This window comes from Callionymus lyra, chromosome 8 (genome assembly GCF_982586985.1).
Source record: "Callionymus lyra chromosome 8, fCalLyr1.hap1.1, whole genome shotgun sequence".
Classification (NCBI taxonomy): Eukaryota; Metazoa; Chordata; class Actinopteri; order Syngnathiformes; family Callionymidae; genus Callionymus; species Callionymus lyra.
In genome coordinates this window covers 28,368,523-28,440,611 of record NC_141825.1, presented here as the reverse complement: position 1 = coordinate 28,440,611, position 72,089 = coordinate 28,368,523, and the positions used below count along the sequence as shown (strand labels likewise).

At 38.7% G+C, this 72,089-nt stretch overlaps 2 protein-coding genes and 1 pseudogene across 5 annotated transcripts; all 3 read left to right on the top strand.

Moving 5' to 3' along the window:
• Positions 1-551: 551 nt before the first annotated feature.
• hmg20a (high mobility group 20A) lies at positions 552-10,759 on the top strand. Of its 2 annotated transcripts, XM_087798049.1 has the most exons (9): positions 552-904; positions 1,799-1,884; positions 5,506-5,715; positions 6,606-6,735; positions 6,818-6,855; positions 7,366-7,441; positions 7,502-7,717; positions 10,371-10,503; positions 10,579-10,759. In XM_087798049.1, the coding sequence occupies exons 2-9, from the start codon at positions 1,819-1,821 to the stop codon at positions 10,580-10,582; spliced, it is 873 nt and encodes a 290-aa protein (XP_087654175.1). In that variant the 5' UTR covers positions 552-904; positions 1,799-1,818; the 3' UTR covers positions 10,583-10,759. The 2 variants fall into 2 exon arrangements, with proteins under 2 accessions (XP_087654175.1, XP_087654176.1); XM_087798050.1 differs by lacking the exon at positions 10,579-10,759 and having other exon boundaries at positions 10,371-10,546.
• Positions 10,760-15,095: 4,336 nt separating this feature from the next.
• Positions 15,096-67,012, top strand: peak1 (pseudopodium-enriched atypical kinase 1). Of its 3 annotated transcripts, XR_015712077.1 has the most exons (7): positions 15,096-15,518; positions 39,316-39,382; positions 47,000-50,379; positions 52,272-52,492; positions 60,083-60,855; positions 63,413-65,435; positions 65,487-67,012. XR_015712077.1 is itself a non-coding variant. In XM_087796700.1 (6 exons), the coding sequence occupies exons 3-6, from the start codon at positions 47,111-47,113 to the stop codon at positions 64,676-64,678; spliced, it is 5,529 nt and encodes a 1,842-aa protein (XP_087652826.1). In that variant the 5' UTR covers positions 15,096-15,518; positions 39,316-39,382; positions 47,000-47,110; the 3' UTR covers positions 64,679-67,012. The 3 variants fall into 3 exon arrangements, 2 of the variants coding, with proteins under 2 accessions (XP_087652826.1, XP_087652827.1); XM_087796700.1 differs by having other exon boundaries at positions 63,413-67,012; XM_087796701.1 differs by lacking the exon at positions 15,096-15,518 and adding an exon at positions 37,909-37,973 and having other exon boundaries at positions 63,413-67,012.
• LOC148074508 (uncharacterized) lies at positions 56,730-58,312 on the top strand (annotated as a pseudogene).
• Positions 67,013-72,089: the final 5,077 nt, after the last annotated feature.

Genomic DNA, 72,089 nt, shown 5'->3' with positions numbered 1-72,089 from the left:
CCAGTCAAAAGTGTTTCAAACTGTTCATGTAGAGCCACAGATGTTTGAAGATTGAATTGTTGGATTTAAGTTTCAAAATGTTGAAACTTTTAATTATTTTATTGAAATATCATTTAAATAATTGAATGAAATCATGTTCCATATTTATCTGGAGTGACTTTGTTAACATCATCACTTCCCTTGAAGTCAAAGCGAGTCTGAATGTAAAGTTGTGTAAACTATTATTTTTTAATTAAATAAAGAACAATCATGTGACGTCCTCGAGCAGATTAAATAGCAGAAATGAAAATGACATCTACTCTGTATCACCTTCTCTGAAACGCTGACGTCTTGTTCTGTCAATCATTTATGGAGTTTTATCTTTTACAAATATTATTAACTTAAATGATTCACTTTGACTCGGGAAAACACGTTGATATGTAATGCTTCAAAGAACCGTAAGGGGGCGCAAAGCTCTTCCTTGATCCAGTTATTTTCAACACGAGCAAGAAGAGCGACACGGAGCCATAGATCTATGACGCGTAGAGCGGTATACAACGTTTATTTTGTTTTTATGTATTTTTAGCTTCTCTCTGTGCGTCGATTTTAATCTTTTACATTTTAAAAAAACGTTTTATTTTGGTATAAAGTTGAAACTTAATCGATTGTTGCTGCAGGACTGCGTGGTCTATTAAAACGTTACATGTTGTCTATTATAAGCATTTTAACTCGGTGTAAAATATAATCAGATAAAAATCAGTTGTATAATAAAAATAATCGATAATCTATCATAGATCAAATAAACGGTTCGATAAATAAGCGACTTTAGAGACGTATCGTTGTAACTGGTGGACATAACCGATCTATGTGGAGTAGATCTACATCCCAGCCGCTGCATTGTTTTGATGCAACAACCTTCGTTCAGGTAACTTTAGCATTTAATTCTCTCTTTAATTCACATTTATTAATGGTTTATTTTAATTATTTTCATCTCATTCAATGCATATGTTGTTTCTCTGACTCCGGGAATCGAACCTATGGTGGTCATGTCATCTGTCCACGTCATGCTAACAGGATGCTAATGATAGCTGCTAACAGCCAGGACGTTTGTTTTGCTTAAATGCAATAATTGTGTTTTTTAACATTTTATATTTGATTCATTTTGACGTTCAATGGTTGCGAAAATATAATTAGATTTATTTAAGTTGTAGAGATAGCGTTTGTAATTGTTATCATTTTATTTTTCATTATTATATGTAAATCGTATTTTCCTGCCATCGAATATTTTATTAAAGCAGTTTGTAAATATGTTTGTGAACTTTTATCATCTTTTTACAAATGTGTTGTTTATCCATCGGTTTATTATTTTTTTACACAAACGACTTTCCTGCAAACGAAATTAAGGTCGAGCTGCTTCAGAACCAGAATCTTTTAGTTCGAGTCAGAAGTATTTATACAAATGTTAATTGTCAATAATTATTAATTATAGTGAGTGTTTATTTTAACATGTTTTAAGTTATTAAATCCATAAATCAACGTTAATGCAAAACCCGGTGCACTCTGGTCTTTCACCAGTGAGAGGCGCTGTAACAACATAGAAATAATGTTTTCAATATTATTTTATAAACATCCTTTAACGAGAAATGTCATGAACATATATACGCTTATGCTTTAAATGTCATGAACTATATACGCTCATGCTTTGTCTTTTATATACAAAAAAACTCATTATTATAGGAAATATTTCCTCCAAACTAATCCAACTCTCAAGTTCAATAATATTGTACCTTTTATTAACTTGATGTTTCTTCCCCTCCAGGAGTGATCTGTGTTTCCAACATGGAGGAGCAGACAGAATCCTCGAGAGGAAACGATAACAGCAGCCGGAGAAATGGTGGAGAAGAGGTAGAACATCCAGTGCATGAATAGAAATGAGAAACACAAGTAGCTTCCGTGCAGTTGTTCACGTGTACTGTAGCTGCTCATATTTTGAGATGGATAAACATGTGCTGTGTCTCAAGTAACACACTTCTCTTAGTACACTAGAAGTTAGTATGCATCAGGATAGTGTACATACTAACTAGTAACTAATCCTCCACAGATAGTATGTCTCAAACATACTTCTCTTAGTATACTAGAAGTTAGTATCATCAGGATAGTGTACGTACTAACTAGTAACTAATCCTCCACAGATAGTATGTCTCAAACATACTTCTCTTAGTATACTAGAAGTTAGTATCATCAGGATAGTGTACGTACTAACTAGTAACTAATCCTCCACAGATAGTATGTCTCAAACATACTTCTCTTAGTATACTAGAAGTTAGTATCATCAGGATAGTGTACGTACTAACTAGTAACTAATCCTCCACAGATAGTATGTCTCAAACATACTTCTCTTAGTATACTAGAAGTTAGTATCATCAGGATAGTGTACGTACTAACTAGTAACTAATCCTCCACAGATAGTATGTCTCAAACATACTTCTCTTAGTATACTAGAAGTTAGTATCATCAGGATAGTGTACGTACTAACTAGTAACTAATCCTCCACAGATAGTATGTCTCAAACATACTTCTCTTAGTATACTAGAAGTTAGTATCATCAGGATAGTGTACGTACTAACTAGTAACTAATCCTCCACAGATAGTATGTCTCAAATTTCATACTTCTCTTAGTATACTAGAAGTTAGTATGCATCAGGATAGTGTACGTACTAACTAGTAACTAATCCTCCAGAGATAGTATGTCTCAAACATACTTCTCTTAGTATACTAGAAGTTAGTATCATCAGGATAGTGTACGTACTAACTAGTAACTAATCCTCCACAGATAGTATGTCTCAAATCACATACTTCTCTTAGTATACTAGAAGTTAGTATCATCAGGATAGTGTACGTACTAACTAGTAACTAATTCTCCACAGATAGTATGTCTCAAACATACTTCTCTTAGTATACTAGAAGTTAGTATCATCAGGATAGTGTACGTACTAACTAGTAACTAATCCTCCACAGATAGTATGTCTCAAGCATACTTCTCTTAGTATACTAGAAGTTAGTATCATCAGGATAGTGTACGTACTAACTAGTAACTAATTCTCCACAGATAGTATGTCTCAAACATACTTCTCTTAGTATACTAGAAGTTAGTATCGTCAGGATAGTGTACGTACTAACTAGTAACTAATCCTCCACAGATAGTATGTCTCAAATAACACACTTCTCTTAGTATACTAGAAGTTAGTATGCATCAGGATAGTGTACGTACTAACTAGTAACTAATCCTCCACAGATAGTATGTCTCAAATTGCATACTTCTCTTAGTATACTAGAAGTTAGTATGCATCAGGATAGTGTACGTACTAACTAGTAACTAATCCTCCACAGATAGTATGTCTCAAATAACACACTTCTCTTAGTATACTAGAAGTTAGTATCATCAGGATAGTGTACGTACTAACTAGTAACTAATCCTCCACAGATAGTATGTCTCAAACATACTTCTCTTAGTATACTAGAAGTTAGTATCATCAGGATAGTGTACGTACTAACTAGTAACTAATCCTCCACAGATAGTATGTCTCAAACATACTTCTCTTAGTATACTAGAAGTTAGTATCATCAGGATAGTGTATGTACTAACTAGTAACTAATCCTCCACAGATAGTATGTCTCAAACATACTTCTCTTAGTATACTAGAAGTTAGTATCATCAGGATAGTGTATGTACTAACTAGTAACTAATCCTCCACGGATAGTATGTCTCAAACATACTTCTCTTAGTATACTAGAAGTTAGTATCATCAGGATAGTGTATGTACTAACTAGTAACTAATCCTCCACGGATAGTATGTCTCAAACATACTTCTCTTAGTATACTAGAAGTTAGTATCATCAGGATAGTGTATGTACTAACTAGTAACTAATCCTCCACAGATAGTATGTCTCAAATTGCATACTTCTCTTAGTATACTAGAAGTTAGTATCATCAGGATAGTGTACGTACTAACTAGTAACTAGTCCTCCACAGATAGTATGTCTCAAACATACTTCTCTTAGTATACTAGAAGTTAGTATGCATCAGGATAGTGTACATACTAACTAGTAACTAATCCTCCACAGATAGTATGTCTCAAACATACTTCTCTTAGTATACTAGAAGTTAGTATGCATCAGGATAGTGTACGTACTAACTAGTAACTAATCCTCCACAGATAGTATGTCTCAAATCACATACTTCTCTTAGTATACTAGAAGTTAGTATCATCAGGATAGTGTACATACTAACTAGTAACTAATCCTCCACAGATAGTATGTCTCAAACATACTTCTCTTAGTATACTAGAAGTTAGTATCATCAGGATAGTGTACATACTAACTAGTAACTAATCCTCCACAGATAGTATGTCTCAAACATACTTCTCTTAGTATACTAGAAGTTAGTATGCATCAGGATAGTGTACATACTAACTAGTAACTAATCCTCCACAGATGGTATGTCTCAAACATACTTCTCTTAGTATACTAGAAGTTAGTATCATCAGGATAGTGTACATACTAACTAGTAACTAATCCTCCACAGATAGTATGTCTCAAACATACTTCTCTTAGTATACTAGAAGTTAGTATCATCAGGATAGTGTATGTACTAACTAGTAACTAATCCTCCACAGATAGTATGTCTCAAACATACTTCTCTTAGTATACTAGAAGTTAGTATCATCAGGATAGTGTACGTACTAACTAGTAACTAATCCTCCACAGATAGTATGTCTCAAATCAAACTCTGCTGCTACAAACTAACAGGAAATGACACGACAGCTTCTTCTTCTTCTACTACTATTTAAGGATGATTTCAACCAGCTGTAGGAACACTAGCGACACCTGCTGGCAGCACGTTTGCAAGTTTGGAAGAAGAAATAAAGAAAAAATATGTGAATCGAAATATTCGCGAGATTTTTAAGCTGGTATCAGCAGCGAAGAGGTGTTTATCCTCCTACTGCTGCTGAAAATACACCTGTACGTATATTAATATATATGCATTTATATATATTATATATATATAAATATATATGATGTAACTTCCGTTTACAATGTCACTAAGATGGAGCCGTTTAGTGGCGAAAGTGTCCATCGATCCATACTCAGTTTTGTGTGTGTTTTAGTGACAATTTAGTGTGTATGGAGCATTAATTTTGGCATACTCAGAATTGAGACGCACTTACGCACTAAAAATACTAACTTTGAGTACACAAGTATTTGACACAGAACTGGAGATTTCTTTTCTTTCATGGAACCATTTTCTTCTTGTTAATATTTTAATTAATGAATGCAATATCCCTTAAATATAATCATTATATATTGTTCAACATTTCTCGTTGATAACGGTGTTAAGATAATGATACTTTTGTTTTGTTCTTCGTCAACTTCCTCTCTTCGATCTACAGCTACTTTGTATCCCAGGTCTGTCTGTAAGTCTTGAGTCATGAAATCGTGTCACGCTCAGTTTGTTTGTCTGTTCAGAAACCCAGACGTGGCAGCTGGACCAAAGGAAGGAAGAGGAAGAAGCCCATGAAGGACAGAAATGCTCCCAAAGCTCCTCTGACGGGATACGTTCGCTTTATGAACGACAGACGCGAGCAGCTGCGGGCCGAGCGTCCAGATGTGCCCTTCCCTGAGATCACCAGGATGCTGGGCAACGAGTGGAGCAAACTGGCCCCCGAGGAGAAGCAGGTAACAAGTCCAAAGTAATGGACGCATCTGTAGCGGAGTTTGAGAAGAATTTAATGCCGTTTTTAATGTGTTTCACAAGGTTTATGATCCTTTGATGACATTCAATTCATGAATCTGAAAATAAGGCTATAATTCACAATTAAAATCAAATGTACTGAGTCTTCGTGATGTGAGTTAAATGAATATTTAAAAAAAACAATCACAATAGCAGAACTAACAAAAGCAGATGTTTGTTGTGTTTCTACTTCAACTGGTTCCTTTAACTGTGGAAGGAAGTGTTTACTCTGATCAACACAGGAAGATGTACTTTAAATATGTTATAATTATATATATTCATGGTTGAAACCAACGTTTATGAGACGCAGTGAATATTGTTCCTTTTTTAAAATCATTAATTGAGAGGTTTTTTTTTTCTTATTTATCAACTTTGGTTGATTGTCGTGTTTGTCTTGTATCAAATATCTAAGAGTATCAAAAGAAAATATAGAAAATGTAACTTTTGTTTCTGCAGAACATTTCTCATTCATACTAAATATATTTCTACTTATTTCAAAACCATTTTTGCTCTAAAGATTCTCAAGTTCAAGCCTTGTATCAAAACTGCTCTTCCGAAGGTTTTTGGTGGTTTAAGAAAAACATTTCATTGAAAAAGTCAAATTCTGATGTTTAACCACTTGTGTTCATCAGCTGTCAACAGAAACACTCAGACCTAGAATTATTCAACTTCATTTTCTAAAGACGAGAAGTCGTGACTCGTCAATGACGCGTAAAAGTCACAGAAACAATGGATTTTAAAGTCGAATGTTTTCAATCACACGTTGTTCTCAATATTTTCTGCAGTACGATTTAAAACGTCTCACATCTCAAGTTGGATCTTGTTTTTTCCGCAGAGGTTCTTGGAGGAGGCCGAACGGGACAAAGAGCGCTACATGCGTGAGCTCGAGGAATATCAGAAGACTGAGGCGTACAAGATCTTCACCAGGAAGGTTCAGGAGAAACAACAGGGGAAGAGACATCGAGGTCAGTGTGTTCAGAAGAACATGTAGAGAAGTTGTCATCAGAATATATGCTTCAAACATACATAACATGCTTTTCTCTCCAGATGTTGGACATCAGGCGACAAACGAAGCTCATCTTGAGGTGAGAAACAATATACGTGAAATCTACAATTAAATTTTCTTTTGCTCTCAAATATCATGAAGGATAACAATATAAAAGTGTGATTGAATGTAACTCTTGTGTTGTTCATCTTAACCCAGAGACAACAAAAGTTAAAACCTTTTTGATTTGATCTTTTGTCGTTTTTATTTCAACAATGTAATTAAAATGTTTCGATGCTATAAATTATAGTTCATCACACCTTGATAAGAATAAAATGTACATTAATTGTAATTTAAAAAGTTGATAAACAATATTTGGGGTCAAAGTGAAAAAATTGTTGAATAATAAGAGACTTGATTTAAATTATTTCCAGAATATATTTATTAAACAACATTTTCTTTTATCTCAGAAAATAGACTTATTTAAAGATAAATAAACAAGTGTTGATAGACTCTTATAAAGAGCATGAATTCATAGTGTTTTTAAAAAGTAATCTTACTTTTAAAAAACACAACCAAGGTTCATGTGCTTTCATCTGTCAATCATCAGAAAGACTCTGAAGGGAAGGACAGGACAGTCTTTGATATTCCCATCTTCACCGAGGAGTTTCTCAACCACAGCAAAGGTAACTCAAACATGTTGAACACACGTTTCTTCACTCCATGATCGTGTGTTTGACTCTCAGCTCGCGAGGCCGAGATGCGTCAGCTGAGAAAGACCAACATGGAGTACGAGGAGCGGAACGCGGCGCTGCAGAAGCACGTGGAGAGCATGCGCGGCGCCGTGGAGCGTCTGGAGGGCGACGTGATGCAGGAGCGAGGACGCAACGGACTCTTGGTGCAGCACCTGGACACGCTCAGGCAGGCGCTCGCATCCAGCTTCTCGTCGGTGCCGCTGCCAGGTGAGAGAAGGTTAAGGTCAGGGTCACTATCATGACCAGTGATTAGAAGAGATATTTACTTTATAGTTACTCTACCTGAATAAACTCTTGTTATAGTTGTTTAATACGGTTTTATTACTTACTTTATTACTATTTATCACTTTTTAAAAAAAAAAGTCTAACATAACTTCCGGACTACAGAGCGCACCGGATTAAAAGCCGCATGCTCTAATTTTAGAAAGAAAATGTATTTTCTACTTCTACAAGCAGCACCGGATTTTAAGACCCATATATCCCACGTTGGTAAATTAAAAATGAGCTCAAAGACGTTCATCATAACTTCTTATTGTAACGTCTCACATGACTTATCGAGAGGACGTCACACATTTACAAGAGCCGCAGCTCTGGACTCATGACGGCTGTGACAGCAGTTATTTTATAAAAACAACCACGAAGCCGATTTTGAAGGAAACCAAAATGTATTTACTCATTATCTCATTTTTAAATTGACCAACAAAAGGTGCTTCACAGCAGAGGAATAAATGAACAGTTCTTTATAAAACACACAACTTAAACACCCGCGATCAACCCAAAGACAAAACGTCCCAAAGCTCATGTCCAACAGAAACAAAGGCATCGATCAATGTCTCATAAATCCAAAGAAAAATACTCTGAGGCGCAGAGACGCCTGACATGGAGTCGTGTCTTCATATGTACAATCACAACATAAGTGATGAAGAAGAAAACTATTTTTATACAGAGAAAGAAAAATCAATTTATTATGTGAGATATTTACAAATAAATATATAACACAAGAAGATTTTTTTAACTTTTTTTATTGAATCCACTTGGTAACATAAACAATCATTATAACTGCAGATGCTTATCCACTGATGATCCTCCTGCTGCTCAAACCCTCAGAGTCGTCTCTTCAGTGTCAGATAAACAGCTGCAGGATCTCATCACTCACTTCAGTCTCCTCGTTGTCACCTGAGCACCTCGTCCTCTTCATCACGCCGCGTCGCTGATGGTTGATGTTTTGACACAACTCCACGCATTATGATCCACAGGCAGACGAAGTCTGGGAGAAAAAAATAAAAAGAGCCGCACTGGACTACATGCCGTAGTGTTTAAAGTGTGGAAAGAAAGTAGCGGCTTATAGTCCAGAAATTACGGAAATTATTATTTTTATCAACTACTGATGCATTAACACGTGGATCTGTCACGTTTTCTTACACAAAGGCACATATTACATTTATATTAATATTAAAAAACACTCATGATCCCAATAATACATGTTGTTTGTTCCCTAAACATCATCTGAAAGTGAAGATATAAAAACTTTTTTTTAAAAATATAACTTGTCATTAATGTTGTCTTGATCTTTTAAAGTTTTTACATTTGTATGTATTTTAAATGTGTTCAATTATTTTATTGTTTCGTTACCTTGGTTTCGAAACATCTTTACAAATATAAATGACTTACTTACTAAAATAAAAACAGTTGTGATGAAAATGAACTATAAGTATTAAATCTTACGAACCCTTCACTCTTGATCTTTAAACATCTTCATCAAATGAAGTGAAATGAAGGAAAGTTCTGGTCAATCTGGACATTTATTAATGAAGAGTTTCTTTCTCTTGCTTTTATTCCCAGAAATGTATTTTACACTTGAACGTAACTGTTTCTGATAAACTGAACAAACTTGATTATAAACTCACTTCAATGATCATTTGTCAAAGTTCTAACATCAACTAATGTCATCAGGACTCTTTAAAAATGTCACGACATTATTGTAAACAAATGTATTTGACGACATATATTTATATCATGGTTTTACAAGACGTCTATGTTTGTCTGATTTTAAATGATGTATTTTTAAAATATTCATTAAATAAATGTACAGAGATTAATGAATTCATTTCATAATTGTAATAATCAACAACTTGAAATAAAGCAATACATCTTTGTTTAAATAAGTAGTAAGACTAGTCGTAGTTATAGTAATGGTAGGAGTAAAAAACTCTTATTAATATCTTATTATCCATTTACTTATTCTCATCTTATTGCCAAATATTTCCACACAAATAATCATATAAATACATAAAATAAAGGCTCTCATTTACTTCTATACCATGAATATATATATCATTATGAAATAAAGTTATACTTCACACATATGCTTATTATGTTTGTTTTTATTCATATTTCAAGAATGTTTCTTCTTTTTTTTTCCACTGACGTCTTCTCACAATCTCTCGGAGCAAAACCTAAAGTTGGGAAACTTTTATTCGAGATCAACCATGAAAGCTGTTTTTCAGATACGACACTTCCAGATTTAACAGAGATACTTATTTTTACATGTCTGTCTTTTATATATATAGATAGATAGATAGATAGATAGATAGATAGATAGATAGATAGATAGTATAAAGTATTTAAAATAAATGAAATATTTGGTAATTTGTTTCCTTGCTGCAGCTGCACTTAACGTCCTCCAGGTGGCGTAGAACTGCAGCTCAGAGATGAAATGATGTTTTTAATACTTTCATTGAATCCATTCGTGTCTATAAGTGACAGAATCCTGATGTTTTTCATACTTTGATGATCACTGAACACATTCGTGTCTATAAGTGACAGAATCCTGATGCTTCTCTTGAACGATGTCCTGCAGGCAGCGGCGAGACGGCCACGCTGGACGGCATCGACTCGTACATGAAGAAGCTTCACAGCATCATCGTGACGAACCCGCAGGAACACGACGCTCTGGTCAACACGGTCAGGGACGTGGTCAACCGGCTGGACAGGTGAGCGTCTCCACCTCCTGAGGTTCTTCAACCAATCACACGAGTAACTGAAACCATTTGAAACGTTCTCTTCAGATAATCGTCTCGGAGGATCTTCAGCGAATCTTTTTATCAAGAGTTTTGTACGATTGTGTATTTTTTCTTGAGTCACAAGGTTTCATATCATCACGTGTTTGTTTCATGTTCTCAAGGGTTTCACAATGTTGATGTTGAAACGTGTCGTTCTGTGTAAAAGAAAGTGTTTTGAATAAACTAGTCGTAGAAATACTTGTGTTTCTGTCTCTCAAGGAAGGAACGTATCGAACGTTAAATCTTCGTCTCGACGGCGAAACAATGAGTCACGTCTGGACGACGGCCAGCTTTCCCGCCGCGTCCGTCGACAGGAAATCGGCTCGAGGATAAAAGTGACGTTAATTGAAGTTTAATTGCTGCTCGAGATAATCTGGTTGGTTTGATAATCCGAGGGAAGGAAAATCTCGTTGGTTTTGTTCGAGTCGACGGGAACAGAATCTGCTGATTCGGTTCCTGATGCTCTTTCCACAGACTTCCTGCTCAAATGAGTGGAACAATAGACGAGTGGAGGGAGGTTTCTACTGAGCTGAGCTACAGCCTTCTATATAAACAATACATATAAAGAAGAAGAAGCAGGAAAATAAGAAGAAGCAAAAGGAGGAGAAAAAGAAGAACAAGAAGAAGCAGGAAAAAAAGGAGAATCAGAAAAATGAGAAGAAGAAGCAGACGGAGAATAAGAAGAAGCAGGAAAATAAGGAGAAGAAGAAGCAGAATAAAGAGGAGAAGAAGAAGGAGAATGAGAAGAAGAAGCAGAAGAATGAGAAGAAGAAGGAGGAGGAGGAGGAGAAGAATGAGAAGAAGAAGGAGAATGAGAAGAAGGAGAAGAAGAAGAAGGAAGAGGAGGAGGAGAAAAGAATGAGAAGAAGGAGGATAAGAATGAGAAGGAGGAGAAGAAGCAGAAGAATGAGAAGAAGGAGGATAAGAATGAGAAGGAGGAGAAGAAGCAGAAGAAAGAGGGTTCGGTCCGACTGAGCTGAGCTACAACCTTCAGTCATCAGCAGAAACTTTTGTTTATTTTCAAGACGAATCTGAAGAAGATTAATTTTCTAACAACTTACCTGGACTCAGGATCTGAAGCATCAGTTTGAAGGACCAGGTCTTCAGATCAGCTGTCGCTCTTGTGGTCCTGGACTCAGTTTGAAGGACCAGGTCTTCAGATCAGCTGTCGCTCTTGTGGTCCTGGACTCAGTTTGAAGGACCAGGTCTTCAGATCAGCTGTCGCTCTTGTGGTCCTGGACTCAGGATCTGAAGCATCAGTTTGAAGGACCAGGTCTTCAGGTCAGCTGTCTCTCTTGTGGTCCTGGACTCAGTTTGAAGGACCAGGTCTTCAGATCAGCTGTCTCTCTTGTGGTCCTGGACTCAGTTTGAAGGACCAGGTCTTCAGATCAGCTGTCTCTCTTGTGGTCCTGGACTCAGTTTGAAGGACCAGGTCTTCAGGTCAGCTGTCTCTCTTGTGGTCCTGGACTCAGTTTGAAGGACCAGGTCTTCAGGTCAGCTGTCTCTCTTGTGGTCCTGGACTCAGTTTGAAGGACCAGGTCTTCAGGTCAGCTGTCTCTCTTGTGGTCCTGGACTCAGTTTGAAGGACCAGGTCTTCAGGTCAGCTGTCTCTCTTGTGGTCCTGGACTCAGTTTGAAGGACCAGGTCTTCAGGTCAGCTGTCTCTCTTGTGGTCCTGGACTCAGTTTGAAGGACCAGGTCTTCAGGTCAGCTGTCTCTCTTGTGGTCCTGGACTCAGGATCTGAAGCATCAGTTTGAAGGACCAGGTCTTCAGGTCAGCTGTCTCTCTTGTGGTCCTGGACTCAGTTTGAAGGACCAGGTCTTCAGGTCAGCTGTCTCTCTTGTGGTCCTGGACTCAGGATCTGAAGCATCAGTTTGAAGGACCAGGTCTTCAGGTCAGCTGTCTCTCTTGTGGTCCTGGACTCAGTTTGAAGGACCAGGTCTTCAGGTCAGCTGTCTCTCTTGTGCTCCTGGACTCAGGATCTGAAGCATCAGTTTGAAGGACCAGGTCTTCAGGTCAGCTGTCTCTCTTGTGGTCCTGGACTCAGTTTGAAGGACCAGGTCTTCAGGTCAGCTGTCGCTCTTGTGGTCCTGGACTCAGGATCTGAAGCATCAGTTTGAAGGACCAGGTCTTCAGGTCAGCTGTCACTCTTGTGCTCCTGGACTCGTCGCTCTGACAGCTGATCAGAGGCTCGAAATAGAATCTCTGCTGGAAAAGTTGTGGATCAGCGACGAAAGGAGGGTTTGGTTCTGAGACTCTTGAGTGAAACATTTCTAAGTAACGTTTGTGTCGTTGAGTCTTCGAGTCAAAGAGTCATGAGTCATTCAGTCAACGAGTCAACGAGTCATTCAGTCAACGAGTCATTCAGTCAACGAGTCAACGAGTCATTCAGTCAACGAGTCAATGAGTCAACGAGTCAACGAGTCATTCAGTCAACGAGTCAATAAGTCAACGAGTCAACGAGTCATTCAGTCAACGAGTCAATGAGTCAACGAGTCAACAAGTCATTCAGTCAACGAGTCAATGAGTCAACGAGTGAGTCATCCAGTCAACGAGTCAACGAGTCAATGAGTCAATGAGTCAACGAGTGAGTCATCCAGTCAACGAGTGAGTCATCCAGTCAACGAGTCAACGAGTCAATGAGTCAATGAGTCAACGAGTGAGTCATCCAGTCAACGAGTGAGTCATCCAGTCAACGAGTGAGTCATCCAGTCAATGAGTCAACGAGTCAACGAGTCAATGAGTCATTCAGTCAACGAGTCTTCGAGTCACTGGTTCCTCCGATGAGTCACAGAAAAACGATCCAGGAAGAAGTTTCTCCAACAGAATCGTCTCTGAATCTTCAAACGTTGATAAGATAATAAGAAATAACTTTAAGTTTAAAAACTATTTTAGATTTTTTTATCGACATAAACTTTTCCCTAAATTATTGATCAAATATTCATGATTTATATTTGATCAATAATTAATGTTTGGCCTCATTTAACGTCAGGAACGATGTTATTAAATATTTATAGCATCGCGATTATAAATATGATACAAAAATGTTGTTTAAAAACTAACTTTATATTTTAGGTTTTAAATATTCATCAGTTAAGTTATTACACGTTTATGACAAGAATTATTGCATCGTCTGATGAAAACATCTAAACATGACTAATATTTAGTAATAAATTCATGAACCACAGAAGAATGAACTGTAAGTAAAATAAACATTATTTAAAATGAACTGTTTCTTAACTATTGTTAACTATTATTAACTATTGTTAACTATTGTTAACTATTGTTAACTATTATTAACTATTGTTAACTATTGTTAACTATTGTTAACTATTATTAACTATTGTTAACTATTGTTAACTATTATTAACTATTATTAACTATTGTTAACTATTGTTAACTATTGTTAACTATTGACAAGTGTCTTAAACAAATACATAATAATTCATGAATTAACAAAAGAGAAAAACATTCAACGACTTAAGTGAAGATGTTGGAAGAAGAAAAAGGAAAATAAGAAGAAGCAGGAGAAGGAGAAGGAGAAGAAGAAGAAGCAGCAGGGAAATAAGAAGAAGAAAAGGAGGAGGAGAAGAAGAAGAATCAGAAAAAGGAGAAGCATCAGGAAAATAAGAAGAAAAGGGAGGAGAAGAAGAAGAAGAAGCAGCAGGGAAATAAGAAGAAGAAAAGGAGGAGGAGAAGAAGAAGCAGTAAAAGAAGAAGAATCAGAAAAAGGAGAAGCAGAAGGAAAATAAGAAGAAAGGGGAGGAGAAGAACAAGAAAAAGAATAAGGAGAAGCAGAAGAAGGAGGTGAAGAAGTAAAAGCATAATCATAAGCAGGAGAAGAAGGAGGAGCAGAAGCAGGAAAATAAGTAGGAGAAGAAGCAGAAGAAAGAGGAGAAGAAGTAAAAGCAGAATCATAAGCAGGAGAAGAAGGAGGAGCAGAAGCATGAAAATAAGTAGGAGAAGAAGCAGAAGAAGGAGGTGAAGAAGTAAAAGCATAATCATAAGCAGGAGAAGAAGGAGGAGCAGAAGCAGGAAAATAAGTAGGAGAAGAAGCAGAAGAAAGAGGAGAAGAAGTAAAAGCAGAATCATAAGCAGGAGAAGAAGGAGGAGCAGAAGCAGGAAAATAAGTAGGAGAAGAAGCAGAAGAAAGAGGAGAAGAAGTAAAAGCAGAATCATAAGCAGGAGAAGGAGGAGAAGAAACAGGAAACAATGCTAGGAATGTGAAAGCTTGAGTCACTGCTCCTCCTCTTCTTCACAAACACACACCGACGCCTGAACTTGTGTCCGTTGAAGAAAAACAACATTTAGCTTTTAATTCAATTTTAAACTCGTTGTCATTCAATTCATTTGATTCAATTCATTGAGTCACAGTTTAGTGACTTAAGAAGGAAACACGCGGTTAATGAAATGTATCTCAAGAAGTTCTGCTTTATTCAGAGCTTTTATAAAAATGTAATATTAGATAATATAATAGTATTTAATACAGTTAATAATAGTAAGTTTAATTGTTTGTCTGCACGGGACACCGTAGTTTTCACCAAACATGTATTTGACATCATTTTTACTGAAGTTAATGTTCGTGTGAAGTTGTTTTGTCTCTAAAAACATTCGTTAATGTTTAGTTTGTGAAAAAGAACTTCTTTCAAGTTGCTGCGCGTTCACGAGGATTCTCGGCCAGCCCAGTCTGCCGGCGCGCGCTCCCGCGCTGGTGGAAAAATCTGCAGCGGCTGTTCTGGACCGAACTTCAGGACTGACTCGGAACCTCAGGACAGAACCTCAGGACAGAACCTCAGGACAGAACCTCAGGACAGACTCGGAACCGAACCTGGAGAGAGTTTTTCTCACCGTCACACGCGCGGAGGTTCGAGCGGAACCGAGCTCTGGACCCACACTGACCAGGACTCATGGTTCTGTCGACGAGGCTCAGGTTCGGAAGAGAAAAGGTGAGAAAAAGTTCGAGAAGAAACTGAAAAAAAAAAGTAGAAGAAGTTCGAGTTTTTCATGAAGTGAAGCTCGGTTTGATTTTGATGGTTTTACACTTGAATGTGTTTGTTAGCATGAGGAGCTACACAACTTTATTATGTGTTTATTTATGTGGGTGTGTGTGTGTGTGTGTGTGTTTGTTTGTGTTGTTATGTTGTGTGACAGTTGAACATGTTAGCATGAGAAGCTACACAACTTTATTATGTGTTTATTTATGTGGGTGTGTGTGTGTGTGTGTGTGTTTGTTTGTGTTGTTATGTTGTGTGACAGTTGAACATGTTAGCATGAGAAGCTACACAACTTTATTATGTGTTTATTTATGTGTGTGTGTGTGTGTGTTTGTGTTGTTATGTTGTGTGACAGTTGAACATGTTAGCATGAGAAGCTACACAACTTTATTATGTGTTTATTTATGTGTGTGTGTGTGTGTGTTTGTGTTGTTATGTTGTGTGACAGTTGAACATGTTAGCATGAGGAGCTACACAACTTTATTATGTGTTTATTTATGTGTGTGTGTTTGTGTTGTTATGTTGTGTGACAGTTGAACATGTTAACATGAGGAGCTACACAACTTTATTATGTGTTTATTTATGTGTGTGTGTTTGTGTTGTTATGTTGTGTGACAGTTGAACATGTTAGCATGAGAAGCTACACAACTTTATTATGTGTTTATTTATGTATGTATGTGTGTGTGTGTTTGTGTTGTTATGTTGTGTGACAGTTGAACATGTTAGCATGAGAAGCTACACAACTTTATTATGTGTTTATTTATGTATGTATGTATGTGTGTGTGTGTTTGTGTTGTTATGTTGTGTGACAGTTGAACATGTTAGCAAGAGAAGCTACACAACTTTATTATGTGTTTATTTATGTGTGTGTGTGTTGTTGTTGTTGTGTTTTGTGATAGTTAAACATGTTAGCATGAGAAGCTACACAACTTTATTAAACATGTTTATTTGTGTGTGTTTGTGTTGTTGTGTTGTATGACAGTTGAACATGTTAGCATGAGAAGCTAAACTCAACTTTATTACGTCTTTAAATGAAATAAACATGTTTATTTATGTGTGTGTGTTTGTGTGTTAAAGTGTGTATGTGTTGTTGTTGTGTTGTGTGACAGTTGAACATGTTAGCATGAGAAGCTAAACTCAACTTTCTTGTGTCTCAGATTTAAATGAAATAATATTATCAATAAAATGTTCATGAAGAGAAACAAGTTCTTCGTTCACTGAAGACAAGAATTATTTCAGTAGAAAAACATGTTTTTTATTGTTTCTAATTATTCTTAAACAAAAGTACATTAATGCACAGATTTAAATGTTCGACTGGATACACTTCTACTAAATCATGATTTGTGTAATACACAAGTGCTGAATATGTGTGTTGTTGTGATGTGTGACTCTATTGTATCATCAGTGTGTGTGTGTTGTTGTGAAGTGTGACTCTATTGTATCATCAGCATGTGTGTGTTGTTGTGAAGTGTGACTCTATTGTATCATCAGTGTGTGTGTGTTGTTGTGATGTGTGACTCTATTGTATCATCAGTGTGTGTGTGTTGTTGTGAAGTGTGACTCTATTGTATCATCAGTGTGTGTGTGTTGTTGTGAAGTTTGACTCTATTGTATCATCAGTGTGTGTGTGTTGTTGTGAAGTGTGACTCTATTGTATCATCAGTGTGTGTGTGTTGTTGTGAAGTGTGACTATTGTATCATCAGTGTGTGTGTGTTGTGAAGTGTGACTCTATTGTATCATCAGTGTGTGTGTGTTGTTGTGAAGTGTGACTCTATTGTATCATCAGTGTGTGTGTTGTTGTGATGTGTGACTCTATTGTATCATCAGTGTGTGTGTGTTGTTGTGATGTTTGACTCTATTATATCATTAGTGTGTGTGTGTGTGTGTGTGTGTGTGTTGTTGTGATGTGTGATACTTGTTGATGTTTAATGACACCAGAGTTGATACTAGTTGATGTTTAATGACACCAGAGTTGATACTAGTTGATGTTTAATGACACCAGAGTTGATACTAGTTGATGTTTAATGACACCAGAGTTGATACTAGTTGATCTTTAATGACACCAGAGTTGATACTAGTTGATGTTTAATGACACCAGAGTTGATACTAGTTGATGTTTAATGACACCAGAGTTGATACTAGTTGATCTTTAATGACACCAGAGTTGATACTAGTTGATGTTTAATGACACCAGAGTTGATACTAGTTGATGTTTAATGACACCAGAGTTGATACTAGTTGATGTTTAATGACACCAGAGTTGATACTAGTTGATGTTTAATGACACCAGAGTTGATACTAGTTGATGTTTAATGACACCAGAGTTGATACTAGTTGATGTTTAATGACACCAGAGTTGATACTAGTTGATGTTTAATGACACCAGAGTTGATACTAGTTGATGTTTAATGACACCAGAGTTGATACTAGTTGATGTTTAATGACACCAGAGTTGATACTAGTTGATGTTTAATGACACCAGAGTTGATACTAGTTGATGTTTAATGACACCAGAGTTGATACTAGTTGATGTTTAATGACACCAGAGTTGATACTAGTTGATGTTTAATGATACCAGAGTTGATACTAGTTGATGTTTAATGACACCAGAGTTGATACTAGTTGATGTTTAATGACACCAGAGTTGATACTAGTTGATGTTTAATGACACCAGAGTTGATACTAGTTGATGTTTAATGACACCAGAGTTGATACTAGTTGATGTTTAATGACACCAGAGTTGATACTAGTTGATGTTTAATGACACCAGAGTTGATACTAGTTGATGTTTAATGACACCAGAGTTGATACTAGTTGATGTTTAATGACACCAGAGTTGATACTAGTTGATGTTTAATGACACCAGAGTTGATACTAGTTGCTCTTTAAAGAATGATTTGAACATCAACTCAATAGTTCTTTATAAAAAACATATTTGACTCATAAATATCAACAAAACACATTAAGAAACTTCTTCAGTTCTTTGATATTACCTGAGGTTCAATGAAACTATAGTAAAAATAAAGTGTAAAAATAGAATATAAAATACATCTGTTCATTTCGATACTTATTTAGGTAGAAATGTATTTAACAATTAGATCATTTCATTTCTCTTTATTTTAAACCCTAAGATGTTTTTTAATCGTCGCATAAGAAAACATGTGATGCTAGAATTAAAATCTAAAAATACCTACTTTCAGAAAAATATTCTCTTTTCACGCATCCTAGAAATATATTTACATTTTAATAATTGTCCAGTTGACAAACCTGCTGTAGTAAATAATTTAATTGTTTTTATATTTCCTGGAGGCTCTTCTAGCTTTCTCTTGACCTGATGGACTTGACCCCTTGACCTTCACTGAGAGGTCAAAAGTCATTTCAAGACAGTTTGTCAGTCACAGTGATTTAAGAAGAAACACGTTTCTATCACAGAAGTAAATGATCTTGTTGTTTATAAAGTCCCAGAATACACTGGTGTTCGTGGGAGAAAAAGAAAGACTGAGATAAACGATGTTTAAAAATAGATCTTGATATTTACCTATTTTAATGCATTTTAAACCTTAGTTTAGTTGATGAAGAATCAACTCTTTAGACTAGTTTGTGTTGATGAATGATTTCAAGGCTCATTTCTCAGCAGTTTATTAAGACTTGAACGTTTATTTCTCCTCAATTCCCCCAAAAGTGACTTGTTTTGTTGAAAGTCTTCAGGACGCAGAACAATGACAGACGTTCCGTCGCATCTTCAAATAGCTTGAGTTTGACCTACATTCCTGAACCTTCTCTTTCCCACTTTATTGGGAGAAAAACAAAACGGTCTGAGATGAAAATACAATGTGAGGATTTTTCTCTTTCGATTTTATTCTTTTGTTAAAACTTCAGAAACTCGTTCTTATTGAAATATATGTGTCACGTTGAACAGATACTCGTTAATAAGTAGATCTAAGTCTAATTATCATTGGTTTTCTTTTTTAATGTCAAAATAATGATCTTTGTAAAACATGATTCAGAGAAATATACATATGTCAAAGTACTGATTGGAATCCAGTAGGATTTGGAGTACAATTCCAATCTGTACTAGTACTTTATTATACCGAGTCACTAACTTACAATATCTATCAATATTAAGATCCCAGTTCATTAGCACGATTCCAATCTGTACTGTGACGTATATAACAAATATAATAACAATATAATACATTTAACTCTTTGGTATTCTCGTCGTAAGCATACATTTACCAACATAAACATGTTTTCTCGGTTTCCAAATGAAGTAAAGTTTATTCTCTTGCATTCATGGATATTTTTACACACATTTCTCACTTGATTTGATTCAAACGCTGGATTCATGTTAAAGTTGTGAAATAGTTCACAAGAATAGGGTGAAAATGACACAAATGTTCTAAATGATCACGAAATAATGAATTCTGGGAATTACTGAATATTAAAGTAATGGGATGAGAGACTTGATGAGTAAAATATAAAACTTTGTATAAAAAAGACCAAAAAGGGTCACATTAACTGCAGAACACATTAATTTATTGTGGTTTATTGAAGGAAAACGTTACGCAATGATGTTAGTTTCTGTCGCATCATCTTCCCTTGAATGATCCTCGTTTCATCTGCTTCAATATTGTCGACATATTCCTGTAACTACACTGTATTTAGAAAACAATCTAATGTGTTTCCAGCACTTGTTGACCCGTGAGAACACGGATCGATACCATGTTCCCGTTACTTTCATTGATCATCGTTGGGTTCGAGTCCCTTCGCTCGTCAGGATCCACTCATGTTTGCTCATGGTTTCATTTACACAAATACTTTTCATGTTTTCTTCCAGTGTATGTTAAATTTATTTAGTTTCCAATAATCCACACATTATCCGCACAACTCTACTTCTTCTTCTACTAATACTACTAATTCTTCTACTATTTCTACGACTAATTCTTCTACTATTTCTACGACTAATTCTTCTACTATTTCTACGACTAATTCTACTACTATTTCTACGACTAATTCTACTACTTCTACTATTTCTACGACTAATTCTACTACTTCTACTATTTCTACGAATAATTCTACTACTTCTTCTACTAATACTACTAATTCTTCTACTAATTCTACGACTAATTATTCTACAATTTCTACGACAAATTCTACTACTTCTACTATTTCTACGAATAATTCTACTACTTCTACTAATACTACTAATTCTTTTACTAATTCTTCTACTAATTCTACTACTTCTACTATTTCTACGACTAATTCTTCTACTACTACTACTACTAATGTAGTTTTATTGTCTTACGTGTCTCGATCTTTTAAAGTATATATATTTTTTTAACTGTGTATTGTTTTTGATTGTTAAGGTGCTTTGTGACCCTGGTCTAAAAAATAACCATTACTTACTATCTTTCTATCCAACACACTTTATTACACTTAATACGCGATTTCTGTCGATATTTTCTTAAATTTTGTAATTTTGTCTTATTGTACATTGATGTGTATAATTTTTTAATCAATAAAATATATATCCAACTATCTCAAATGTGACATTTTGATAGTAACCAAAAGATTTATGTCAATAAATTACATTTCAGTATTAATTTTATGTAGTTGAATATCATCTTAAATGCATTAATGCTCACGATAAGTTCGACTTTGGAAAACGACACAAATCTTATTCAGACGAGCGATGAAGCCAAATAAAAATATAATAACAAATCAATATTTTAAAGGCGTAGCACGGACGAGTATTTCCAGAATTTAAAATCAAAATGCAGTCGATAAGTAATTGACCAGGACGTCTGGGGTTAAAGTGTCAGGTGACGAGTGACCTCTGACCTTTCTGATGCCTTCAAGTGTTGTAACAGGTGTGACCCAGAGTTTGTAGTACCCCCCGCCGTAAAGTACACTTTCTGTGACACAGTGACTCACAAATGGTGCAGCTTTCACCGTCGTAGTAGAACGAAAGTGTCTTCACTGCATTTATTTATCAAAACGATGGAGATTCACTGTTTGAACTAGTGTGTCTGGACGCACACCAGTGTTGTGTAGTACACTGATCACACAATACCATTCAGTACCATATACTCACTGAATAAATCATATTGAATCATATCGTGAATATTATTCAGCTCATGATGCCTTTCAACACAATAGAAATACACAATTAAAGCCAATAAGTGCCCAATGATTTCAAATGTATCAAAGACGTATTGAATATATATGAAAATATTACATTCATTCATATTGATTATTATTGATTCACTATTTTAAACGGACATTTGTCTAAGCTGCTTTATGAACATATGTTGCGTTTTATTGTCACATCACAAGTTTTTCAAAGTCCTTCAGCAACTTTGGAAAAAACAATATTTATATGTCATGACTTTGAATCTACTGATTACACTGAGACACACGTGTTGAAGTGTTTTAAGACACAACAAAAAAACAACAACAAGAAAGAGACAAAGTTTTGTTCATCCATATAATTTCCTGATGACCATGATTTTCTATGATTCAGATGTAGTTTTGTTCTATTTCAGTTTATCTCATGTAACTATGATATATTTGCACCAACCTTCTATACAATAACACAACAATAACCATGTTATAAACTCTATACGTGGTACTTTCCTCTTGAGAGTATGTGCTGATGTGTGTGTTCAGGTATTTGTGAGACTTGTGATTGGTGTGTCAGCTCACAATGGAACCTTGTGTGTTTGGCAACATTTGAAAATAACTGTCTTTGTGTGTGTTGTTTAGAAACTCCTCGGACAAACCTGGACTTGTTTCAGTCTCTCTTTCCCGTCACAGGATATTAAAGTTTACCATAAATATATCACATTTGAAGAGCAGTCGTTTCTAGACTAATGTATGTAAGTAAGTGGTTTATAAGTGGTTTATAAGTGGTCGCTCCAGGGATGTTACACTAAGATGAGGGTCTAAAGAAGGACCAAAATTCATGTAGGATTCATAAAATACTACATATATTTCGACATAGATATCTTGAGTTTTGTGTATTAATGACTCATGGATGGAAAAAACCATTATATTAATGACTGGGACTTAAAATTCATATTAGAATCACCAAAATGTGAACTTTTTAAATACTACACAAATGTTTGGTATAAATTAATGGAACTTTCTCCTCATGACCACAGTCCTGTTGTTTTGTTAGTCAACGGAGCAGAAGTTGAACACGATGTTAAATATAAAGCGATTGATTGATAAATACTTTCACGTATGATAATGTCGTGACTATGATGTCATCACATTACCACGTATGATAATGTCGTGACTATGATGTCATCACATTAGCACGTATGATAATGTCGTGACTGTGATGTCATCACATTAGCACGTATGATAATGTCGTGACTATGATGTCATCACATTACCACGTATGATAATGTCGTGACTGTGATGTCATCACATTAGCACGTATGATAATGTGACTATGATGTCATCACATTAGCACGTATGATAATGTTGTGACTATGATGTCATCACATTACCACGTATGACAATGTCGTGACTGTGATGTCATCACATTAGCACGTATGATAATGTCGTGACTGTGATGTCATCACATTAGCACGTATGATAATGTCGTGACTATGATGTCATCACATTAGCACGTATGATAATGTCGTGACTGTGATGTCATCACATTAGCACGTATGATAATGTCGTGACTATGATGTCATCACATTACCACGTATGATAATGTCGTGACTATGATGTCATCACATTACCACGTATGATAATGTCGTGACTATGATGTCATCACATTAGCACGTATGATAATGTTGTGACTATGATGTCATCACATTAGCACGTATGATAATGTCGTGACTGTGATGTCATCACATTAGCACGTATGATAATGTCGTGACTATGATGTCATCACATTAGCACGTATGATAATGTTGTGACTATGATGTCATCACATTAGCACGTATGATAATGTCGTGACTATGATGTCATCACATTAGCACGTATGATAATGTCGTGACTATGATGTCATCACATTAGCACGTATGATAATGTCGTGACTGTGATGTCATCACATTAGCACTTATGATAATGTTGTGACTATGATGTCATCACATTACCACGTATGATAATGTCGTGACTGTGATGTCATCACATTACCACGTATGATAATGTCGTGACTATGATGTCATCACATTACCACGTATGATAATGTCGTGACTGTGATGTCATCACATTACCACGTATGATAATGTCGTGACTATGATGTCATCACATTACCACGTATGATAATGTCGTGACTGTGATGTCATCACATTACCACGTATGATAATGTCGTGACTATGATGTCATCACATTACCGCCATGATAATGTCGTGACTATGATGTCATCACATTACCGCCATGATACGACCACATGAAGAATTGAGCTGCAGGTCAACACAGTTGTTCTTGGATCAGACTCTCACGTCTATATCCGGCTGTTAGTAAGAGATGTTGTGATGTGTGCGTCTGGGAATGAAGACACTGGAGGGAGACCTGGAGTCCTGTGACATGAAGGTAGAAGCTCTGGTCGATGGTCTGCGGATCCAGACCGGAGGTGGGGTCTGTGGTGGGTTTCCTGCCCAGTTATTGGCTCCAGGCCACCGTGAACAGAGGAACACACGTCAGGGTCATGTGATCCAGATGATTGACAGCAACAGTGGCCCTGCAGGCATCAACCAGTGGATACAAACATTTGCTTTATACTGACATTCCATCATGTTTTCATGTGAATTTCTGACTGTTTGTTTGAACACACTTGTTTTCATATTTGGTTAAATGTTTAACCTGGAAAAAATGTATTTAAAAATGTATTTATGGATTTTATAGTATATATGGATGGACACGTGTGTGAGATACTAGTATATATGGATGGACACGTGTGTGAGATACTAGTATATATGGATGGACATGTGTGTGAGATACTAGTATATATGGATGCACACTTGTGTGAGATACAAGTATATATGGATGAACACGTGTGTGAGATACAAGTATACATGGATGGACACGTGTGTGAGATACTAGCGTTATAGAAGGTCCTTCATCCCTACTGGTGTAAATAATTTATATATCTTTAAGATCGTTTTATTTTATTTTTTTAATTATCTCTTTTATTATTTCTTTTTTCCTTGCACTTTATTTTTTTCAACTGTGCTGTTGTAAAAGTGTGTTTCCCCTCTGGGGATGAATAAACATTTTCTATTCTATTCTATACTAGTATATATGGATGGACACGTGTGTGAGATACAAGTATATATGGATGGACACGTGTGTGAGATACAAGTATATATGGATGGACACGTGTGTGAGATACAAGTATATATGGATGGACACGTGTGTGAGATACAAGTATATATGGATGGACATGTGTGTGAGATACTAGTATATATGGATGGACACGTGTGTGAGATACAAGTATATATGGATGGACATGTGTGTGAGATACAAGTATATATGGATGGACACGTGTGTGAGATACAAGTATATATGGATGGACATGTGTGTGAGATACAAGTATATATGGATGGACACGTGTGTGAGATACAAGTATATATGGATGGACATGTGTGTGAGATACAAGTATATATGGATGGACACGTGTGTGAGATACAAGTATATATGGATGGACATGTGTGTGAGATACAAGTATATATGGATGGACACGTGTGTGAGATACAAGTATATATGGATGGACATGTGTGTGAGATACTAGTATATATGGATGGACACGTGTGTGAGATACTAGTATATATGGATGGACACGTGTGTGAGATACTAGTATATATGGATGGACACGTGTGTGAGATACAAGTATATATGGATGGACATGTGTGTGAGATACAAGTATACATGGATGGACACGTGTGTGAGATACGAGTATATATGGATGGACACGTGTGTGAGATACAAGTATATATGGATGGACACGTGTGTGAGATACTAGTATATATGGATGGACACGTGTGTGAGATACAAGTATATATGGATGGACACGTGTGTGAGATACTAGTATATATGGATGGACACGTGTGTGAGATACTAGTATATATGGATGGACACGTGTGTGAGATACTAGTATATATGGATGGACACGTGTGTGAGATACAAGTATATATGGATGGACATGTGTGTGAGATACTAGTATATATGGATGGACACGTGTGTGAGATACTAGTATATATGGATGGACACGTGTGTGAGATACTAGTATATATGGATGGACACGTGTGTGAGATACTAGTATATATGGATGCACACGTGTGTGAGATACTAGTATATATGGATGGACACGTTTGTGAGATACTAGTATATATGGATGGACACGTGTGTGAGATACTAGTATATATGGATGGACACGTGTGTGAGATACTAGTATATATGGATGCACACGTGTGTGAGATACTAGTATATATGGATGGACACGTGTGTGAGATACTAGTATATATGGATGGACACGTGTGTGAGATACTAGTATATATGGATGGACACGTGTGTGAGATACAAGTATATATGGATGGACACGTGTGTGAGATACTAGTATATATGGATGGACACGTGTGTGAGATACTAGTATATATGGATGGACACGTGTGTGAGATACTAGTATATATGGATGGACACTTGTGTGAGATACAAGTATATATGGATGGACACGTGTGTGAGATACTAGTATATATGGATGGACACGTGTGTGAGATACTAGTATATAAGGATGGACACGTGTGTGAGATACTAGTATATATGGATGGACACGTGTGTGAGATACTAGTATATATGGATGGACACGTGTGTGAGATACTAGTATATATGGATGGACACGTGTGTGAGATACTAGTATATATGGATGGACACGTGTGTGAGATACTAGTATATATGGATGGACACGTGTGTGAGATACTAGTATATATGGATGGACACGTGTGTGAGATACTAGTATATATGGATGGACACGTGTGTGAGATACTAGTATATATGGATGGACACGTGTGTGAGATACTAGTATATATGGATGGACACGTGTGTGAGATACAAGTATATATGGATAGACTTGATCTTGATTTCTCTGCTATAGAAACTCTAGTTTTCCATAAAATAACTGACACCATAAAGAATGTGAATCTAGTTTTCAGTGACATCATCATGATGCAATATTCAGCACAACCTTCATAACGTTCCAGTTCTTATGCCTCATTTCTTAAAAAAAAAAGTCGCCCTCATGTCGTCAGGACTGGTTTGTTGTGAGAGCTGGAGATAAACGACAGCAGATCCACGGGTGGCTGTAGATGCCGAGACCATCTGAAGTTTATCCAGGAGTGTGTGAGACGTTGAGCTTCAGTTCAGTTGCTTCTGAACAAGACAAGTAACACAAACCGGGTTTAAAACATTTGATGTTTGCGTACAAAAAGATGAAGATGACGGCTGTATTGCAGTGGTTGAATAACAAGAGACAAATATAAATATTGCCTTCATAAAAAGAAAATGTTGTTTTCTGAAGCCTCAAAAAAAGTTGTAAATTCGACATGTTTTGACTGCAGAAAGTTGAAAAAAGGGCTAAATCGTCTCTGAAATCGGCCAATAGTGTCGTTTCTTACTTCAATTCTGTTTGTGAGCCTCCAAGATGACCGTTAGAACAAAAAAAAGTTGTTTAATTGAGTTGTTTTATATTTAAAATAATGTATTTGTAGAAATATTGGAGGAGCTTCCAATGTTTTTTGGAACGTTTGTTTGTTTGCTGGTGCTGCTGTCGTTTCATTGTGTTGTTTGGACTTGTTTGTGTTTATTCCGATACACTTCCCAAAAAAGGGCTTCTTCAAGACTTCATGCAAAATAAAACTTTTGTTTTTTATTTTCAAATTATTTCCAGTTGTTCTGCTCGACAAGCATTTTTTTCGAGGAAATACTTCAAGAATTTCTGTTGTTATTTGTCTCTGCGTTGAAACCACAACTGTCATTGTGTAGCCGATGTGTGCGTTTCCTCACTATGTCATCGACAAATGCATTTTTAAAATGAATTTAAAGTTTGATTTCTCACCCCGTCTTGACAATTTTGTCTCCACAAATTTTTGATAGAAGCAACGTTTGGTTCCCAGCCTGTTAAAATGCAAATAATATTTAAAAATATTGGATTCATAAAGTTATACTAAGAGACCATAACTTCACTCTCCTGCCTCAGTCAATGACATTTCTGTAGGATCTCTCATCATTAGTTGAGTCACATTAAGGGTGGACCTGTTAAATACACCCGATGTACACGTTTAATAAACACCCCTCCTGTGAAAACTGAACCTTGGCCATAAGCTTGGTGACTCAGCCTCAACACTAACAATTCCTTTTATAGTTTGGACTCCTGCCTGAGCACAAACCAGAATCCAGGGCCTGCCTGGATGAAATCAGGACACGGGAGTGACTCCAGACTTTTTTGTTGAATCATGGATGAATACCTCAGTATAACAATGGGGGAGAAAAACGCTGAAAGTTGAATTTTTCGATACTGCCTTTAGAGGTCGAGGTTGTTTAACGTGAATAATATTGTAAGAAATACAGGAAGTCGCTATTTGAGGGAAGTTAATTAAACATAAACTAACATTACAATGTGTTCATATTGATATCATAGATTTTTCAACAACCACTTTTATTCGGTTATTTAAGGAACTAAACAGTTTTTCGTTAAAGTCAACTCTCTTGGGGCCTGTCATTAAAGAGCTACATGCCAAAGTCATGATAAAGTTGGTATTTTCCTTTGTGTACTGTCAACCAGTGAAATAATCATCATTATCCTGCGTCGTGACTTCATGCAGCAGGTATTTTTAAGTAGTGGTCTCGTGTGCCAGAGACTCCATCCATGTTTCAAGCTGTACTTAAGTCTTCTCAACGCTCGACTCTTTCGACTTCCATGTGCTTTTATTCGCTATTTTCCCGTGAAGTTCTGAGGAATGGAGCGTCGGCCGTGGATAATATATTCCTGGCAGCGTCACGACTCGCTGTAAGTCTCCCCGGAGATCGAGAAATTGACGCACAATGAGTTTTTTTCTCCGTCGTCGATAATCTTATGATTGTGTTTTTGCATTCTGCAGCCAAAGATGTCAGTGACTCACAAGTCATCGGCTCATTGCCTCTCACGACAGAATGATTCAACGGGTGCTTGCATCAGATCGCTGCTGATGGAGTAATGTATGGATAGTATGACGCGATACGCCGTTCAATAATAGTTGTTTGTACCACGTCATGCAGTAGATGGTGACCGTAGAAGCGTAAATGTATTGTATTGAAGAAAGTCTCTCCACAGGCTTGAAAAAGTTGTTATTGATATATTTTTCTTTTGTTCGTGCTCTTCATCGTCCTCACTCAATGTTTTGTAATTAACTCTTATCTACTCCACCCAAGTGGAGGGAAACCTCCAAGTCTTCTTATACTTACTTACTGTGTTTTCCGCACTATACATTTCTCAAACAGTGCGCCTTATATTCCGGAGCGCCATATATATTTAACATTACCTGGTGGGTGACTTGTTTACAAACACTTTCATGACTCTGCACCGACTTAGGCGACACGCAGAGGGAGGAATTACATCATTGCTTCATCACGGGGTGGGATTAACGACGCACGTCACATCATGGCGGATGTCTATGGAGTAAGATTACTGCCATCGGTTTGAACGAGTGTGTCTTGGCTGTGGTACAAAATCACTCTGCTGCTCAACCAGTCATACACGTGCGTTCAACATGTCATACACATGCGCTCTAGCCGTCATACACACGCTCAACTTCTCTGCTGCTAACTCAACATTTGTCTGCTCACAACACCAGTCTCAGAACACTTAATAAAGTTTGACTTTATCTGACAGTTTTGTTGACGTTCCGTTTAGCACAGCTTTATCTAGTGGATAATAACACAACGCCAGTCGTTTGACTGTATCTGTTATTCCATAGGCCTTATAATCCTGTGCAAACTATATTATGAAAACAAAATAGGCCATTCATTGAAGGAGCGCCTTATAATCCGGTGCCTAATAGTGTGGAAAATACTTACTTTGGCCCTTTGACCCTGTCAGGGCAAGTCTTCTTATAGCTTCATCCTTTTTATTTATGAAACCATCACTTGATATTAAACGTCCTCTTGTAGTGGATGATTTCACAAATAAAAAGGGAAACATCAAGTAACGTGTAATTATAACGCTATTCGATGTTTTCGTCGATCAATAAAATAGGTCACTGCAACTCATTCCTGTATCGACTCCAAGCCCGGATCGGTTCCACTGCTTACCTTCCGTCTGTCTTTCCTTGGATGCTTCTCACTTTCAAGTGCCAGGTTTTTTGTCTGAGCAGAGACCAGCAGCCGCACACTGTGCATCATAGACTCACTGCTGCCGGGGTTTTTTGGGTTATTAAGTCAGGCTGTTGACTCGTAAATAGATCTATGAGAATCACTTTTGTTTACTCAACATGCGAGAAAGTCAAACTGTGTGATACGCACTTTTATAAATGCACACAACATGGATGAATACGATGTGTTTAAGTGTTCCTGTCAGGTTGTGTCGAACAAAAGGTCAACAATCATTTAAAACACGCAGCAGATCAATATGTCTGGAGCATAAATGGGGGTTCGCTTCTGACCTTCGTCTACTTCAATTCCAGACTTTCTCTGACGCCTCACATGGTTTGCAGTTGGTCGTGGAAACCAGCAGCTGGTTGAGCTTTTAGTGGCGGACGTTTGAGAGTTAAAGTGCCACGATCGGTCTTTACTGGTCAATATAAACTCAATCAATGGATCGTTCTGACCATCACTCACACGGATTCATCGAGGACTGGATACTAATGTTTTTATTCATTGATCCATTGATTATTTGATAATTTAATGCTCTATGTTGTTTTTAAATCTATATTTAACATATATTTAAGTAGACTTCACTGTAAAACTTTATTTAACGTACATTTTGTATTTATTTAGTATCATGATACTCTGGGTTTTTTCTTGATTTATGATCTGTTTAGTAGTTCAGTGTCAAGGATTGTTTTTATTTATTTATTTTAGAAGATTTTTTTTCTTGTCAATCAAAGTTTCTGTTTGAACTGAGCCTGACAAAAGATGGATTTCTGGATGAGGATGATATGATATATTTTATTTTTATTTTATATATAACATCATTTTGACATGATGATCTGAAAGAGGTCACACCAGGGTGTACAGGGCGATAAAATCCTGTTAAGAGGATATAAACAAATGTGTTATTTTGATGACAAGGCTCGATATTTAAATGCATATTCATGACTATTTTCTAAAGTACTTTCCTACTAAAATATCACCATGAATTTAGCTCAAGCAGGTTCTTATCATGAAAATAATTAATAAATCCAAAATAACAAGACATAATACAGTATAATGTCAATTGGAAAAATAATTAAAAGTAGTTTTAGTTTTAGTATAAGATACTTATGTTGACCTGATGTAAAGTAGTAAAAAGAGATGAAAGGAGGTGAAGAAAAGAGTGCAGGCAGGTGGAGAAGATAAGTGTGATCTGTGACAGAAGAGCAGCAGCTGAGAAGGACGTCTTGAAGGACAGTTGTTGAACCCGACATGAAGTATGGTCCAGAGACAGTAGATCTAGTTGAAGGTTTTCAATGGGTGTGACCGTGAAGATCTGAAATCAGTTTATTTAAAGAACATCTCGTGAGGAGCCGTTTGGAGACAAATGGATGAACGTGTGAAGATAAGAAACAGTGGTCATGTTAAAGGATATAAGAGATGAAGATACTCGAGATTGTGATCCTGGTTAAGAAGGTTCAAATGTTCTCACGGTGGTGGATTCTGACCACATGTGTTCACGAGAGCAGCTCGTGTGATTCATGGCATCCATAGCGACTCGTTGAGATTCTTGCTGTTGTTGTTCCTCCGTTTCCAGAGCAGAATGCTTTTGAGCTCGTATGACATTTCAAAGACTAACATTCTCAGCAGAGCTTCATTGTAATGAATCTCCAGACCCTGACAGATTGCAATGTGGCTCAGATCCGGAGCTTTCATTGGCTGATCTGTGGCGTCCTGTTACTGTGTTTCTCTCCAGCCCAGCTGTTGAGCAACTTGCAAGTGGCTTTGCATTAGTTTTCAGTCAAATGGTTAAAAATAAATAACTTAGGATCAAAACTCCACGTCCCTTTATGGTCTATTTATCTTTATATCGTAACTTTATATCGTGTAACTGACTTGTTTTACCTAATCATGTAAATATGTCACAGTATATGTCGAGGTTGATTTAAAAGTTACTCACCCATGGAAAACTGTGATGAAATACACAATACTTTTCTATTTGATATAAACTTGATGAAAAACTACTTATGATGAAGATTTATTTTTAACATTTGTGTTTTGTTTATACATTTATCATCTACCTTTGAGGAAGCTGAATATTAAGCTTTCTGAAAACATAAATAAAGACGTCTTCCGTCCACTGATCCACAGTTCAGTTCGCCACGACCGGGCTCATTATTTTGCTCACCCAATAAATATTACGAATGCTTCAAAGGCGCTAATTCTGGCCCGAGCTGCTATAAATAGGAGTGAGCAGTGCCAGTCTGCTCCAGTGCTGAGAGCTTAACTTTCGCTCACTGTGTTCATGACTTCATTTCTATGTGCTGTTGATTCAACTAAATGTTGTTTTTAATTCTTCTCTGTCGTGAATCCTCATCGATTACACTCATCTCGAGAACCATGGATTTAGATTTAATGATCATTCAAAGTGGCACTCTTATTTATTCTCATTATTTACTTCCTCTGCCTCACTTTCTTCTGGGAAAATATTTAGTTTGTACTTCATGGTAGAGCTGTAGCGATACACTATCTCACGATACAATTCCATATATTTTGATGGACAGAATTCTCGTAACAAATTGCCAGGCGAACTTAATTGATTCATCTTGTGATTGTTCTCGTTTGGTTGCATTAATAGAACTGAAAGACAAAATATGTCCAAACTTTAAAAGCTGCTGGAGTCACTGTATCCTCTCGACCTCAGTCATTGCCAGGGTCTCGCAGGATGTCTTTGTTTCTTTAGCTGCAGAGGATTAACAGCCCTATGGCTCTTGAAAGTTTAGTTGCAAACAGTAAACAAACGCAGTTCATTTTTGCATGTTAATTGTTCATTTAAAAACTTTATCGAAAAATAAACCATAAAACAACTATAAAATACATGATTAAAAAAAAAAAGCGAAAGTTTTCCTGTTATTTATTCATTGAAAATAAAAAACAATACATTGCTGTTGGTAAATGATAAATTAACTTAAAAATATATTCAGTATATGTCATTGCATTGAATGATGTGTATTTATTTGTGTTAACATCCATAGTAAGATTATTCCAATGTTGCAGAAATACTCGTGTTGTAAATGCTACAGTTGTCATAGGCATATAAGGAAGTGTGTGTCAGGAGGTGGAGTGTGTGACGACATGTCCGAGGACACTAGGACGTGATGTCGTGTCGAGGTGTGCAGTTGTTACAGATCAGCCACTTCCTGTTTGCTCTGGCGATGAGTCGTGGACGGATAATAACGGGGAGGAGTTGATGCCGAGAGGAAGAGATTGAGTTACAGTCTGACGGGAAGACGAATGAAAGTGAGACGTGTGTGAACGAACAGATCCAGAGAAAATGTAAGGAAGGAAAAGAGGCTTTAAGGTTAAATCTATAGAACCCGTCTGACAGGTGATGGACAGAGGTCACGGGAGGTGAAGAAGAGAGTGCAGCCGGCCCGGATCAGGGGTCAGGGTGACTGTCGGGGATGATTGACAGGACAGTTGTTGATAAAGTGGAGGAGAAGCTTCATAGCAATCCTTTCTGCCCTCATGCCAGTTTAATATCAGCAGTTTTCTCATGAACCTTCAGAGGAAAACAAAGAAAAATGAACGGAAAATGAAACCAAACTAGTAAAGTTTGTGAAACACAGATGACTAGAAATGATGTGTTTTTGATGACGGTTACATCAGGAAGAGGTTCATGGGTTTGATGATTATGAAGAAAGATTGTTGTAACCATGAGCCAGATGAGTTAGCATTAGTTAGCATTAGTTATAGTTGAACTGTATTCTTTTCTTGTCACTTCACAGTAGGGCTTGGTATCAGTACAAACATCTTCAATACAAGTACTGATAACAATACATTCACTTTAAGACCGTTTCCTGGATTATATGTATTTCTATACAAATAAAATCAATCCCAAGAGAATTTCTACTCAGAGGTGTTTTCTTGCAGAGAAAGACAAATAATAAATTAATCTAACGTTCACTACCTTTGTTCCTTCTTTTCTCAGTTTTACTTCAGAAAAATTTGTAAAGTTTTAATCAAACGAGAGCTCAAGACACTTAAAGTAAATTGATTAATTTTTTGGTAAAAACGATGCTACCGGTGAAAAGACGCTATAGTTTGGGGGAACATTAAATCAGGTCAGAGGGCAGAAGTGACTTTCTACTAACAACCCTGTTTAAAGTACATAGATACTTATGTTTTGTCAAATTGTATTATTATATTGCGAAATGATATCAAGTCAAAATTATGTCGTGAGCACTTTAATGAGTTGAGATTTTAATATGCATGCGTTGCCAGTTTTTAACTATGGAAACATGTAACTTTGTTCAAGACTATATAGTTAATTAAAGTTACTTATGTTTAATAAAAAGCACTTTTCATTCGATGAACTCAAGGATAGCATCTTATAATAATCAGACAACACAACATGAGGATGAACAGGATCCTACTTAAGATGTTTTTTTTACCAGCTCACCACGTTAATAAACTCCTGTTTTGTTCTTTACAGATTCTGATTCTTCCTATCGTGACAAAGTATTGTTCGCGACACACTCTTTGGCAGCTTCACACCCAGAATGTCTTATTCCTAGTGCAGAGTTACATTTTTATTATAATCCGTGTTATCATGGAGAGTCCGCGCTTCTGTCTTTCAAAACGATATCTTGAGACTCTTCGACGGACTCGTAGCCTCCGCTCGTGTCCAAACATCCATATCAATGTCTTTAATGACACAGAGTCGTTGGCTAGGATTGGTTCGGCGTAAAGTAATTCCTCATTTCCCACAGTCCTAATCTCTGGGCCGATGTTCTCGTCCACTGGCGGCTCCCACTAGTATCCATGCAGTCACCCTGAGCTGGACCTCATCCACGCACCCCCTCTTTCATCTTCTTTCATCCTGCTAATAATTATTAGCCGAGCGGCCGAGGGAGGAACACGAGTGCTCGGAGCTGATAGTCGGAGGAAACAGAAAGACTTGAAATGGCTCGACGAGCGAGTTTGACCTCAGGTCGACCCCGAAGCCACTTCCTTATGACAGTCTGTCGTGTTGTCATTTGCAGCTGTGCTAGTAAATAATATGTGTGAGCCGATCGAGGATCAATAGCGTTGTGAGAGAAGACTGTGGAGATGTTTGATGTTGTTGTTCCACTGAGAAGCTCAAAGAAGCCTCTTGTAGTGTCACAAACGTGCACGGATCAACGTGCACGGATCGACTCCATCCATCTCCAATATTCCAACTAAAGTAATAATCAAGTGTTTAGTTTCACTTTCCCTGGTCATGGGCAGAAACCAGCACATCTGATAGAACTAGACACTGTTTGTTATCGATAATTCGACTTTATCTACAATTATTTTAACAAGAAAACTGGGTTCAATATGTTTATGATGCAATACAAACAAATGCGTGTTTGTTGGCTTTTACATGACTTTATAATTGAATTATGCTTTAGCCAGTTTCAATTCAATTTATTGATCATAACAAAGTTATCTCAAGACACTATACAGTTGAAGTAAGACTATAGTTGATTAAGGAAAAACAGATCCCAGCAATTCAACAAAGATCAATAAGTGAAACACAGTGAGCTATGGCGAGGAAAAACGTCCTTTTAGATGAAACCTGGAGCAGAACCAGACTCATTGTTGACGGCCTCCTGCTTTGACCGGCTGGGAGGAAGGATGGGGGGGTAGACAGATGGATAAGGAGAGGAGTGAGGGAGGATACAGTGAGAAAAGAGGAGGATATGGGAGAGTCCATGGAGGTGCTGGAGAGAACTCTGGATCATTGACATGTTGAAGATCCTGGATCACCAGCAGCTCTGGAGGTTTAATGAAGGTTTTGTAGACAAACACTTTCATCTTAACTTTTATGTAGTATATCATATTAAAACAATTAACTCTTATTTATTTCAGTTTTATGTGTGAAGTCAGCAATGATCTCAGATCTTTGCTTGTGAATGAATGAACATCAAATGTTGTGTCTTTTCTGCACTGATGACAAGATGTGTTTGCAGTCGTTGTGAGAAACTCATCCTGCATGTAGACTGTGGTGTCAGAGATATTTCCAGGGATTCATATTACGTACGGGATATCGAGGAGCGATCCATCAATGACCTTCTTAAAAGGAAGCTATTGAAGTGATCAATACTGTGCTTCCTCCGTCTTTGCTCTCGTATCACGCTCATGTTTTTACTCATCTGTGACTGATTGAATCTGATTTCACTGAATAAATATTGTTGATTTTTGAATTTTATGATATAATATTAATAACATTAGAATATGAGATACATCTGTTTGTATTTAACATTTATCTTCCGTAGAAAGTTTCTTTACCTTTTTTTCTTGATGTAAATGTTTAAATTTGAATAATATTTAGCAACATTTCAATGTAAAGGCTAACGTTGAGGAACTTCACTCTTTTAATAACAATGTTTTTGTTTGTCTATGACGCTGACAAAGACTTTGAAAGGTATACTTGGATTTATTGATGAGTCTCTTCAAGTTATAGTGATATTTTCATGTTTTTTTTTAACTTAATTCTGGTCCAAATGTCTTTCAAATCACACAAATATTTTACCATAAATGTTATTAAAATACAATGTGCCTTCATTGTTGTTTCTCTACGCAGTTTTACCTTTTTGTCAGTGTTAAATATGATGTTTAGTAAATACATTTAAATGGTTGTTTGTTAATAGTTTGTGGATTCTGGTAGAAATGAACCTCTCTTCACTTCTACATGTGTCAGTAATAGATATGTTTTACGCAAAATATTAAGTTTCTAATTAACTTTTACGTTTCAGTGTTATTCATTGAAACAGTTTTCATTGATAATTTTTCAAGCACTACAGTTGAAGCGATAAGCGTTACATGAAAGTCAAATAGTTTGTTCCACCGAGCTGGAAAAGGATCTGAATGGAAGTCCATGCGGGTTCTTATCTCGCTCAAACATGGCGGCGGCTCAAGTGTTCTCAAGTGTATCCACACAACAGTGATACTCGCTCGCTGCTGTTGGCACGACGATCTGAAGCAACATCAGGAAACTGATGAGTGTCCTTGGAGTCGAGATCGTATGGTTTCAACGTAACACTCTCTACACCATCACTCCGTTGAGGAATGACATGAAACACTTAAGACCAAACCTGTAGGAAAACATACATGGATGGATGGATGGATGGATGGATGGATGGATGGATGGATGGATGGATGGATACAACTTTATTGATACACTTAAATGCCACAATCTTATTGAATATCGTATCAATATTCAACTGCACTGAATAGATTTTTATTATTTATTTATTTTTTATTATGTCCTTAGGAGTTAAAATCCCAAATAAATCCTGCTAGAACCTGGCGATGACTGAGGATGAGAGGATACAGTGGGTCCAGCAGCTTTTAAAACTGATGTTTGCGTTAATTTGTTTTCAAACCAAAATATGTCCAGTTATGACTTCGTCAAGAGTCATGTGGTCTGTAAATTCTACAACACCGGAGTTAAGTACTCGGTGAAGTACAATACTACAATATTCCACAATACAACGTATCGTTGACCCTATATCGTGACAGATTCTTGACAATACAAACCAAAAAATAGTTGCACTCAAGTGTGACTTCCCCCATTTTTAATGTATATAAAAACAAAAACTATACTATATATTTTGACAAATGTTGTTTTTCCTTAAGTTATTCTCAGGATCCTGTTGAGAACAGATTCAATAAGATGTAATGACTGTGTTTGCTCGTAAATTGTGGCCAAAGACGCAACTTTCATCTCCAAATATTCTATTTAATCTTTGACTATTTTGTGTAAACAAATCCTCCACCAATGACTCTCTCTTTTCAATCGCACTCCTGTATTCTCAACATGTAATTTGCGCTGATGTTGGTTCACTTGTGCACCTCCAGAGTGCTCCCATCATGCTTCTCCCCCAATAGTTCCTCCCCCTGTTCCTCTCCTCCTCCTCCTCACGTGGCTCTTCAGCTCTTCCTCTCTCCAGTCTCTCATTCATGCACCAGCTCCATCATCACTGTTATTATCATCTCTCCTCTATCTCGACTCGCTGGATAAATGTGGCTCTTCCGTGAGTACTTTCCCACTTTCACAGTGTTTTGTGCACATGTGTGTTGATGAGTATTTATAGAGCGACGGAGAACGACTGCTGAACACTCTGAAGTCGACGTCTAAAAAAAGATGACAATCCTCAGTTCGGGTCGTTGATGTTGTGTAGAAAGTTACTTCATCTCACTGTAAAATAACGTTTGTTTGTATCGTGTCCTTGTTTTACCTTCCTGATCGGATCTGGGTTCAGTTTGCCACGTAGATTTCATGATGGTCGTGATGGAACCACAACATCCTCTCCTGGACCACTGAGGTCCAAGGATACAGATCAGCCACTAGTGGAGAAGCTGACGCACATTTGAACAGTTAGAAAGTCATTAATGTTAATGCGATACGATGTTGTTTTTCTATTGACGTTGTGTTAGTACTGGAGCTGAAGATGTGTGTATTATTCAGTTGCTCTGTCCAACTGCAGATTTCATGTTTTAAACCAACAGTTATATAAAGGTCACTTAACTTTACTTTGTTGCTGTAGGTGCAGATTAGAAATCAATACTGGAACTTTTATTATATAGTAAGAACTTCAACTTTGTACTGTTGCAGATATTTCATTGACAAACTTCCACTCATGTTTTTCAACCGATTCAAAGGTGTGTAGGATGTGAAGGTAAACTGCATGAATGACTCTAACTCTAACTGAAATTGGCATCGCTTTCTCATTTTAAGTCTTATTAAGACACTGTTGTTGTTGTTGTTTTCCACTTTAATGTTAGCATATTGCTGTAGCTTGGCTGGAGTTTGATTTGTGTCAAAGTGTAATTCTGAAGCATCACTGTAACATGTGAAGTAACAGCTCAGGACGATCAATGTTTGAGATGCTCTGGTCCGTGTTTCTCGTAATCCTGGAATGTCAGAACACACTTTACCCTCTTGTCAACACTTGTTAGTGTTGTGTGTTAGTTGTATACCTTGAAGTTGAGAAACAGTCACAAACATGAATGACACACGACTCTGGGATTTGTACGGCATTTGGGTTCCTCCCTTTTAACGTAAAGATTCGATGCAGACCGTGTACTCAAACAAAAACAAAAACACTCCCAACAAGTCGACTCCTGTAGGCCTGAAGAACTGATGTGTTTCTTGACAGAATATTATTGTTTTTGCACAGAAGTGGATATAAAATGTAAACAACAACATCCAGGGAACGAATAAACGACCACGATTTCTAAATTTGTGTTGATGATCCTGCCAAAGAATTGTGTTGTTGCACACTTTTATCACAATTAAAAACATATAATATATCATATATAAATAAGATAACACTCTTAAAATGTTTTATTTAATTTTGTCTTCATTGTCTGCAGGTCCAGCAGCGAGTGGTCAGCAAGTGAGGTTTGATGAATCCAGAGTGACCGACTGACCTGCGATGATGTGAGTTCATGTTTGTGTTTGTGGTAATATCTAGTGATATCTAGTGATATCTAGTGATATCAAGTGATATCTAGTGATATCTAGTGATATCTAGTGATATCTAGTGATATCTAGTGATATCATAGTGTTTCTTAAATAGAAGGTGGAATCATTCACAAGCTGGCTTACACTTGATGTTACTTTATTATCCCTTGTGTTGTCTCAGGGTCAAGGTGACCTGAAGGCCTGTGAAAAAATGTGTTTGTGGCATCCCTTGTGTTGTCTCAGGGTCAAGTTGACCTGAAGGCCTATGAATAGATGTGTTTGTGGTATCCCTTGTGTTGTCTCAGGGTTAAGGTGACCTGAAGGCCTGTGAACTAATGTGTTTGTGGTATCCCTTGTGTTATCTCTGGGTCAAGGTGACCTCCACAACTGCATATGTATTCATGGAAGCCAGGGAGGTTGTGGCCTTTGACCCAGAGACAACATTAGGGATACCACAAACACATTTTTTCTTGACCCTGAGATAACATAAGGTTTAATCAAAGGTTCCTTTTATGATTTTGAAAACAGTTCCAGGGAGAGGGTTCAAGAAAAAGAGACTGTGAAGAAGGCAGAATAAATGAATACAAAACTCTAGTATTATATTAGATGTATATAGATATATTAGATACGTTTGTTGGATACACCATCAAAGTGTTGCTAATTCTTCTCGTGCTGAACTTCGCTCTTTAAATCACCTGTTGTGAACTCAGGCAGGAAGACTGGATTAATAATATTGGTCACAGTAGATATTGTTTCCAGATAAAACCCTTTTTTTATATCAAAACAATTTACCCTTAAACACAGAGTATTGATCGAGAGCGTTCATAGATCATAGAACTTCATTCATTGTTCCCGCGGCTCAGAAAAGTATCATTATTAGTTAAAAACACATGTGTGTGTTTCACATACTTGCTGTGGATTCTTTGTTGCTTCAGTGTTTGCAGTTTGATGTGCAAGGTCAGCTGCAGGAACAAGTACCTTCACCGGTGAACTTCTTCGTAGCATAGATTTCTCTCAAAGGCCAAGAAGTCAAATATATCTTAACTTAAAGGGATGATACAGTTGTTAAAGTGTCAGGCTCTTGTTGGGTTAGTTTTCTATTTTCCTTCCCTGAATAACACATTCTCTTTATACTTAATACTTACAAGTGCAACCATTTTTTTTACTTCTGCTTAGTTTACAAAACATACCGAATATTTCTACACAGTATTACAATCTGTGCATGTCATTTAATAATGTGTGAAAGTCTGTCATGAAAACAGAGATTCTTCTTCCACCCCAGACTCCTGTATCTTTCCTGATACTTGATATTTCCCTTTCATTTATTTCCGCGCTTCAGTGTCGACATGATGGTAGAAAAATATTACTTCTAACGCTCAGTCTCGCGGGACTTGCATGTGTTTCCCGCCAAACTGAGTGACATCAGAGAGGAGCTGCCGGCGCGTCGTGATATCACCAAATCAATAATAAATCCTTGTACACGCACACATAATACTTTATAAATGACGCTAACAACTTAGCTCGTTAGCATACGGTGAAGACGCACACATAACACTTTATAAATGATGCTAACAACTTAGCTTGTTAGCATACGGTGAAGACGCACACATAACACTTTATAAATGACGCTAACAACTTAGCTCGTTAGCATACAGTGAAGACGGACAGGTTTGTTTGAAGTTCACGATCTTCTAAGAAAACAACTGAGACGAGATGAAAAGTTCTTACAATATGTTGCTTTAACAAAGGAGGTTGAAAGAGACGAGTGACTGGATCACTAGTGTTTGACTAGATCATAAGTTAGTATTACTTCACTGGATCACTAGTGTTTGACTAGATCATAAGTTAGTATTACTTCACTGGATATACTGAGCCAAGACGCGTCGCCATAGCAACCGAGCCTAGCAAGCTGCACAGTTCACAGACAGACGGAGACGTAAACAACAACGAGACATAGAAGTACAAATTGACAACTTTACAGAACATGAAAAGGTGATTCGCTGATTGGTCGAAGTGCAGATTTAAGAAATGCTTGATTTATACATTGACAAATGATAAATGATCACATGTTTTCGATGCATATCGCACGTGCCAATATCATGATATCGATATATTTTTTTTGATATAGTTCTCGAGGAGACTGATGAGGATCAACCAACCAAAGAGTCAAGTTCATGAATCACATGAATCACAAATACTTGTAACACAAAATACAAATGAGATTTCCTACTGCAACGTTCTCAGAACATTAGCCTCAGCCTGGCTCCATTCCAGCCTGTCATGGGAAAGAGAGAAATTCTTCCCTCACCAAAAACACTGCTTCTTTTTACCGGAGTAATTGAGAGCTGTTATCAAGTCCCTCCCTCCTCACTCCTGCTCTACAGCAGGAACCTGGGATTGTTTGATGAAAGTAGGCCACGTTTGTTTCTTCTCTCTTCGGTGGTTTCTGGAACCTTCTGTATAAGTACGACTGTATCTCTAACTTTTCAAATGGTTCAATATTTACAAACATTTCCTTGTGCTGGTGTTGAATAAGTATATTATCTATAGATTGTGGTGAACTTCTTTTTTTTTTTTAAGTTCCAAACAACTACATTTGTCTTTTGAAATTGTAAATCTCTGAATCTACAATGGCTCAAATCATTGAGGTGTAAAATGGAATTATAGTTAATTCTTCTTTTGATCTTCACTGTTTTAAAACATTTACTTAACGTGTACTTTGTTAACCAGAATAATGACTCAATACTCATTTGTTGCTTGGCTGTTTTTTTTTCTACTGTTAGTAAAGTAGGAATGAGAGAAATATACAAGTTTTTATATATGTACTATGACTTAATTGTCTCAATGTTAATTAGTTATTATTCTTTAAATGTCTGTATTACTTGACTTTAGACAACCTGCAGCCAATAGCAGAATAAGATCCTACGTAATAATAATAATACCATTTATTTTAAGGCGTCTTTCTTGCAGTCAAGGTACATATACTACATAAACATAAAAAGTATATCATAGCAAAGCACAGTAGAACATGTTATTAAAACAATAAAACATCTAAAAATATAAAAAGTGACAGCAGTGACAAGTGGAGATTTCTTTTGAAATGGTTGCATGTTCAGGGTTTTGATAAACATGTGTCGGAGAAACATTTGATGATCCAAAGCAGCTCGGTTTTTATTGACAGCAGGAGCAACCAATGAAATCTCAGTGTCGGGTCTTAATCCAGTGAAAGTGACCCCAGTTGTTAGAGTTCTGCTGGAATCAAAGCTGGTTCTATAATCATTAAAAATAGACAGAACTTTCCTGCAGGGAGAAGTTGTAACTTTGTTGAATTTAATGTCTTTCTGAGGGTGAACTAGGAAAGTTCTCATTTGTTAGTATTTGTGTATAAGGCGTCCATTAATCATGATAATGAACTCGAATGTATATGCTCTGCACACCCACACATCTGCTCTTTCCTCTGGTGTTTGTCTGAAGTTCATGGAGGTCGCTTCCCCATGAGACCTTCCACTCGTTCTTTCCCAGGCTGCTCTACTCTTTCACGCTCAGGAATGCTCTCGACCTCTTCACCAATGTTTCTGCGACACTGTGTGTCTCGCTGTTCGTCTCTTGGCTTCGACTTGAACGTCTCGTGTTTGTCTCGAGTAGGAAGTGGAAATGTTCCTGGTTATGGTATTTTAATGGAAATGTAGGCTGAGAGGACGTGCACCACTATTGTATGTTTCCCTTTGGATTAATTACGCTGATCTGTGCGAGGAATTATCGCAGTAATCTGCAGGAAGTATAATGAAAGGCGCAGTAGGAAAGCACTGTGGCATTATCACGATCAAGAGAGAGGCGTTCGTAACTGTTTATTCCAGGCTTCTATTGAACTTTTACACCCTGAAATCATTGTGGAAAAACATGACTTGCTTCTTAAATTAAACTGTATTTAAATGTATTAATATTACATTGTCTTTGCTCTGACTCTGGTACTTGTGCAGGACTAATGGTATATAATCTTGTTTCTTCCTATTCTTGGGTTGATTCATGAACTAACTTCATCAAACTGTGACACGTGTCTCTTACAATCACATCCACGGTGGATTTATCTCCTCTACGTATTTCATACCCGTGTCAATCTGACCGATGGAGCTGTTAAAGTCCATCAATAGATTGTTAATAAACTGAAAACATCCGGTGACGCATCTCTTTAAATATCATTTAAGGTGTTTAAATGTTTTCATGTTTTCTTATATAGTTTAACCTTTTAGCACTGATGGTATATTTCAGCTTTTTTCTGGTGCCAAACTAGATCTTTACAAACTGCACCAATACTTAAATAATGTGACAGTTTGTCGTGTATCTTAGATAAAATTCAAAATGTTCTAATAAATATACTCTGGACCTTTTTCCATTGTAACAGACTTTATCAAATGTATCTTCTCTCTTATTTTGAGTCTTAATTTGTTTTTGAGAGCGTGAGCCTCGAATCACTGAAATGAATCTACATTAAAATATGTGAATTCAATGTTTGTATTTCAGACAAAGACTGTTATTAAGAAGATCAATGAAGTTTATTATCTAATCTATCGATCAATAACTGAACCGCCACCTAAATGAAGCAGCGTTTCTAACCGTACTAATGATGGAACCGACTTGTTCTGCAGACCATATTGGCAGAAAATGATTTAACGTCCTGTTTTTTTCACAAAACTATTGTCTTTCTTGTTCCTCATCTTTCATAGATGAGTTCTGCCGTGAGCTAGATTAGTGAAAATCCGAGTCTCTTTTCTGTCGCTGGAAGAAGTCGTTCCTCTCCATCTTTCACCACCGAAATCTCTGAGAACGAGAGTGAAAAATATTATTTTCCAGCTGTCACTGTGAAATTAGATTTGCTCATCTCGAAGATGCATTACAGAGCCTTTAACTCCATTATTGCATAAGAGGCAGCAAATGAATCAAAAACATTTCTGTCTTCCATGTGTCCTCCCTGTGCTCGACAGTTTAGATTTTCTCAAAAATGTAATTCAGTAAACCACTATTTTTCATCTTTTATTCATATTTTCTGATATTTCATATATTTCTGCCTTTACTTTATAGACGATGACATCACTTCATGTATTAGCAATTTGAGTTTAAATATCATGTACATCATCAACGGTAAACAAATATTGTACTAAATACTGTTTCTTGGCCTTAAATCATGTTCTATGTCCAAACCAAGCCCGGGATGTTTAAAGTAGATAAAAGTTCATGTTCTGTAAAGATGACAATGTTTAAGATAAGATAAGGAACAGATTGTTGTTGTAACAGTTATATCGAGACTTACAATGATAATGAAAATGATGTTGAAAGAGTGGAATTGAATGTGTTTCGAGCCAAGAATGAAATGTTTTTGACCAGGTTTGTTTTGACCAAAAGTGCAAATGATTTTGGCTATTTTTGTAATTCAGTTTGATACTGTTGCCTTGAAACAAAGATAATACATTAACTTTCTAAAAAAAAAACAATCAAAGATTGTAATATTTGACTAGAAACACCAAATGAAATCGCCGTCGTCTTCACGGAATAACCTGCAGAAGCAGCTCAAGCTTCAGGATCTTGTATCTTTTAACAAATGTAATGCTGTTGTCAAGAATGTGAGGTCGATTCCATCGGCAACTGTGAATGTTTTTATTCACTTAATATTGAATTGTTTTTATGTGTAACTGTGTTTTGCTGTCAATCCTGGCCACGTCTCTCTTGTAAATGATGTTTTAATCTCAATGAGATTAACCTGAAGAAATAAAGGATAAATAAATCAAGACTGAGCAAGAATGGACAAAATCCTCCTTCGTGGAAGCAACAGTGCTTCAGCAGTCGTGTGCCATCGAACCCTCCAGACTCACCTGGAGGTCCCACCTCTAACAACCCTCTCTTCCACCTGTAAGAACCAGCCAAAGGAAGGTTACGTAGCATTGAAAGCTCTGATGACTGGAGCGACTTCACACCAGTGGTGAAGATGTGTGTGCGTCAGTGAGGAGTCGAGCTACACAACAAATAAAGGTTTGAGGCGAAGAGAGCAGGAAGAAGTTGGTCTTAGAGAAGCAATTAGTGAAGTGATAAAACCATGAGGCCAGTGTAGACGCGGGAGCTCGTGCAGGGTTGTCAACAGGGATAATGAGCGTTGACTGTAGAGACGCCATCTTTGTCCTGATTCTTTCTCACAGTTTTGTTTCTTCTTGTTTATTCCTCGGGACAAATCCATCGTGCAAACGTTTATCTGTGCTTCCAAACACTCTCATCTGAGATCGTTTCAATAACTTAAGAGATGCACGTTTGTGGATATAAAACAAGGTCACTATTTGAATAGATGTAGAATATATGGTATGTTTTTCACAAAATTGAATATCGAATACATTTGAAACATTTAACACACATTTGCAAACTTTTATTCAAGTGGCATAGAACACGAACAATAAGAAATATTTTCTTTTGACTTTATTTAAAACACATGAATTTAACCAAAGGTTTTAAAGCACACGTCATAGCGACTGTTATAAAGTGAGGTATTAGAACCGACTCGTATTCATTATTAAAAAGTCTTGAAATGATCTCGAGTCACGTGTTCCTCGCGGTAATGACCTGCTGTGTCCGACAGGATGGACTCGGCCAAACATGACCTGAGCAGGAAAACGTGATGTCAACGTTCCTGTTGAATGATGTCTGACCTTGTTGTCACTGGTTTGACCTTCATGACGTCAGACTGACCACATTCCATATCCACCCATCCGCCCTCTTTAGTAGAGATTTGAATCACAAGAAGATAGAAGTTAATCCATTATTAAATGATATTAATATTGATGTTAATACGTAAGTAAAAAGTACAAGTTGATCAACCATGACACACAATGAAAATCTGTCTTTTATAGATTCTAGTGCCGCTAAAATCATTTTGTACTTTTCAGTTTTCACGGAAGTAATCTTGAGTTTATTACCATATTATAGTAGAAATGATCCAATAATAAGGTCATATATATAAATACAAGGCAAAGTAAAGTTACCTGTTCTTACCTTTCTCTCCAGTCACTGAGTCTGATTCATGCTGGATTGAAAAAATGCCAGAAAACTAACCAACCATTACATAACTGTACATAACTGCATACCTCTGTGTTCTATCTCTTTGTAACATATTCTGGAGCTGCTGAACCGTGGATTTCTCTAAGGAGATGAATCAAGTATCTATCTATCTATCATCTATCAACCAAGAGAAGATAGTCTGGGATCATGTGTTCCTTCAGGAGCTTCTGAGTTCTATTGAATTGCTTCAGTCATAATTGTTTCTTTCTAGTCACCTTCCTAATCTCCTGGTGTCGTTAAATCTTTACTTAACTGGTCTGCTGAAAGTGAAGAAAATTCCCTTTCATGATGTGACAAACATGCTCGAGAACATTTCTGAGCCAGAAAAGTCAATCTTTATAACTGCATCCTCGGCCAATATGGTGAAAGATCGCCCCCGTATGGAGAAAGGCAGCACTGCACAAAACTATTCCTTCATATTTCTTGTACTTTTGTGCTCTTGTGTTTTTGCTTCAAAAGATTTGTTTCTCATTGATTACACGTTTGTCTTTCCAGGTCGTCTTCTCCTCCGGATGAAAAGTGAATCCTTCTCATCTCACGACAGTGACTTCCTGTAGTCGATCCATGGAGGGGTTTCCTGTCCACTGACCTCCCAGAAGAACCAGGATGTCTGCCTGCAGCACCTTCACGGAACATGTGTGGAAACCTGGCGAGTGCAAAAACTGTTTCAAACCCAAGAGTCTGCACTGCATAACCGCGGGCAGTGCAGGGAGGTCTTCGTCGGAGCAGACCCCCGCGGCGTCCAAACAACTCCACCAACCGTCCACGGGGGCCAAAACAAACTCTCAGAGAGCGAGCGCCGGCTCCTTGTCCCGCTCCGGACATTTTCGTCCTCCTGTGGCAAAGAAACCGACCATCGCCGTGAAGCCCACCATGATGCTTCCGTGTTCGTCGGCCCGACCGGACTCTGACGGCACCGTGAGCGTCATAGAACCTGGCAAAACATCAGCCTTCACGGTCTGGAATCACAACGGGTTCAACTGCAAAAACCCTTGTCTGTCTAATAACAATAACGAAGGAGAGGACCGGGTCGGCGAGATAGAGGGTTATGGACCACTGAGCCCCCGGACACCGAGTGGAAATAACAATAGTGGGCTGACGGACGTCTTGAAAGAGATCGCCGGTTTAGGTCCCGGTCCAAGTCCCGGTCCACTCGGTGCCTCTAAAGACATTTTTTGGGATCGAATCAGCAGCTCGTACCGGCGGTCTCTGGAGAGGGGTCTTCCGGCGTCAAGTTGTCTGGCTCTGGGCAGCGGCAGCAGCAGCAACGGTGGCTGCGCTGCAACAAAACATGTTTCTCTGAGTGATGGCAGGAAGATCATCAGCACAGAGGGGGGGAGATACTGTTACCCAGAGTACTCCAGTGAAGGAGAGGATGAGGAGGAGGAGGAGGAGGAGGAAGATTCCGAACGAGACCTCGAAGAAGATGAAGATGACGAGCATGAAAGTTGGGAGGAAAGTGATGAAGAGTTGCTGGCGATGGAGATCCGGATGCGAGGTCAACCGCGCTTCGCAAACTTCCGTGCAGCCACGTTGTCTCCGGTCCGGTTTGCCGCAGGAAAGAAGTGGAACACTGTCCCGCTGCGTAACCGCTCGCTGCAGCGGATCTGTGCCGTGGATTACGACGACAGTTACGACGAGATCTTGAACGATCATCCGTCCATGGCGTCCAGCGGCGCTCTGCTTCCTTACCGGTCCCATGACATGCATGGAAGTGGTTTCCTGACCAATGCAGAGTCCACCACTTCTGCAGAACCTTCGTCGTCGCAGCCCGATGAGTCCTACACGCCCACCAGCAGCGACGGCAGTTTCTCCAGCGCGTTCATGAGCGCCGTGCAGTCGCCCTCGCCGTTCAAATCCCCCGAGCCCTGTACGTCTCCTAAGAAGGAGTCGGTTCAGAGAGCGTTGAGCCCGATAAAGGTCACAGAAACTCATAAAGCAGTTCTAGCGATAAGGTTAGAAGATCAAGACGGCAGAGAAGGTACAAAGATGCCTCAAGCTCTTCCAGGTCAACCTGTTACCATCAGTTTTAGTCCCACAGAGGAGCAAGCTAAACCGTACCGTGTGGTCAATTTAGAGAAATCACTGATCTGTAAACCCTACACTGTGGTGGATGTTTCGGCCTCGATGGCCAGCAAAGAAGAACACGTGTCGGACGCGAAACACAGGAACGTAGCGATGCCTGTGACCCCGACACAGGTGTGTAACCCCCTCAGAGCGCAGCCCCTTTCTCCAGCGTCTCCAGTTCAAATCATTTCCACGGCCTTGTCCACGTCTGCGTCCGTGCACACGACAACCACCTCCCAGAAGAAACTGGGGAGCATACGTTACCAGGAGGTGTGGACGTCCAGCACGAGTCCTCGCCAAAAGATGCCCAAAGTTGATGTCGGGGTTTCGACGAGAGGCAACAACCACACGCCTTCAAACTCCCAGCGCTTCTGTCACAAGTCGGCACCGACCTCCCCGGTGGCCGGCCCGTCGTCCTCACGCACGGTTCCCATCAAGTCCCCGAACCTGTCGGAGATCAAGTTCAACAGCTTCAACAACGCGGGGATGCCTCCTTTTCCCATCATCATCCGAGACGAACCCGCGTACGTGCGCAGCTCCAAGAACGCGGTCAAGGTTCCCATCGTCATCAACCCCAGCGCGTACGACAACCTGGCCGTTTACAAGAGCTTCCTGGGTCTGAGCGGAGAACTGCCTCAAGGCAAGAGCATGAGCAGCAGAGCCACCAGTCATACCTACGAGGAGATCGGATCCTCCGAGAGCGTCCAGTCGTCCTCCGCTGAGAAGACGATCTCTCGCAACGGACACTCCGAGGAAGCTTCAGGTGAAGAGTCTAAAGTAAAATCCCCTGTTCTTCACTCTCCGACCCCTCATGACTCCACTGAAACTGTGACTCCGGCGCCGATACCTTCTTCGATGCATTCTAACCCGGCCTCCAGCGCAGACGTACGGAAAAGCCCTGTTTCCGTCTCGTTGAAAAACGGGTGCAAAGAGAGCAACACTTGTAATGAACTTGTTAAAGATTCCCACGAGTCCACGGGGTCTCATCGGGGGGAGGCCAGTTCTGTGCTCTCGCAGATCGTCTCTTCCATTCACCCTCCACAGTCTCCACCCGAAGCTCTGCCTGCACTTTCCAAAACCTTCAGCTCCGAGGAGCTCTATTCGATCCCGCCCGACGCCGTGAAAGAAACCCTCACCAGACCCAAGTCTTTTTTTTCTTCCACCGATGTTTGTCTTTCCACGAGGAACACGCCCACGAAGGTTCTGTTTAAATCACAGAGTGCTTCGGCTTCTGTTCCCCTTTCCACGGCGCAGTCGGAACCCAGCGTCCCGTTCCCCCCGCCCCGGTCCACGTCGTCCCCTTATCACGCCTCAAACATCCTCCAGAGACACTTTGGGAACTGGACCAAGAGCTCAGCTTGCAGTTCCCCCTCCAGGCCCGTCGATGGCGAAGCAAGTCCAAGTAAAGAAGGAAGACGTGTTTCAGCAGAAGGCTCCAAGCCAAAGCGTTGGATCTCATTCAAAAGCTTCTTTCGTCGGAGGAAAGAAGAGGATGAGCAGAAAGTCCAAAAAGAAAAAGGGAAGCTGGTGGGCCTGGACGGAACCGTCATCCACGTGCTTCCTCCGCCCCCGGCACAGAAGCAGAGCTGGTTCACCGAGGCCAGAGCTGAAGATCCCAGCCAGAAGCCCACCATCATCTTCACGTACAAGCCAGAGAGCGGGTCTGGAGATGATGCACTGCAGGTGAACGACGGCGGCGACGCGTCGCACTCGACACCTGCTGCTGACAGAGAGTCGAGGCTTGAAGGTCCTGGAACCACAACAGAACTGCAGAGCATCGAAGAGAATTCTGTCGCCAAAGAACTGAGGTATTTATACTTTTATACTATAGTTTAATTGTGTTCTTTGGTTACTTCATACATTTATCAAAAACAGGCGAGTTCTTCGGAGACATCAAGTTAGTAGGTTCATAAAAGCAGGATTGAAAAGTCATAAATACTGTTTTACACTTTTATTTCACTCATTTTTCACACTGGAATCTCAGAAGTATTTGATTCTTCACCTATTTTAGAAATAAAAATTCCATATTTAATATTTTGTTGAACAACGGTGGATGAGTTCTGGGTATTTTGATTATTTTGTTATTGTTATTATGTTTATGTGTAACTCAGTGACACAGGTGAGTCTGATATGAAAGATAATGTGAGGAAACTCTACTCAAATGTTACCACAGACCATGAAGCAGGAACAGAGTCTTAAGACAGTCCAGGAGTTTTTGTCTGTTAGTAATGAAAGGAGGCGTGTTCTGTTGTGCTGGTAAACACACCTACCTGAACCAGGTGGGATCAGTGCGGTGAGTGAGGCAGGAAGACGACACGGACAACATAGACTGGATTTTTATATGAAATGAATCCTGTGGTCACAGCCGTGTTCAGAATGTTGAAGGACCTCTGAGGGTTCAGGATGGGCAGCTGTGTGAGTCAGTACAGCGGGTGAGAAACTTTCTTTTCCCTCGACCTCTCCGGTTATCTTTCCTCGATAAGCTTCAGGGTTTGCTCGGGTTCACCTGATTTGGAACAAAGGTTTGTTTCCTGTAATGAGGCTAAAAGTGAAAAGGGAGTCGAGGCGTCTCTGAACGTGTCGGGTCATGACATGTGTGCTGGTGCTGAAGGTATTTATCGAGTCAAAGTCCCTGAAGGCATGTTTTCAGTCTCCGGGGCAGAAGTTTGTCTTCCTACGATCTCTCGGCTCGTGGCTGTAAATGTTTGTGCTGGAAGTTCTTCTCTACGATGAGAAAGAATCAAATCAACTTTTAAAACCTTCACAAAAGTGAACAAGATTGATTTGTTTAAGTCGACAACGACCAGGAAGTGCAAAGCATTAGTTCCTCTTGTCAACATGTTGAAGGTAATAAAACAGTGTCGGGGTCAGAGGTTTGTGTATTTGTGTGTAAAACCTTATTTACCAAGTTTTTAGACATTCATACTTTATTATGTTCTGGAAATAAAAAGGATTTCAAGGTCATTTTTCATTTTATGTAACCATTGGACACGTCTTGAAATCTTGCCCAAGAAAATGTAATGACTTTTAAATATCCTGCAAATGTAAAGCAAAATATGTGCATATTCTTAAATTAAATTAACAATAAATGTTTATTTCATTAAATATGTTGTTGAAATGTAGCAAAATAAAAAAAAGAGAAACTTTAGTTAACTTTAGAAAATATTCTGCATAAAAACACCAATAATTATTTAATAATAATGTAAAACAAATATTCTGTTGCTTTTATTTTTGTACTTAAACATGATTGACAAGAATATTTATCATCTATAGATATTAATAAATCTACTCACTACCTCTGATGATCAGAAATAATCTCCTGGACGTCACTGTCGAAGTGTAAAGACTCGGTTCTGAAATCATGTTCCGTCGTCAGGCGTTTATTCCACTGCGTGACAAACCATGACTTTGATTGAAGTCATTGGTCAACAGAGGAAGTGACTCGTGATGATCGTCAATCAAGCTGTCGTCTTTCAATGTTGTTTCAACCAAACATGTGTCACTGCTGGAGACACTGAAGCACATCTGGAGGTCCAACCCGACGTGAAGTTTCACCGAGGATTGATTTTAGGGTTCCTTCTCATACATTTCAATTGATTTATTCCTTTTTCATTTTTCAACAAGTTCTGGATCCACTTTGAAATGAAGACAAAATAACAAAAATCCAAGTTTAAATGCATCAAATGTGTCGTGTCTGCAGCCGAGTCCAAGGCGGGTCCGGCGCCGCGAGGGAGCGAGATCTGCCGGGCTTCATCACGCCCCTGCCGGCCCACATCAACCTGGACCTGGTCTTCGGGGTGCGCGAGAACAACCACGTGGGCCCGGGAACCGTTCACGGCGCCGACGAGCGGGAGGACGACGCGTCCGGTCTCTCGCACTCGCCGGCCTCCAGCCAGTGCAGCGCCACCTACAGCAACTTGGGTGAGAAGCTTAAGTTTGTGATGAAATGTTAGATGATTGATCACCGTTTATGAGTCGATCACTTACATCATCTGTCATTAACCGTCGTAGATTAGATCATCATAATATTTACACTGATTCATGTTTTCGTTGATTTTGCTGGTTATTACAGCATTTATTATTATTTTAAGAAGGTCTTCAAGGGTCATTTTATTTTTCTGATGATAAAATACAGTCGAAGCGTCTTCTGAGGATCTAAAGATCAGTCAATAACTTTTATAAACAATTATATGAAGCAAGAATCTAAACATCAGAACAGAAGGAAGGTTGTTGTCATCAGTAGTGAGTTGTGTGTGTGTGTGTGTGTGTTGTTGGTCCACACACTTGTGTTGTGCGTTTGTTGTTTCTGCTTCAGTTACACATTAATGTTGGTTCGTCCTTTAATTCTATTAGTTTGGTCCTGATTTTAACATCCACTGATAATGAATTATGAACAATTATGGATGTTTACTCAGCAAATTGGTTTTCTATTTGAAGTTAGAATAAATTCCAATATACACATTATTTCAAGATTAATCTACAACTAAACATTAAATAAACATGTCTTTCATTTGTATAATAAACTTTTAACATTATTTGTAAAATGCGATAAATTAAAAAAAAGTTGCTGAATAACTTTTCTTCAAAGTTGCATCTGTGGTCGTCAACGATGCAGACAAATGTGTTGAGCAGATATAAACGAAAGCTGCTTCAAATATAACCATCACTTACTGACTTGTAGTGACATCTATAGTCGTTACTTCAGTGACTCTAACTCACAAGAGAAAGATTAAGATTTCGCTTCAGCTTCGACAATAAACGAGGAAGACTTTTGCCATTTTTTGCTACATTTGCAGCTTTTCTTGTTAACGTCACTTTTTCCAAATGCTGCAAGAAAGAATCGTCTTCCCGTCGTAATAAATCACGTCCGGAGAAAACGAGGGAAAATGCATCCTGTCCGAGTGTGTGGTCACTTCATCAATACTATCACTTCATCAATACTATCACTTCATCAATACTATCACTTCCATCAATACTATCACTTCATCAATACTATCACTTCCATCCATACTATCACTTCATCAATACTATCACTTCCATCCATACTATCACTTCATCAATACTATCACTTCATCCATACTATCACTTCATCAATACTATCACTTCATCCATACTATCACTTCATCAATACTATCACTTCATCAATACTATCACTTCATCAATACTATCACTTCATCAATACTATCACTTCCATCCATACTATCACTTCATCAATACTATCACTTCATCAATACTATCACTTCATCAATACTATCACTTCATCAATACTATCACTTCCATCAATACTATCACTTCATCAATACTATCACTTCATCAATACTATCACTTCCATCAATACTATCACTTCCATCAATACTATCACTTCCATCAATACTATCACTTCCATCAATACTATCACTTCATCAATACTATCACTTCCATCAATACTATCACTTCCATCAATACTATCACTTCCATCAATACTATCACTTCATCAATACTATCACTTCATCAATACTATCACTTCCATCAATACTATCACTTCCATCAATACTATCACTTCCATCAATACTATCACTTCCATCAATACTATCACTTCCATCAATACTATCACTTCATCAATACTATCACTTCCATCAATACTATCACTTCCATCAATACTATCACTTCCATCAATACTATCACTTCATCAATACTATCACTTCATCAATACTATCACTTCCATCAATACTATCACTTCCATCAATACTATCACTTCCATCAATACTATCACTTCATCAATACTATCACTTCCATCAATACTATCACTTCCATCAATACTATCACTTCATCAATACTATCACTTCCATCAATACTATCACTTCCATCCATACTATCACTTCCATCAATACTATCACTTCATCAATACTATCACTTCATCAATACTATCACTTCCATCCATACTATCACTTCATCAATACTATCACTTCATCAATACTATCACTTCATCAATACTATCACTTCATCAATACTATCACTTCCATCAATACTATCACTTCATCAATACTATCACTTCATCAATACTATCACTTCATCAATACTATCACTTCATCAATACTATCACTTCCATCAATACTATCACTTCCATCAATACTATCACTTCCATCAATACTATCACTTCCATCAATTCTATCACTTCATCAATACTATCACTTCCATCAATACTATCACTTCCATCAATACTATCACTTCCATCAATACTATCACTTCATCAATACTATCACTTCATCAATACTATCACTTCCATCAATACTATCACTTCCATCAATACTATCACTTCCATCAATACTATCACTTCATCAATACTATCACTTCCATCAATACTATCACTTCCATCAATACTATCACTTCCATCAATACTATCACTTCATCAATACTATCACTTCCATCAATACTATCACTTCATCAATACTATCACTTCCATCCATACTATCACTTCCATCAATACTATCACTTCATCAATACTATCACTTCCATCAATACTATCACTTCCATCCATACTATCACTTCCATCAATACTATCACTTCATCAATAATATCACTTCCATCAATACTATCACTTCATCAATACTATCACTTCCATCCATACTATCACTTCCATCAATACTATCACGTCATCAATACTATCACTTCATCAATACTATCACTTCATCAATACTATCACTTCCATCCATACTATCACTTCCATCAATACTATCACTTCATCAATACTATCACTTCCATCCATACTATCACTTCATCAATACTATCACTTCCATCCATACTATCACTTCCATCAATACTATCACTTCATCAATACTATCACTTCCATCAATACTATCACTTCATCAATACTATCACTTCCATCCATACTATCACTTCCATCAATACTATCACTTCATCAATACTATCACTTCCATCAATACTATCACTTCCATCCATACTATCACTTCATCAATACTATCACTTCCATCCATACTATCACTTCCATCAATACTATCACTTCATCAATACTATCACTTCCATCCATACTATCACTTCATCAATACTATCACTTCCATCCATACTATCACTTCCATCAATACTATCACTTCCATCAATACTATCACTTCATCAATACTATCACTTCCATCCATACTATTACTTCATCAATACTATCACTTCCATCCATACTATCACTTCCATCCATACTATCACTTCATCAATACTATCACTTCCATCCATACTATCACTTCATCAATACTATCACTTCCATCCATACTATCACTTCCATCAATACTATCACTTCCATCCATACTATCACTTCATCAATACTATCACTTCCATCCATACTATCACTTCATCAATACTATCACTTCCATCAATACTATCACTTCATCAATACTATCACTTCCATCAATACTATCACTTCCATCCATACTATCACTTCATCAATACTATCACTTCCATCCATACTATCACTTCATCAATACTATCACTTCCATCCATACTATCACTTCATCAATACTATCACTTCCATCAATACTATCACTTCATCAATACTATCACTTCCATCAATACTATCACTTCATCAATACTATCACTTCATCAATACTATCACTTCCATCAATACTACTCTCTCTCTCTCTCGTCTCTCTCTCCCTCTCTCTCTCTCTCTCTCTCCCTCTGTTGTCGTCAGTCGATGACTCACGGCGATGGAGGATCGTCTCTTTCTTCCACAACCTTTTCTTTCTTAAAATGTAGGAACTAATAAGGTATGATTTTTATCCTTCTTTAGCTCTTCATGTTTCATTCTATGTTTGACTCCATTAGTCACGCATTTAATCTGCATTGTTAAATATTCTAAAAGTAGGTTTTACTGCGTGTTTAATGGAAACAAAAAAACATTTAATGACGTGTGTGAGAATATATTCATATTTTAATGTTTATTTTTTTACCTTTTAGTTCATCAGTAAGATCCTTTAATTGTTGAAGAAAAAAAAGTTAATAAACTTAATTTAATACAAAACTTTTCTTGTATCTGCAACATATTGAACTTGTTTATCTTCAAAACTACGACAACTGACAAAAAATGAACTTTATTTAAGAAGTAATTGAGTTGTCGTTCAACCTCTCGGTGGCTTTAATGGATTCTATTAAATCCTGTGATTTTCTATGTGAAATGAGATCCTTGGCAGAGGTATGTTCTGTCTGTACACCACTAGTGTGACACAGGTTTGTTTGTTGTTGTTTATTTAAGTGTCATTGAAACACAATCCTCATAAAACCAGGAGAAAACATGATCTAAAGTTAATGTGTTATTGATAATGATAGTATAATTACTTATCTATATTGCTGTGAGTGGATGTTATTAAACAGGGGAACAAGAAAGTGAAGGAGAAGATGCTGATGCTGTTTTCTTGGCATAGAAAGAACATTTAAAATAAGTTTAAAGAAGGATTAAAGCGCCTTAAGTTTATCCTCCTTAAGATCTGACGAGTGTGTACACGCAACATTTAACACTCACACTAGATTTTATGGTGAAAACATCGACGTTGGATTAGATTGAATCGAGACATATTACTATTAATGATCATGTGTGACGAGGAAGTTAAGACTAGGATTAGTTGACCTCGCTGCTCAAAACTAGATTTGAACTTTGCTCCTCCTCCGATGATGCATCAGAATCAATCAAGCCTCGGGTCCCTGCGAGGAAATTAAGGTCAAACCTCCTGCCATCGTTTCTCTCTGCGGCCTCTGAGCTCTGCTGCCAAGCATGTGTCCAGATTAATGCCCGGTCTTAGTCGTGGGTCCTCATCAGACCCTCTTAGAGACCTCTTAGAGAGGTCTACAAAGGTCTACAGAGGTCTACAGAGGCCTACAGAGGTCTACAGAGGTCTACAGAGGCCTACAGAGGCCTACAGAGGTCTACAGAGGCCTACAGAGGTCTACAGAGGTCTACAGAGGTCTACAGAGGTCTACAGAGGCCTACAGAGGCCTACAGAGGTCTACAGAGGCCTACAGAGGTCTACAGAGGCCTACAGAGGCCTACAGAGGCCTACAGAGGTCTACAGAGGTCTACAGAGGCCTACAGAGGTCTACAGAGGCCTACAGAGGCCTACAGAGGTCTACAGAGGCCTACAGAGGCCTACAGAGGTCTACAGAGGTCTACAGAGGTCTACAGAGGCCTACAGAGGTCTACAGAGGTCTACAGAGGTCTACAGAGGCCTACAGAGGCCTACAGAGGCCTACAGAGGCCTACAGAGGTCTACTGAGGTCTACTGAGGTCTACAGAGGTCTACAGAGGCCTACAGAGGCCTACAGAGGTCTACTGAGGTCTACAGAGGTCTACAGAGGTCTACAGAGGCCTACAGAGGTCTACAGAGGTCTACAGAGGTCTACAGAGGTCTACAGAGGTCTACAGAGGTCTACAGAGGCCTACAGAGGTCTACTGAGGTCTACTGAGGTCTACAGAGGTCTACAGAGGTCTACAGAGGTCTACAGAGGTCTACAGAGGTCTACAGAGGTCTACAGAGGTCTACAGAGGCCTACAGAGGCCTACAGAGGCCTACAGAGGTCTACAGAGGTCTACAGAGGTCTCAAGGCTCTCAAGGAAAACCATTGGATGATGAACCGCACCAGGACCATGTCTTCAGGAGAGTCAGTCTGATGAGTCGAGCTCAGAGCTCAAGAGGAATTTTACAAACTTTCAAAATCATCAGTTCAGCTCAAAACCTGTGTTGTGTATGTCTAGTAAATGCGTAGTATTTTCCAGTACTTGACTCTGGTGTTAATAGTGTAGTAACAAGTATATATGTGTAGTATTGTCCAGTACTTGACTCTGGTGTTAATAGTGTAGTAACAAGTATATATGTGTAGTATTGTCCAGTACTTGACTCTGGTGTTGTGATAGTGCAGTAACAAGTATATATGTGTAGTATTGTCCAGTACTTGACTCTGGTGTTGTGATAGTGTAGTAACAAGTATATATGTGTAGTATTGTCCAGTACTTGACTCTGGTGTTAATAGTGTAGTAACAAGTATATATGTGTAGTATTGTCCAGTACTTGACTCTGGTGTTGTGATAGTCTAGTAACAAGGATATATGTGTAGTATTGTCCAGTACTTGACTCTGGTGTTGATAGTGTAGTAACAAGTATATATCTGTAGTATTGTCCAGTACTTGACTCTGGTGTTAATAGTGTAGTAACAAGTATATATGTGTAGTATTGTCCAGTACTTGACTCTGGTGTTAATAGTGTAGTAACAAGTATATATGTGTAGTATTGTCCAGTACTTGACTCTGGTGTTGTGATAGTGCAGTAACAAGTATATATGTGTAGTATTGTCCAGTACTTGACTCTGGTGTTGTGATAGTGTAATAACAAGTATTTATGTATAGTATTGTCCAGTACTTGACTCTGGTGTTGTGATAGTGTAGTAACAAGTATATACGTGTAGTATTGTCCAGTACTTGACTCTGGTGTTGTGATAGTGTAGTAACAAGTATATATGTGTAGTATTGTCCAGTACTTGACTCTGGTGTTGTGATAGTCTAGTAACAAGGATATATGGGTAGTATTGTCCAGTACTTGACTCTGGTGTTGTGATAGTGTAGTAACAAGTATATATGTGTAGTATTGTCCAGTACTTGACTCTGGTGTTGTGATAGTGTAGTAACAAGGATATATGTGTAGTATTGTCCAGTACTTGACTCTGGTGTTGTGATAGTGTAGTAACAAGTATATATGTGTAGTATTGTCCAGTACTTGACTCTGGTGTTATGATAGTTTAGTAACAAGGATATATGTGTAGTATTGTCCAGTACTTGACTCTGGTGTTGTGATAGTGTAGTAACAAGTATATATGTGTAGTATTGTCCAGTACTTGACTCTGGTGTTATGATAGTTTAGTAACAAGTATATATGTGTAGTATTGTCCAGTACTTGACTCTGGTGTTGTGATAGTGTAGTAACAAGGATATATGTGTAGTATTGTCCAGTACTTGACTCTGGTGTTGTGATAGTGTAGTAACAAGGATTTATGTGTAGTATTGTCCAGTACGTTATTATTTACAGACCACATGACTCTTGACGAAGATCCAAACATCAGCTTTAAAAGCTGCTGGACTCACTGTATCCTCTTGTCCTCAGTCATCATTCTTCCTCTATCTGCGGAGGACGTAACGACTGCTGCCATCTAGAGGCCGGAGGTTTAATTGTAACACAAACATGAACAAACGGTGTGAATATTTGCATATTTATTGTAAATTGAAAAATATATATTTTACACACATATTATTGGAATTTAAACCAACAAAGATCTAAAATTAAATTAATTTGGAAAATATAAAAAAAATAATCTTAATAATGGTTAAATATTGATAATGACCTTCAGAATTGTGTGTCAAACACAGATGCTAAAGATGCTACATGCTACATTAAAAAGTGTCTTTAAACAAACTAGTTTATTTAGAAGTAGTTTCTGTGGCTGAAGGTGTTGACGGTTGATAACGTGGATCTTCTCTACCTTCAGGTCAGTCCAGAGCCAACATGATCCCCCTCAAACACCCCCGAAACATCAAGGCCTCCAACGACACGCTGGCCTCCATCGACCTGGACGGTCCGACCGACCCACCCTCCCTCAAGGGCACGCCGCCCCCCCTCCCCAAGAAGATCGTCCACCGGTCCAGCACGGAACCCGGCAAAGAGCCGGTCCGGGGATCTCTGAAGTCCTGGGCCGAGGTTAAACCCGGAGGCACCAACCTGAGCGTGGCCAACCCTCTGTACGACCTGGACTCCACCTGGGACACGGCCAGCCAGAGCTCCTCCCTGAGCTCCGAGCCACAGAGGGCTCCCGGGGTGGAGAGCGGGGACTCCCTGGAAAGACCCGCGGCCAAATCCACCAACAAAACCCGCCCGGCGAACAGCATGTCCTCGCTGGTCCACCCGCCCCCTCCTCCCAAAGAACGAACCTTCCCGAGCATGGAGTCTTTAGCCGGGAGGAACCGTAGAACCCAGCAGGGTCCTGGCGCCTCCAAGCCCCAGAGGGCGGCTCTGTACCGGGGCCTGGAGAGCTGGGACGAGGTGGTGGGGAAGATCCGAGGACTGCACACCGACACGCTGAGGAAACTGGCGGCCAAGTGCGAGGACCGTTTCATGGCGGGCCAGAAGGACCACCTGAGGTTCGGCACCGACAGCTGGTCCCACTTCAGGCTGACCACGGGGAGACCCTGCTGTGAGGCCGGAGACGCCGTGTACTTCACCGCCTCCTACGCCAAAGACCCGCTCGTCAACTACGCCATCAAGGTGTGTTTCATAGAAATGTTTATTAATACAAACGATAAGATCACGTTGATGCATCTTCTGCTTGAATGTTGTGACCAAGAGACAATAAACAAGTTTAACCACGTGAAGGTTATACTGCAGTCACGTGTTGGTGGAGCAGAGAGTGACATCTAGTGGCTGATGCTTCATGATTGTTCCTTTTAAACATAGCATGAAGTAAAATGTCTATCATTGTATGATTTAACAATATTTATTACTACTCAAACACCCCAATATTATATATATTATATATATATATATATAATATATATATTTTCATTTAGTTTCAGCGCACACTCTCAGAACACTACAAATGTTCCATTGTTACAATGCATTTGACAGATACTGTCAAACTATGAAAGCTAATTGCAAAGAATTGATCTTATTTAAACGTAAAGTTTCAGTAGCTGTTTATTTGTTAATTACAAATCCAAGGTAAATTCATCTATTTTATAATTATTTGAGTTTTGTTGATGACGCTGACGCTGACGATGAGGTTGTTGTTGATGATGACGTTGTTGACGACGATGATGACGTTGTTGTTGATAATGACGTTGTTGTTGACGACGATGACGTTGTTGTTGACGATGACATTGTTGTTGATAATGACGTTGTTGTTGACGACGATGATGACGATGACGTTGTTATTGATAGGACGTTGTTGTTGACGAAGATGATGACGATGACGTTGTTGTTGATGAAGACGTTGTTGTTGACGACAATGATGACGTTGTTGTTGATAATGACGTTGTTGTTGACGTTGTTGATGACGATGACGTTGTTGTTGACGATGACATTGTTGTTGATAATGACGTTGTTCACGACGATGATGACGTTGTTGTTGATAATGACGTTGTTGTTGACGACGATGATGACGATGACGTTGTTATTGATAGGACGTTGTTGACGACGATGATGACGATGACGTTGTTGTTGATGAAGACGTTGTTGTTGACGACGATGATGACATTGTTGTTGATAATGACGTTGTTGTTGACGTTGTTGTTGATAATGACGTTGTTGTTGACGACGATGATGACGTTGTTGTTGATAATGACGTTGTTGTTGACGACGATGATGACGATGACGTTGTTGTTGACGATGACATTGTTGTTGATAATGACTTTGTTGATGACGATGATGACGTTGTTGTTGATAATGACGTTCTTTACAACGATGATGACATTGTTGTTGATAATGACGTTGTTGACGACGATGACGTTGTTATTGTTAGGACGTTGTTGTTGACGACGATGATGACGATGACGTTGTTGTTGATGAAGACGTTGTTGTTGATAATGACGTTGTTGTTGACGACGATGATGATGTTGTTGTTGACGACGATGATGACGTTGTTGTTGATGATGACATTGTTGTTGATGACGATGACGTTGTTGATCAAGACGTTGTTGTTGATGACGATGATGACGATGACGTTGTTGTTTACGACTATGATGACGATGACGTTGTTGTTGACGACGATGATGACGATGACGTTGTTATTGATGAAGACGTTGTTGACGACGATGATGACGATGACGTTGTTGTTGATAATGACGTTGTTGTTGACGGCGATGATGACGTTGTTGTTGATGATGACGTTGTTGACGACGATGATGACGATGACGTTGTTGTTGTTGTTGTTGATGATGACGTTGTTGTTGACGACGATGATGGCGATGACGTTGTTGTTGATGAAGACGTTGTTGTTGATGAAGACGTTGTTGTTGATAATGACGTTGTTGTTGACGACGATGATGACGTTGTTGTTGATGAAGACGTTGTTGTTGATAATGACGTTGTTGTTGATGATGACGTTGTTGTTGACGACGATGATGACGTTGTTGTTGATGAAGACGTTGTTGTTGATGATGACGTTGTTGTTGACGATGATGATGACGTTGTTGTTGATGAAGACGTTGTTGTTGATGATGACGTTGTTGTTGATGAAGACGTTGTTGTTGATGAAGACGTTGTTGTTGATGATGACGTTGTTGTTGACGACGATGATGACGATGACGTTGTTATTGATGAAGACGTTGTTGTTGATGATGACGTTGTTGTTGATGATGACGTTGTTGTTGACGATGATGATGACGTTGTTGTTGATGAAGACGTTGTTGTTGATGATGACGTTGTTGTTGACGACGATGATGACGATGACGTTGTTGTTGATGAAGACGTTGTTGTTGATGATGACGTTGTTGTTGACGACGATGATGACGATGACGTTGTTGTTGAAGACGACGATGACGTTGTTGTTGACGACGATGATGACGTTGTTGTTGATGAAGACATTGTTGTTGATGATGACGTTGTTGTTGACGATGACGCTGACTAGGATGATGTTGTTGACGATGACGTTGTCAAGATAACTTTTTTGTTGATGATGATGTTGTTGTTGACGATTACGTTGTTGTTGGTGATGACGCTGATGGCAATGATGATGGCGACATTGATGACGTTGTTGATGACGTTGACGTTGTTGTTGACGATAATAGTTGTGCTTACAACAATGACGTTGTCTCTCTCTCTTCAGATCTGTCGCAGCACGATGAAGGAGACGCAGCAGCAGTTCTTCCACAGTCTGGCCGTGAGGCAGAGTCTCGCCGTTCACTTCAACATCCAGCAGGACTGCGGTCACTTCCTGGCAGATGTTCCCGCCAGGATGCTGCCCTGGGAGGAGGAAGAGGAGGATGAAGAGGACGAGGAGGAGGATAAAGAGGAGGTCGAAAAGGAAGATGGAAACCGAGAGAGGCCTGAGGGACCAGACCCTCAGTCCGGCGAAGACCCGGGGCTGAGCTCGGCCGCTCACCTGAGGAGTCGCGTGGTCGTGATCACACGGGAGGTTCCGTTCCAGACGGTCGCAGACTTCGTGCGCGAGGGCGTCTCCAGACACGGCCAACAACCCGAGCTGTACGAGCGGCAGGTGTGTCTGCTGCTGCTGCAGCTGTGCGCCGGCCTGGAGCACATGAAGCCGCACCACGTCACCCACTGCGACCTGCGGCTGGAGAACCTGCTGCTGGTCCAGTGTCAGCCCGGCAGGCTGGACTCCCCCGAGCTCAACAACAACAACAGCAGCGCCGGCGCGTCGTCGGCCGCCTCCGCCACCAGCGCCGCCGGCGCCACCTGCCCCGCCCGCCTCATCATCAGCAACTTCTCGCAGGCCAAGCAGAAGAGCGCCCTCCTGGCCGCGGACCCCGGGACCCTGAGGGACCAGTCCAGACTGGCTCCTGAGATCATCACGGCCACTCAGTACCGCAAGTGCGACGAGTTCCAGACCGGGATCCTCATCTACGAGATGCTGCACCGGCCGAACCCCTTCGAGGTGACGCCGGAGCTGAAGGAGCGCGAGTACACGTGGGCCGACCTGCCGGCGCTCCCGGTCCGGTCCCTCTACTCGCAGGGTCTGCAGCAGCTGGCCCGGCTCCTGCTCACCGTCAACCCGTCCGAGCGGATCCGCATGTCCGAGGCCCGGGCCTGCCTGCAGTGCCTGCTCTGGGGCCCGCGGGAGGACCTGTTCCAGGCCCTGGGCTGCAGCGGGCCGGACCAGCGCGACGTGACTCTGCAGAACTGGCTGGACCTGAAGCGGACCCTGATGATGATCAAGTTCGCCGAGCGCTCGCTGGACTCGGGCAGCGGCGTGAGTCTGGAGGACTGGCTCTGCTGCCAGTACCTGGCCTTCGCCAGCACGGACTCCCTGAGCCGGGTCGTCCACATCCTGCAGCTGCCGAGCAAACCTTCTCACGCGACTCAGAACCAGGCTCATGCGGCGCACAACTGTCACTCAACACAGCCGCTCTGAACCGTCGCCATGGCAACAGAGGAACGACTGTTTCTTCCTTCAGTCGTGTTTATACAACTTTACACAACTTTTACAGTCGCATGTAAACAAGTGTCCTGGGCCTCATTTCATTACCGTATTATTCAGACTATAAGGAGCACTTTAAAATCAACAGTAAACTTTATGTTTTAATCCTGGTTTTACTTTCTGACATCAAACACATTAGATGTGATACACGACTCAGAAGTCAAAATGATTTGGTGCGACGTAGACTAGAGAGCTCCGTAGTATTACTATGCGTACCTTCTTAGTATTTCTGCGTAACTTCGTAGTATTACTCTGCGAGACTTCGTAGTATTACTATGCGTAACTTCGTAGTATTACTCTGCAAGACTTCGTAGTATTACTCTGCGTAACTTTGTAGTATTACTCTGCGAGACTTCGTAGTATTACTATGCAAGACTTTGTAGTATTACTATGCGTAACTTCGTAGTATTACTATGCAAGACTTCGTAGTATTACTCTGCGTAACTTTGTAGTATTACTCTGCGAGACTTCGTAGTATTACTATGCGTAACTTCGTAGTATTACTCTGCGAGACTTCGTAGTATTACTCTGCGTTACTTCATAGTATTACTCTGCGTTACTTCATAGTATTACTATGCGTTACTTCATAGTATTACTCTGCAAGACTTCGTAGTATTACTCTGCGTTACTTCATAGTATTACTCTGCAAGACTTTGTAGTATTACTCTGCGAGACTTCATAGTATTACTCTGTGTTACTTCGTAGTATTACTCTGTGTTACTTCGTAGTATTACTCTGCGAGACTTCAACAGACCTAATACTATCAATGTGCAGGTTCTGTACTATTACTCTGTGGTATTACTCCCTGATACTACAAAGCTGCTCCTTATAATCTGAACAATACGGTATTTTTTCAAGAACATTTTCTCTCTCGATCTGAACCGAATTGAAACATAAACGTGAAACATGTTCCTCGTCATGAACAACAAACTAGGATCAGAACAAAAGAACGTTTCAAGTCACGTCTGCGACAAACACTGGCTTTTCAACTGAGTCTGGAGTCGATAAAATGATGGTTTAATCATTTAAAGTTAGTTTGAAGTGTGTCGTCGATGAAAGCGTCTCAATGTGGGTCGAGGTAATACTTTAAAGATATTTATCAAGAAGAAGTTTGAATATTTCACTCAGAACCAAATGTTTCAGATGAAGTTGATAAAAGAAGCGAGAAATGATCCAGAAGAATTTCAAGAGTTTATTTAGGAACTAAAGTTTAAACATCAAAGTATTTCATTCTCAACATGTGTAACTTTTTACAAAACACTTCAGTCAAGATTCACTCGTGATGCTTTGAAGCTTCAAAGAACTTTCTTATTCATTTTTCTTTCTTTCTGCCACAAAAGAGAAGAAAAACTCTCACGATCTCACATGAACTGATGCAGCGACTGAACCAGTGATGTGTCGGTGAAGCTTCATGAAGCATCGTCGTCGTTCTCCACCAGGTGTCGCTCTTTTCTCTAGAATGCTTGGCTTTTAAAGAAACCTCCCATCATTTTGAAGAGCGCCACCTTCTGAGCGTTTGACATGATGACACTGTGTCATGAAGCTTCATCGACACCATCGTTCACTTTCAAAGTATTAAATGAATTTGAACTTTCATGCCTTTACAGTTGAAATGACAGAAAAAAGGGAAGAAAATGCCCAAAATTCATCGTGACATGAAACAAAAATCCACAACATTTTTGAATAAAGTAAATGTGGATCCATTTATAAACGACAATGATCTCAATCGATCCTCGACAAGATTCCACCTCAGATGTTCAGTTTGAGATCATTGATTTATTTGTTAATATTTAAAAGTGATTCTAATCAGGCAGTAACACAACAATAACAACAACTTCATAAAACTAAACATGAGAAAACAAAGAGTCACAAACTAATCCAAACAAAACTCACAAGAAACTGTTGAAATATTTAGATAATAATTCAGGAGTAACTTCCACAGATCGTGTCCATCGTTGAAGGTGAAAGTATGAACTGATGTCGAGAACCAATCAAGAACCCGCAGGTTGTCGTCGTTCTCGTGAATGTGTGCGACGGCACTGGTGGCCGTCCCTGTAAGTAGACCTGTCAATCAAATGTATTCTATCAGATGTTCACACTAACGTCCTCACGTCGTTTTATTTTGAAAGAACCTGTCGTTCTTTTCTCGGAACCACGAGCTTCACTTTGTAACGGAACCACTGAAGCTCGAGTCGCAGACCATGGTTCTCCAGATGATGCTTCTCTGTTGTTCGTGACAGTAACAGAACAATAAATATGTTTTTATATTTACAAGCTGTCGTTGTGCGTTCATTTGTTGAGGTTTTATGTTTTTTGAAGGATCTGATTCTGGAGTTTTACTGTTGAATCAATATTTTAACAACATAATCAAGTTCGACTCAATAGTTTGTAAATTGTTTCTAAAAATCAGGTCAATGCTCAACATATTCATGTCCCGTAACATTGTGCGACACATTAGACGACGGAGCTAAATATTTATTCAATGATCCGTGACGTTTATTCATTGTTGAATTAAAATAAATCTGATAAAATGCGTTACATTTTAAATGTAGAGAATTGTATTATTTCTGCAGTACTCGATCATCACCACAAGATGGCGGCGTTCGAGGAAATAATCTCAACTACATTTCTTTGTCAATCATTGAAACACGTTTTATTTTATTTACATTAATATCAACGGTAAGTGTTTTTTTTTTTTTAATTACTCTTAAAAACACTTTGTTGACGTCATCACTCTTCGTCTCCGTGATTCTTCATCTTCTCTCGAGACTTTGATGATATTGTAGTATTTGTTACTTCCGCTTCTGAACACAACTTCTGTGACGTCACTCACTGTATCACTAAAAAAAACATCACACAAGGAGAGTTTTAGTAAAATACTGATAATTAATGTTTGTTTATGTCAACATTAACCTTCTGGAGGGGAAAAGAGCTGTGAGAACAACTGGGAGATATTATCTTTTATTATTATTGTTTATTATATGACCTTTTATTATAATTATTTGTTATTATTATTATTAATATTATTTATTTATTATTATTATTGTTTATTATGTAATCTTTTATAATTATATTTTTTATTCTTATCTTTTATTATTATTATCGTTATCCTTTATTATTATTATCTGTCATTATTTTTGTTTATTATTCTTATCTTTAATAATTAATCTCTTTTATTATTATTATTGTTTATTATTCTTATCTTTCATTATTTGTATCTGTTATTATTATTATTGTTGATTATTATCTTTTATTATTATTATTGTTTTTTTCTTATTATTTCTTATTATTGTTTTATTATTATGATATTTTATTATTATTAGCTTTTATTGTTTATTATTATTGTTTATTATGATTCATTATTATTGTTTTTATTATTATTATTGTTTATTGTTATAGATTATTATTACACACACACACATACACACACACACACACAGACACACACACACACACACACACACACACACACACACACACACACAGACACACACACACACACACACACACACAGACACAGACACACACACACACAGACACAGACACACACACACACACACACAGACACAGACACACACACAGACACACACACAGACACACACACACACACACACACACACACACACACAGACACACACACACACACACACACACAGACAGACACACACACACACACACACACACACACACACAGACACACACACATACACACACACAGACACACACACATACACACACACAGACACACACACACACACACACACAGACACACAGACACATACACACACACAGACACACACAGACACACACACACACACAGACACACAGACACATACACACACACAGACACACACATACACACACACACACACACACATACACACACACAGACACACACAGACACACACACAGACACACACACACACACACACACACACACACACACACACACAGACTTCAGAATCAACATCCTGACGTGTTCATCATCATCTCTGGAGACTTTAATCCACCTGGACTCTACTCTGTCTCTACTCTCCATCAGGCCGTGGATCGTCCCTCCAGGAAAAACAGGACAATTGACCTTCTTTATTCCAACTTGAAGGACGCCTACAGAGACAAACCTCTTCCTCCACTTGGAAGGTCCGATCATAACCTTCAGTCACAGGTCACTCCTCTGGTGCAGACACAGACTGTCACCACTAAGACAATCAGGAAGTGGACTCCAGCTGTGGAGGACGCCATCAGAGACTGCTCTGACACCACAGACTGAAGTCTCATGGACATCGAGGGACAGACACACTGTCTAATGGATTATTTAAATTTCTGCTTAGACGTTGTCGCCCCTACTGTCCGCTGTTACCCTAATAAATATAATGTAATAATAATAAACCGTGGGTAACCAAGGAGGTCAAGGATGTCCTTAACAGGAAGAAAGTGTCTTTCAGGAGCAGAGACAGGGACGCCATGAGGTCAGCTCAGCAGGAGGTGAAGCGATGCTTGAAGGAGGAACACCTACAGGAGGAGGTTGGAGGAGAAGCTGAGCCGAGAAGAAATAAGAGAGTCTGGGATGGTGTTAAAACCATCACTGGACACAAGACCAAGGCCTCTCTGACTGCAGTGGACACGCTGGAGGAGGCAAACGTACTGAACAACTTTTTCAACAGGTTTGAGCAGGTCACCTCACCCTCACTGCTGCCCGCCTCAGGACCTGCCCCACCTTCTTGTGCCCCCTGAGCTCCACACAACCTCTTCCCAGCTTCACCTCACTCCAGGTACAGGATGATACTTCGGAGGACTCGTCCAGGGAAGGCTGCTGGTCCTGACAAGTGTCTGCTCGACTGCTAAAGACCTGCTGAACCAGCTGAGCCACTCCAGCAGGTCTTCAACCTCAGTCTACGGCTGGAGAAAGTACCAACTCTGTGGAAGACTTCCTGTATCGTTCCAGTCCCTAAAAAGATCAGACCGAGCTGAACGATTACAGACAGGTGGCACTGACTTCTCAGCTGATGAAGACACTGGAGCAGCTGGTCCTCAAACATCTCAGGCCACAAGTCCATCACGTGCAAGACCCCCTGCAGTTTGCCTACCGGCCAGCAGTTGGTGTAGAAGATGCCTCACCTCCTCAAAGACCAAGGAGCTGGTCTTGGTCTTCAGGAGGTCCAGGACAAAGCCACGTCCAGTGTCCATCAGAGGCGACGAGGTGGAGATAGTGGACAACTATAAGTACCTCGTTGTGTGTCTGGACCTGGTCCTGCAACACAGACCATGTATATAAGAAGGTTCAGAGTAGAAGTACTTTCAGAGGAGGATCATTGAACATCGGCAGGTCCATGTTCTACCAGTGTGTGGTGGTTTGATGCTGTGGTGTGTTGAGGTGAGAACGTGTCCAAGAGGAGGTCAACAGGTCAACAGGTCAACAGGTCAACAGGTCAACAGGTTGGACAGGTTGGTCAGAAGCTGGACTCACTGGTGAGAAGAGATCACTGGACAAACTACTGTTCATCATGATGACATCATCCTCTGAACACTGTCATCAGTGAACACATGGAGCACCAATGCTCCTCCCATGATGCAACACTGTCATCAGTGAACACATGGAGCACCAATGCTCCTCCCATGATGCAACACTATCATCAGTGAACACATGGAGCACCAATGCTCCTCCCATGATGCAACACTAATAGACTCAGGGACTCAGAAGTGAAAAGATTCTATTCTATGTTAATCTTTGTATCCTTTGTCCTTGTTATTTGTCATTGATCTATGTTTGTATCTTTAGACTTAGATTGTATCATCTTGTTCTCTTTATTTTTTTCTTGTTCTTGTTCGTATTTTTATTTTTTTATGAATAATCGTCTGTATTGTTGTGTCTAGTTGGAAAATTTCCCGAAGGAGACCTGCTGAGGATCAATAAAGTTCTACCTAACATAACAACATTATTTTAAATCGTTATATTTCGATAAAACTCCTGCTTGTATCTCATCAAACGAGTTTCTCAGCTGTCAGTTGTGATTATAGCCCTAAATATAATCACCCTCTAAAAGAAAGGTTTATTTTCTGAACTTTTAAGTTCTGGTCGATTTAACTTTAGGTAAGAATACCTGAAGTAGGACCACCTTTGATTTATAGTACCAAGGAAACTGTTACATTTATAATTTATAATAGTTCATTAATAAGGTCACTTAATTAATTATGATAGGTTTTAATGATACATTGAATAGAGTTATGGAGTCGATCCCAGGTAGCTAGGGGCGGAGAGTGTAGCATTTATAGCAGTCGTTGTAAAAACATTTTATTTTAAAAACATTGTGATTTATATAAGTAAGAAAGTAAAGGTTATTTTTAAAGATGTTTCTAGACCATAACTGTTTTCTGACATAGACTATAAGTCAGTGACGTTCATGCTCTTCAAATACAAGTCGTCTCTATTTTTGCAGTCGAAGGTTTGTGTTGAAAGATTTTGAAAAGGTGAAGAAATACGAGGCCAACGTTCAACGTGATTTGCTTTGAAGCATAAGTTTCTTTATCACTCACTGTGTTTCCAAGCAAAACATTGACTTTATTCACTCAGTGTCACAGGATTTTAACATGTGCTCTTTGTTATTCTTATCACCGATAGATTCAAACACAGCATTTGGTTAATTAATAATGAACTAATGCTAATAACTAACTAACTTCTATTAACCTGTTACTTAAAACAATGAACTATCAAACTGGACTTCGATATGGATTACAAAACGGCTCGACCTCAACATGATCCACAACAAATGTAAACACAAGTCAATGCAGACTTTAATGGAGATATTTTGTGGATTATATTCACAGATTTATCCACAATAATGTGTTACAGCCTCGAGTATATAATTCTTTAAAGAGCTCGACTCACTTTAACGGTGAAGTTAAACTCAGATTGATATTAAAATGGAAAACATTGCTGTTTGACGGATTATTATACAAACTATTTAATAAAGTTACAATCAGAAATAATTATTGCCAGTGTTTTAATATCAGAATCAAAATTCGAAACCTTTATTCTCAGTTTTGTAGACACAACATTTTTGTGGAGGCAGTACAGAATAAAAGAGTGAAATAATAAACACATAATAAGTATTTGTAAAAACAAAACCCTTCATCAAGGCAGTCATGTGCCATAATTACTGTAAAGTCATTATTTTATCATTACTGCCAGAATCTTGTCAAACAAAGCCAATGTAAATAATAAAATGATAGCATTTATCTCGTTTTTTGTGTTTATTTTCTGTATATATTTAATGACTGAGGCTGGGACTCATGTTTAATATAATATATATATTAATATATTAATTAACAGTTGCAAATGATGGTT

Excerpts from the sequence above, each read along its gene's own strand:
- hmg20a (XM_087798049.1), top strand. The coding sequence starts at position 1,819 with ATGGAGGAGCAGACAGAATCCTCGAGAGGAAACGATAACAGCAGCCGG. Across the intron at positions 1,885-5,505 it reads GGAGAAATGGTGGAGAAGAG|AAACCCAGACGTGGCAGCTG; the intron begins GTAGAACATCCA and ends TTGTCTGTTCAG. Across the intron at positions 7,442-7,501 it reads GTTTCTCAACCACAGCAAAG|CTCGCGAGGCCGAGATGCGT; the intron begins GTAACTCAAACA and ends TTTGACTCTCAG.
- peak1 (XM_087796700.1), top strand. The coding sequence starts at position 47,111 with ATGTCTGCCTGCAGCACCTTCACGGAACATGTGTGGAAACCTGGCGAG. Across the intron at positions 50,380-52,271 it reads TCTGTCGCCAAAGAACTGAG|CCGAGTCCAAGGCGGGTCCG; the intron begins GTATTTATACTT and ends TCGTGTCTGCAG. Across the intron at positions 52,493-60,082 it reads CGCCACCTACAGCAACTTGG|GTCAGTCCAGAGCCAACATG; the intron begins GTGAGAAGCTTA and ends CTCTACCTTCAG.